The sequence below is a fragment of the Nomascus leucogenys genome, chromosome 4, assembly GCF_006542625.1.
Source record: "Nomascus leucogenys isolate Asia chromosome 4, Asia_NLE_v1, whole genome shotgun sequence".
Lineage (NCBI taxonomy): Eukaryota > Metazoa > Chordata > Mammalia > Primates > Hylobatidae > Nomascus > Nomascus leucogenys.
In genome coordinates this window covers 98,548,457-98,618,008 of record NC_044384.1, presented here as the reverse complement: position 1 = coordinate 98,618,008, position 69,552 = coordinate 98,548,457, and the positions used below count along the sequence as shown (strand labels likewise).

Below are 69,552 nucleotides of genomic sequence, written 5' to 3'. Positions count from 1 at the left end.
AGAGCAGTAGGGGCTGGAGGCAGTGCGTACGTGAGGGCCTTGGGAGAATTCGGTGCCAGGAAGACTATACAGGGCAGCCCCTGGGACCCGGGGTCTGCCCATGGGTTGCAATGAGCAGTCATGGGGCTTTGGCTTTGCCTGCTCCTCTGGGCATTGATTTGGGCACAGGGAAGAGAGTAACCTGCAAAGCTCACACATCAGTATGTTTCATTCCATTCAGCACTCTGTGCTGGGCGTCGGAAGGGGGCACACGGGCGAGTAAGCCACAGTCACTGCTCTCTCAGGCAGCAGTGCTTTCTCCTTCTGAGATGAACACAAGAGTGATACCAGGTGCGTTGAGGTGATAAAAACTGGCAAGGGGAACTCAGGAGTCAGGGGGCAGATTTTTTTGGCTGGGGAATCAGGGAAGCTTTCCTGGAGGGGATGTTTTTGAAGTGAATCTTGAAGGGCAAAAGGGCTTAGTCAAAAAGAGGGACATGCCAGGCTGAGAGCATAGTAACGATGAAGGCTCACAGGTGGGAACTTTCCGAGCCTGTTGGAGGACCCAGGAGTTGGCTGTGGCTGCTCCGGAGTGCAGAGGTTCTTCCACTCACCAGTCAGTGGCCAGTGGTGAGCTGGTGGTCCTGAGAGGAGCAGGCTCATGGGTGTGGATGTGTGTATGTGAATGAATACAAATTCAGGTGCATATGTTCACGTGCACGGGGGAAAGTGAGTGTGCATTTGCATGTGTGTACAGGCCCATTCGCCAGTCTGCTTTCAGATAGACAGTGTCCATGTGTGGGTGCATGTCTACCTGCATATGAATGGACATGCTTGTGAGTTTACCTGCAAGCGTGGATGTGAAAGCAGGAATGCAAGATCACGTGCAGCACATGTAGTGTGGGGGGTGGGTATGAAGGTGTGCATGGCTGCAAGTACACAAATATGTGTTCTGGTTTAGGGTCAGCCTTCAGGCTGTCTGATTCTGGGTCTGTGGGCCCCATAACGGTAATCGTGGTTAATATCGTAGAGTCTTTTCCCCTGAGTCAGGCCTCCACCTTCCATGCATCACTCCAATTAATCTCGTTGATCTTATGAGGTGGGATTACAGTAATATACTGTTGGCACTCAGAGGCCCTCTTTACCATTTTCTACAAGCTGCTCCTCAGCAACTGAAAAAGCTCCTAGTGAGGAAGTGCCCCTGGCATACTCAGGGCTGGCCTGGATCAGGGGTTTTCATGCGCTGGGTGGGAACGGACATTCCCTGAGGCCTGGATCTTGGGACCCAGAGCTACACACATAGAAAGGTCACACAGAGGTGAAACGAGGTAGCCCTTATTTATCCAAACACCCAAAGAATTTGGGCCAGAGCCAGCTGAGGCCCCCAGCATGAGCACCTGTTTTGTTTCCTGCCCCTTAAAACAACAGCTCAGCTTGGAGATTTGTCCCAGATTCTCCTGGGCCAGTTTCTCAAAAGCTACTCACAAGCACCTGCTCCTGAAGAGGGCTGGGGTCCCAGCCTGGAGACCTGCATATTGCTGGGAACCAGGATGTCCCTCCCTGAGCCCTGAGCACCTGTCAGATGCAGCAGTACCACCAGCTTTCCTTTTGTATTGAGGATGTGGGTTGCCATGTAAAAAACAAAACAAAACAAAACAAAAACAACGGCTGGCTGAGTGGCTCATGCCTGTAATCCCAACACTGGGAGGCCAAGGTGGGCAGATCGCTTGAGCTAACGACTTTGAGACCAGCCTGGACAACATGGGGAAACCTCATCTCTATAAAAAATACAAAAATTAGCCGGGCGTGGTGTTGTGCACCCGTAGTCCCAGCTACTTAGGGGGCTGGGGTGGGAGGATGGCTTGAGCCCGGGAAACAGAGGTTACAGTGAGCCGAGATGGCACCACTGCATTCCAGCCTGGGTGACAGAGCCAGACATTGTCTCAAAACAACAACAACCACCACTGGGTCACTCAGAACCATTTTCCCTACCATTTGGAGATGGACTAATCTAAGCTCAAATGCCTCTTGGGCAAGTCACTTCACCTCTCTGAGCTTCCACTTCCTCATCTGTAAAAATAAGGATAATAATAATACCACATGGGTTGTGGTGAGAAATGAATGAGATAATGCATGTGGAGGCATCCACACCATTGGGCACATGGAGTGAGTGTGCTTAACAAACAGGATCTGTTAGTGTCATTTTTATAGTATTTGCATCATCAGGGCTGACATCATTTCTCCGCGTGACCTTGGAAAAGCAGTTAATATTTCTGGACCTCCATCTCCATCCCCACAGAGATTCTTTTGACCTTCAATCCTTCCTTTCTCCCTTATTTCTTCCCTCCCTCCTCCATCCTTCCTTCCTTTTCTTTTCTTTTTTCTTTTCTCTTTCTTTCTCTTTCTTTCCTTCCTTCCTTCCTTCTTTCTTTTTCTTTCTTTCTTTCTTTCTTTGTTTCTTTCTTTCTTTCTTTTCTTTCTTCTTTCTTTTGTTCACTTTTTAAAAATAGACAATTTAGTGAGTTTTAGTATATTTACAGAGTTGTATGACTATTACTACTATCTAATTCCAGAACATTTTTCATCACCCCCAAAAGAAACCCCATACTTATTAGGAGTCACTCCCCAAACTCTCTTCTTTCCAACTTCTGGCAACCACTAATCTACTTTGTGTCTATTTGGATTTGCCTATTCTGGACATTTTATATAAAAGGCATCATACAGAATGGGGTTGTCTCTGTCTGGATTCTTTCACTTAGCGTGCTTTTCAAGGTTATCTATGGAGAAGCATATATCAGTACTTCATTCCTTTCTTAAGGCTGTATAATATTCCACTGTGTGGATATACTATATTTTGTTTTTCCATTCATCAGTTGATGGACATTTGGGTTGACTTTTATGAATAATGCTGCTGTGAACATTTGTATACAGGGTTTTGTGTGGACATGTGTTTTTAATTCTCTAGGAGTGGGATTGCTGGGTCTTGTGGTAACTCTATGTTAAACAGGCTGTTTTCCACAGTGGCTGTACCACTTTACATTCCCACTAGCAGTGTATAAGGGCTCCAATTTCTCCATGTCCTCACCAATACTTATTATTGTCCATCTTTTTGGTTATAGCCATCTTACTGGATATGGAGTGGTATCTCATTGTGGTTTTGATTTGCATTTCCCTAATGACTAGTGATGTTGAACATCTTTTCATGAGCTTATTGGATGTTTCTATATCTTTTTTGGAGACATGTCTGTTTAAATCCTTAGCCCACTTTTTTATTCTTTTGATTTTAGCTAACATTTACTGAGCATCTCGCGTGTGCCAACATACAGGGGGATAGGAAGGGGCACACAAAGCCAGAGACTCTGCCTGGGGCATGAAGGCCTACCCTCCCCTGCTCTGCCTCCCAGGGTTGTCACATGGGAGCATGTGCATAAAGGAAGGGACGCTTGTCCTTAAGGGGAGGAGGTACGACCTGGGACAAAGGCTTCAGGTTTCAGAGTCTCTGTCTGTGCAATCCGCCCTCCCAGAGGCCTGCCCTGCCATACCCAACACCAGTGTGATCAATACCTGGCAGCTAGAAGCTAAACACACATAGCAGCCACCCAGGCCACCAACAGAGCAGGCACCCCCTGGGTATGCACCCTTGGGAGTCCCAGTTTAAACCCACCACCCAGCCAAGGCCAGCCTCTTGGTCTCTGGTCACCTGCAGGCAACTCTGCAGGGTGAGTACTAGAGACAGTGAGGCTGCTGTGGCCTGAGCGACAGGAAGACAGAAGGACCCTGTTCTGCCCCCACTGCTCTGTGCCTTATGCGTGTCCCTTGACCTCTTTGAGCCTTGGTTTTCTTATTTATGAAGTGAATAGCACAACGCATAAGGTAGTTATGAGGCTGCAATGACATCTTGCATGCAATGGAAATGTTCACTGAATAGAACGCATTATTTTTCTTGTCACGTAAAAACTGAGAGGGACAAGATGATCTATAAAGGCTCTACTCTTTTATAGAAAAGAGCAGCAATAAGGAGCTAGGGGCACCCCCAGGTCAGATGGAAGAAGCAAAGAGGGAGGTCAGACTCCCTGAGACACAGTCACGTTTATGGGGAGCAGCTGCCCTGAACTCCAGAGTTACCCAAAAAGGACTTCAGAGGCAGTGGCCCTGGCTCGGGCTACCAGACCATCTTGGGAAGCCCTGCCGCCTCTGTGGCTTTCTGGCCTCCATCCTGACTTGGCCTCAGCCCTCCCAGCCAGGAGTCTTCTCACTGATCTGCCGAGCTCATGACTGAGAGGAAATATGTTTCCAGATAAGATGAAAATAGATCCTTCTCCAAATATGCTCATCATGGCTAAGAAAAATAAATAGAACCAAGAGGGAAAAGAAAGCAGGGAGCAGCCATCAGAGAAGGCCAGGCCTGGATAGCCTGGAAGGGCAATCTGCCCATGGGTGTGGGTTGAGTTTGTGCAACAGAAGGGGGTACGTGAGTGTGCATGTGTGCATGTGTGATCAAATGAGTTTGCATGACTACATGAGTGTGCAGGTGGGACGGCAAATGTAAGTATGTAGATGAGTGTGAGTAGGTATGTGTACATGTGTGTGAGGGTGTGTGTGCCTGTAGGAGGGTGTGTATGCTGGTTGAGCATGTGAGCATGTGTGTGAGAGACTGTGTTAGTGCATTTGTGAGGTGAAAGTGTGTGAGCATGTGCCAGCGTGAGTGATTGTGTAAGCATTGTGTGGGTGTGAGTGACACAAGTTAGTGCATATATGGCAGTGTGCAAATGAGTGTGTGAGTGTGTATGAGTACAAATGTGTGTGATCATATGCGTGTGTTCATGAGTGTGTAAGTGTGTGCATGTGTGAGAATGTGTGTGAGTGAGGATGTATAGGAGTACCTCTGTATGTGTGTTCACCTGTGTTGTGTGGTGTGCTTGTGTGACCATATATGGGCAACTGTGTGCGGAGGGTGTGCATGCAGGTATAACTCTCTCTGTGTGTGAGTGAGAGAGAGAGAGTATGAGTGTGTGTGCATGAACTGAGCGTGCGTGTGCATGTGTTCCTGTGAGTGGTTGTGGTACTGTGTGTATGTGTGCCCTGAGTCACGTGCTAGGGTAGGTGGCCCCAAGGGAAGGGAGAAGGGAGAATTCTCTAGGCTTACTCACTATGGCTCAGGCACAGCCAATCAGAAAATATTTCAAAATAGACTTGCTTGCATTTATCATGGCAACTTCCTGCTACCCAGTGGCCAGAAGGCTTCCTAGAGTTGCAGCTTGTCAGGGACCTCTCAGAGGCACAGAATGTTGGAACTCAAAGGGTCTTGAAGCTCATCTCCCCAAAGACCTCATGTTACAGGTGGGGAAACTGAGACCCAGGGTCACATAGCTGTTGAGGGCAGAGCTAGGCTTGGAACTCAGGCCTTCTGTCTAGTGTGCTTGTGCCTCCCATCAACATAAACCTTCTGCCTCCCTGGCCATCATTCATTCAGCAAATGTTTACCAGTCCCTATTAAGTGCTGGGCTCCAGGGTACAAACCATGCCTCAAGGAGCTTTCTTCTCAGTGCAGGGAGGTGGGCTGAGAATTCTAGATCCCGATAAGTACTCTGAAGACAGGAAGGCAGGGTGATGTGATGTCAAGGCCTGCTTCAGCTGGGGGTCAGGGAGGGCCTCTGCAGAGTGACACTGCGGCTGAAGCCAGGTGGATGGAGCCAGCACCTCACAACCAGGTAACTAGACCCATTTCCTAATCAGCCTTGTAGGAGCTGATGGAGCAGTCAGAAGTGCCCCAGGTCAGGAGGCTTCTGCCATTTCCCAATTGTGACGGGAAGTGATGGAGAAAAGCCTCTTCCTTGTGGGTGCTATAGGAATCCTCCTTCAGAGAAGGCCAAAGCTGGGAAGCAAGTGGGTCCTGAGGCTGCTGGGGACGTGGGGAAAGTGTCACCTTCAACTCATGCTCTGGAGCTCTGGTCCCACCCTCATGAAAATCATAGACACCACTGATGTTAAATAATTGTAACCGCTGATGTTAGTGAAGCCTGTAGCTTGTCTCAGACATGGGCTAGGGGCTTCAGAAGCATTATTGTTTTTAATCTCCTCAGTATACCTTAGGAAATGAGCAGACATCACCCCCATTTTATAGATGAGGAAAGTGAGGCCCTGCTGAAGTAACTTGCATGAGGTCATACCACCAGGAAGGAGCAGACCCTCAGGGCGTTTGTGACCCCAAAGACCAGAGCCTCTGAGCACATACCCAGCCCCTCCTGCCTACCTGACTTCATGTCTCACTGATATGGACACTCCTGGCTACGCTTGCCCTCACTGATCACCCTGCCTGCCCTTGGAGCTCCTACCAACTCAGCCTCATGACCTGCCACAAACCCTGAATATGCCTCCCTTTCCAAAGGCCGTGATCAACATCAGTGTCCTAACAGCACCTACTGCGCCCCAGGAGCATCGGGACCTTTACATGCACGATCTCATTCTTCAAGAGAACCCTCCAAGGTCAGGCTTATGTGTCTCATCTTACAGGCGAGAAGGTAAAGGAACTGGCCGAAGGTCATGCAACCATACGAGGGGATCAGGTAATCTGACGCCACAACCTCAGAGTGCCCCATGCCTTCCCCTGGGGGTGCTGGCCAAGAGCTCAGCCTGCTTCACCTTGCTTAAGACCCCACATCAGTCACTCCCTCCTGCCACCAGCCTTCACCTACGCAGAGCTCAAATTCATGCCTCAGCAATGCTACAAATGACAGAAAATCCCCGATCTTTGAGGTCAGTCTCGAACACTTGTAACCCCAAATATTGAGACAGTAAATGCCAAAGGTTGTCCATGTCTACACTTCAGGGCAGTGAGAGAATACATCTAAAAGAGCGCAGCCTCATCTTAGAACAGGGACCCTGGGCAAGTGACTTGACCCTGCAGAGCCTGTTTCCCCATCTATAAAATGGGGTTATACAACAATGCCCGCCTCATAGATTCAGAGTCCGGTAAAACCAACATAACATAATGGTGTCTGGCACACAGCAGACGCTCAGTAAGGGTCCATCAGTTTGTTGAAAATTGGCCTCAAGTCCCTGAGGGGTTGCCGCTATTTGGAGTCTGGACAATGGGATGGAGATTTCAATTTCCTGGGTTTCTGGGCATTGCTTGGAGGACCTCTGTCCTCAGCTCTCTTCCCAATCCCCTGGTAATTGGGCTCAGCAGGCACTGGGCTCTCCCTCTGGACACTGTAGAGGTGGAGGGGCAGCAGCACAGGCCCCAACCTCTCCAGCTTGCAGACAAACTGGGCAGGGGAAGCAGCGGGTTTTCTAGCCAGCTGTGCTCCCAGGCCTGCAGTCAGGGAGGGAAGTATGTGCTCAATGGGGAAGTTTCTGCCACAAACACCCGGTTGAGAAACATGGTGGGGAAAATCCAGCAGGCTGCTGATCTCCGGGTGGCTCATGCAAACGACTGCCTCCTTCCTTTGTCCCTCTAGCCTGGGGGTGATGGTAGCTTCCTGCTGGTGCTACCCTCTGGACTGCCTTTCCATTCCCTTGATTGCTTTTCCACTTTTTCATCACTTGTATAATGGATTCCCTACATTCAATTCCCTCTATTTGAAATACCTAGAATGGCTTCTTTTGCTATTGGACCTTGAAGTCCAGAGAAGTGAAGTCGGCCCCCTGTTCCTTTGGAGATCTGCCGCCCTCACCCTGGCTCTGTGCTAACCTTTTTGCCAGCTGCCATATCCTTTGTGGAGTTCTGTCTGAGAATACAGTAAGCCTAAGGAACCTCATCAACTGATTGTCACTAAAGTATTACAGACTGATACTTGGGTCATGTGGAAGAAACCAGAACATCACGGGGCCTGTCCAGGGGAGTCTAAGGCCACAGAGGAGATGCAGCCTCAGCTGGAAATACTGCCTAAGGTGTCTCTCTTCCTGCCTCCCTCCATTTTCCCCTACAGGCCAAACTAGGCCACACAGCATGGGAATACTGAAGAGGTTGGGCCTCTCTGCCATAGGCGAAGATCAGAGCAGGGGAAGGATGAAGAAGGATTTGAGGCAAACAGGCCCAGGATGGGCACATTCCCCTTCTGTGTACTGTGGCAGGGGATTGGACCAGATGGTTTTTGAAGACCTTGTTCTCTGAGAGTCTACAGATCTAGGACCCTTAGGGCAAGGACACAATTTCCCTGGATTCTGTCTCAACTCTGATCTCATGTGGCCTTCTGATCCCTCCTCTCTCTGGCCTCAGTATGCCTATTTGCTCCGTGGAGGAGTTGGCCAGCCTGGTCCAAGAGGGCCCTGGAAAAAGACCCAGGTGTGTAAGCTGATTGCTTATCCACGCTTCTCCAAGGAATCCGCTGCACTCACCATCCCTGACCACTGATGCCTTCTCCATTCTGCTGTCCCAGACTATAGTCCTGTGCCCGCTTCTCTCTATCTCTCTCTCTCTCTTTTTTTTTTTTTTTTTTCTTTTTACAGAGTCTTGCTCTGTCACTTAGGCTGGAGTGCAGTGGTGCGATCTCAGCTCACTGCAACCTCCACCTCCCGGGTTCAAGCGATTCTCCTGCCTCAGCCTCCCTAGTAGCTGGGATTACCGGCATGCGCCACCACACCTGGCTAATATTTGTATTTTTAGTAGAGACGGGGTTTTGCCGTGTTGGCCAAGCTGGTCGCAAACTCCTGACCTGAAATGATCCGCCCACCTCAGCCTCCCAAAGTGCTGGGATTATAGGTGTAAGCCACCGTGCCCTGCCATGTGCCCACTTCTCTCCATAGCTGTGAGCCCATCAGCCATGGGCCCAAATCTGCCAACCCTGTGAGGCCAGGAGTGACTCCAGATGTCCAGGCTCCACCTTCTGCCTGGGGATAAGGAGCCCTTTCCCCCTTAGAGGACTAGGAGGCACCTCCTGGCCTTGGGCAGGAATCCCCTTGAGCCCTGCCCCATCTGTCCAGGACTCCTCCTTTCTTCCTCTCCAGAAAAGGAGAATGGACCAGTTTCTAGAAAAGTTTCTAGAAAGACTCCGAAAGAGGTGTAGACCATAAGAGACAACTGGTCGCCCTCCACAGAAGCAGAGGTCAGACGCTCCCAAAGCTTCTGCAGACTCTCAGCTCTCAACTCAAGTAAGTTAAAATGCACCCACTTCCCACATTATAACACTTTTGAATTACTTTGTATGAGTTAAGGCGTGCTACAGTTGACCGGTTGTCCTAATATTATATTTTGCAGATATTTAATTAAACATGCAGGAATTTCAAGCTTCCTGTGACTGAGCTCAGCTCAGGCCTTGTTCTGTGTGATCTCAATCTATTCTTCAAAATTGTATTATTATTAACCCCATTTTACCAGGGAGAAAACAGGATGCAAGAGGTCCAGCACTTTGTTGAAGGCCACACAGCTAGGGGCATGGTGGCATGGGCACTGGCTGCTCTTCCTCTGCCCTGGCAGGCCTCTCCCTTAGCCTGATGTCTGTCAGTGCCTCCCTGCCACCCCTCCAGTTCCTGGCTCTGCCCTGGGCTGACTGGGCCAGGGACTTCAGGCCCGTGGGGCTCAAGTCTCTCTAGGACAGTGAACTGCCTGACCTGCTGCTGGACCAGAGCCCTCCTCCTGGCCCAGTTAGGAGCATGGTGCCAGCACCCCAGGACCCCTCCCTGGGGTGAGCTGCAGGGCACATAATTTACCTGCCAGGAGCCCAGAGGTAGGAAAGCAAACACCATAAATCATCAGGATGCCTGTGTAAATATTTTATAGCTGGGACAGTAAATAATGCAGCTCCCTGGACACGCCCCGCCCAGTTCATCTGTCCCACATCCAGCACCCAGGACAATCTGTCTGGGCCTCTCTCTTACCTTGTGTTTTTAAAACAAATGCTGTGGCCCAGTGCTGGACATTTTCACATGCACATCTTCACTGATTAGCCTTTGCTCGGGCGTGGAACAACTTTCTCCCTCCTCCTTCAGGAGTCACCTTCTCCTGGAAGCTTTCTTTGATTTCCTGAGTGGGGTCAAGGGTTCCTCTGGCTCTCAGTCCCTAGGCTTCCCCATCTGGGCCCTGCTCACTCTGTGTGATCATTTCTTGGCTCCTATTACGATTCCTGGTGACTAGTCTGCCCTCCCTCTGACTGTCAGCTCCAAGACAGCAATCATATCCCTAGAGCTGAGGGCAGAGGTTGGTGTACAGCAGGTGCTCAACAAATAATGTTGAAGGACAGAATACATTATCTTGCTTAATCCTTAAATAAGTCTGTGGTAGAGGCATTATTATGTGCATTATTTCTATTATCCTTATTTTACAGACAAGAAAACAGGCCCAAGTGGCAGTACTGGGACTGACCTCAGTCTGTCTGGCCCTAAGTCTAATGCTTCCTCAATAGCCCATCTGGGAACTTGACTCTTTCCCCTGAGGACCCCAAGTTCCTTGAGTCAGGGACCCTCCGTTTCTGCTCAGGGAAGCTCCTGATCCCTCCCTTGGGCTCTGTTACCCAGTGGGTGCCAATCCATGTGTTTGAATGGCTGGAAAGGGCAAGGGAGAAGTCACACTTTTGTCTTTGACCTGGGAAGGAATGCACAGTGAGCACCTTGGGAGAAGAAGGCTGGGCAAGGGGACCTGTGATCCCTGGGCCCCAGAGCAGTTCTGAGAAGATGTGTGTCTGGGGAGGGTCTCAAGTCTTGGATGGAGGCGGGTGTGGAAGGTGCTCTGATGCAGCAGCCCAGAGGCCTTCCATCCAAAGGCACTATGCCGCTGTGGGGCCACGTCCCTAACTAGGCTATCGCAGCCTTGCAAAACCTGAGACAGAAGACAGATGATACTGTCTGCCTTCTCCCCATCCTGTGTCAGGCATTGAGAACGAGGACAAAGAAATCAGGGCATGGGCAGTGCAAGGGGGGGACAGGACAAGGACAGCTTTGCACAAGAAGCCCTGGCCTGACCCTGGCCTCAATCCTTGGCAGGAGGTGGGCTGCAAAGGGAGGGCCAATGGATTTCAACTGATGTATCAATTCCAGCTGATTGCCAATGGCTCCCTGGAGCTGTGTTGACAAGGATTCTGAACTATATCCCACCAGGCTCAGCAAGAAGCTCTGTGATCACTTAGCAATATCTGCCTCAAGCACAGAAGTGGGCACAGTAGCTCACCTAGGAATTTGCCACCCCCTCCTTCTACCTTTCCTCAGCTCTCAGCAGAGTAGGGATTTAATAAAGGTTTGTAGATTCATTGTTGACTAACAAGGTCAGCGCAGAAGTCATTTGGAGTTACCATTTTCTGTGTAGATGAGAAATACGAACACATGGCCTATTTACTATTGTCTCTGCAAGAACCAGAAAGGGAACCAGTGAGAAGAGAAAATGACAGACAGCAAGTGAGAAGCCAGTTAGATGCAAGTGAGAAGTCAGTTAGAACTTCCTAGTAGTATGGACTGAGACCTTAGCCCAGGGACAAGGGAAGTTGCAGCTCAGCCCTCACGAGTCAGCAGAGACTGGGAGTTTTTTAAGGCAAATTCCAGACAGCAAACTTGGCTAGGCCCAGGCAGTGAGTCTAGTGTGGCAGGAGATGGGGCGCATTAGACTCACACATCCCCACTGGGCCCAGGACAGTGCGAGGGGCACAAAGGGGTCCTGGGTGGAGCCCCTGCCCTCACACCACTTCCCACGCTGTAGGTGGTGAAGAGCAGGCAGGGACACACAGGTTCCCTCTAGGCTGAGAAGATCTGGGCAGGCTGCAGGGGAGACGGCATGGCCAAGAGTGCCGGCTGTGAGGCAGCCAGACTGTGTGCCTACCCTTGCCTTCCCCAGTCTCTTGTTTCCCCCCAGACACCCACCCGTGAGGCCACACAGGCTGACTGCACAGCCTTCACAGTTGGCAAATGAGCTTTCAGAAGGGAAACTCTGTCCTTCACCTGCCAGCTGCTGACGCCTCCACGCCAGTCACTTGTCTCACTCCACCCAGGCCGGTTACCCACTGTCTCACTCTCGCCTCTGTGGCTTTAGGGACAAGCTGGACTAGTGGTTGTGAAGTCTGGCCCAGAATCCAGGGTACTGTGGGTAACCATAGGCATGTCACTTAGATTCCTTCGGCCTCCGTATCCCCTCCTGTAAAACGGGACTAATGATGGTACCCACATCATAGGGGCTTTGTGGGAGGCTTGTGAATTAAGGAACATCAAGTGTTAGTTCAGGGCCTGGTAGGTAGTGAGTGCTTGATATGTGGGGGCTGGAATTACTGTTCTTGTTATGATGTGAAGCTGAGACCAAGCTCTCTTCACACCCTCTGCAGAGTCTGGAATCCACCCAGACTCCCAGGGGACCACAACCAAGATCCGGAGGCCTGTAGGCTGATGGAGGGCCCTGGAGCTGGGACTTGGAACACTCTGCACTAGGCCTGGTGCAGAACAAGAGGGGCAGGGGTAGGGCTCCCTGCAGCCTGTGGCCCTGGGCATGCTGAGCTTAGGGCTATAGGCAGAGCTGGCCACCCCAGGCCACCTATAATTACCTTTTGGCAGAGCTCTGCAGTACTGGGTGGGGTAGCAATTTTCAGGTTTTATTTTGATGCCCAGACAGTGCCTTTGGGCAGCCTAGCACCAGTTGCTGCCAGACAGGGACAAAAATTGAGTTCTTCAGGGAGGAGGCCCTTCCAAGGAGGCTGACCTCTGAGTACAGGGTCTAGGGTTCAAGATCCCATGGTCTCCGCCAGGCACGGTAATAATCCCTGTATCCTGTAATCATGCCTGTAATCCCAGCACTCTGGGAGGCCAAGGTGGGCGGATCACCTGAGGTCAGGAGTTTTTGACCAGACTGGCCAACATGGTGAAACTCCATCTAAAAATATAAAAATTAGCCGGGTGTGGTGGCACATGCCTGTGGTTCCAGCTACCCAGGAGGCTGAGGCAGGAGAATTGCTTGAACCCAGAAGGCAGAGGTTGCAGTCAGCTGAGATCACACCACTGCACTCCAGCCTAGGCGACAGAGCGAGACTCTATCTCAAAAAAAAAAAAAAAAAAAGAAAGAACGAAAAGATCCCATGCCCATGGTCTCCACAGACACCCCCAACCTTTTTTTTTTTTTTTGAGATGGAGTCTCGGCAGGCTGAAGTGCAGTGGCATGATCTTGGGGCTCACTACAACCTCTGCCTCCCACGTTCAAGCATTTCTCATGCCTCAGCCTCCCGAGTAGCTGGGATTATAGGCATGTGCCACCATGCCCAGCTAATTTTTTGTACTTTTAGTGGAGGCAGGGTTTTACCACGTTTCCAGGCTGGTCTCGAACTCCTGGCCTTAAGTGATCCATCCACCTCAGCCTCCCTAAGTACTGGGATTACAGGCATGAGCCACTGTGCCCAGCCCACAGACTGCCTTTTGCCCAGTCCCTGGGGGCAGGGGCTGCGCCGGGTAGCTGGGAGAGTCAATGGGAAGCAATGCAGGCCCTCTGGGACACGGAGTAGAGCACGCAGGAGGATCCAGGCAGGGAAGGCACAGTGGACTCTTTTCCTTGGTCTCCTCTGCTCTGTCCCCCTTCCCTCCTCCCCTCAGGAGGGAAGGCCTTGGTCTTATGTGGAAAGAGATTGTCAAAACTTCCGCTGGGGTGGTGTGGAATGAGGGTGTCTCGGGGGCGGATCCTGAGCCTGAGCCATCTCTGGAGGCCACACACTCTTGCCTGCTTGCACCTGGCACCTCCTACCCTGCTGCCCCCACGCCATGCCTCTTAAGCATAAGAATGCATGCACATATGTGTCCTTGCACACTCCCCCAACAGCAACCAGGGTGATGATAAAGGAAGTGATGGTAGCTTCCCACCCAAAACTCCCTCATCCTGAAGCAGGGAGAGAAGGAAGTCAGGCTCCAGGCAGGAGAAACAACCCCGTGTGTGCCTGAGTACCTACAGACCCCACGGCCATTAGCATGGCAGGCCTGCCCCATGGTGCTTAATCATGCACTGCTGCTCCCTCTTCTCTTGGACACATTCTTGCCTGCTGCGTCTGACCCCCATGGCAGAGCCCATATTTCTCTGGATCCCATAGAGGCTTCCAGGGCAGGGCCTGACAGTGCTCCTGGGTGCAGGGAGCCCCAGAAGTCCAGGCCAATCCCACGCAGCTTAACTTTCAGCCCTTGCCGTATGGAGGGGGGGGGCTGAAGAAGCCAAGAAACATGCAGTCAATTAGGTTGCTGAGTGCTGTCTCTGGGCACGGCGATGTCAACACAGGAAACCTGGTCTTCACTGAGTACCTGCTGTGTACCTGGCCCTCACAGGGTGGGAGTCATATGTGTGCTGGCAGTGGGGAGTGATCAGGAGGAGAGGACATGGCACTCAAGGGGTGACCTTGCAGCTAGGGAAGGAACAAAAACATACAGGATCTAACGCTCAACTGCCAAAAAGGATAGCTCCTGGAAGCCCAGAGACCTGTAGACTCAGGTTTTAGAATTGACAGTGAAGGAAAGGAAGGGTTCAAGGTGGCCCAGAAGCACCCTATACTCACCCCTGAGTAGGCTGGCCAGTGTCCCAGCAGCTCATCATGTAAGGGCTGAGCCAGCCAAGTTTGCAGAGCAAAGGTCAGAAGGGCAAAGATTTATTGGAAAGTCTCCTTGCACTCATACGCATGAGTGCCCTTTCATGTGGGGACATTTTATGCTCCTGGAGCAGACTGCAGTTGGTCTTGGGTACTTCCTTGGGACAGGGAAGCTGGGCATGTGGGCTGGTGGAAGTCTTGGGCTCTGAATTCCCACCCCTACATCGGGCTTGGGCATGGCCAGCACTCTGGTTCCTACCCGACTGGCTCCCGAGACCCAGGAAGCATTCATGTGAATCATATAGGTCATGGCTTCATTTCTCCACTCGTTTAAAGGTGCCTGGTGCACTCACACCTGCCTCCAGCCTTTGCTCTTACTGTTTCCTCTGCCTTGAGTGACCTTCCTCCAGATCTTCTCCCCTCCAGTTTCTGCCTGGAAAGCCCTCTTTCCAAGCTTCATTTCCCATGATCTTCACCACAAACCCAGGCTTTTGTATGGCACCCAAGGCCACTGTGAGTGTGAATCTTCAACTGGCCCCTGGGGCACCTGCCAGCAGTAACCAGTGCCCTGTGAATCCCACCCTGCAGCCCCTCAGCTTTCCCCAGAGTCAGCCTTGGATGCAGCGGGCTCATTACCTTCAAGCCTTTGCTCAGGCTGTTCCTTCTGCCTGGAGTGCTTTCTCTGCCTTCTCTGCCTTCCCACCACTGCCCACTAAGGAATTCCTTCTTGCTCTTCCTGGCCCAGCACCAAGGACACCTTTTTAGTGAAGCCTTCCCTGCTTTGTTGGCCCTCGCACAGAAATTTTTTTTTTTAGGCGGAGTCTCGCTCTTTCACCCAGGCTGGAATGCAGTGACATGATATTGGCTCACTGCAACCTCTGCCTCCCGGGCTCTAGCGATTCTCGTGCCTCAGCCTCCCGAGTAGCTGAGATTACAGGCATGTGGCACCACGCCCAGCTAATTTTTTGTATTTAGTAGAGGTGGGGTTCCATCATGTTGGCCGGGCTGATCTCGGACTCCTGACCTCAAATGATCTGCACTCTTTGGCCTCCCAAAGTGCTGGGAATACAGGCGTGAGCCACCGCTTGAAGCCATGCCTTAGATTTTATACAGAGGGCTTGAGGCAGGCAAGCTTTCCTGTCCTACCCTAAAATACACCGTGAGGATAACAAATTAAATCATAATAACAAAGCTGGCAATAATCCACTGAGCACTCGCTCTGATCCGGGCACGGTGCTAGGCCCTCCTCTTGTCTACTCTCTGTGAGCCTCTGTTAGCAGTGAGTGGAAGCCAGAGAGGGAAGGTGATGTGCCCAGGGTCACATACCTGAGTGGCTGACCTCCCTGCCAGAAGACCAGCCCCCAGTAGCCCCAGGACACTCCTGACCTTGGCCACCACTTTCAACACCTCCAGTAAGAATAGGCCCTTTAACTCATGCATTCTGACTCCCTCAGCGGACTCAGGCCCAGGGGCTTGGGCTGCCCCTCAGGCATGAGGAGAGGAAGAGGGGACCCTGGAGGGCAGTCACACAGGCATGCAACAGCAGGGAGGCTCCAGCCCAGAACCTCTGTGGCAGAGGAAAACAGATACTTGTGGGACTCTCTCCCTTCCTCTGGTGGGCCATGGGCCGAAGTCCAGGCCACCATCTGGTCCCCCACAAGCAGATCTTGCAGAATGTCTGCCCCTGCTCCAGTTTCCTGAGACGTTGTCCTGGCCACGTCCCTGTCAGAACTGACTACCAGGCAGCAGAGCTGACTCCAGGGCAGCATCCATCTTCGACTAGGGAAGGGGCTGAGACCCTCCGCAGGACATGTGAACACACCAGGTCTTGGACTCCTGCCTCAGTGCCCTGCAACAACCTGTGTAGCCTTGGGCCGGGCTTCACCTGAGCCTCAGTTTCCTCATCTCTGGGATGGATGAGAATCCCTGCTTTACCCCAGGTGTAGGCAATTAGACAGCAATGAGGTGGCTGCCCACTCCTGTCCATCCTCCCATCAGACCCTGTGCTCAACCGGCAAGGAAGCCAGGCATCTTCTTCCTCCTCTCCCTTGCTACATCAGTCAGTCCACGTGACCACTGACCGTTGGGTCTTTCATCATCCGCCCATCGTGTTTCAGAGAAGCTGAGCCACCTGCCTGAGGTCACACAGTTAGAGTGGGCTGAGACAGGAGGAGAAGCCTGCAGCCTGGGCACACCTGCCTCTGAAGCCACCAGGTTTTCGTCCTGACCTTCGTCCAGCCTCGCACAGACGTGGGGCCTGACCCTGCCACCTGGCCTTGGGCTCGCCTCCCTGAGCCTTGACTTCCTCACCTATAAACTGGGGTTGCTCTTACTCTGCAGGTTGTCCTGATAGGCAGTTTTTAATCACTCAGCCTCTTCCTGGTAGCAGGGATAAATTAGTATCTACTGTCCCATCACCTTTTCTGGGTAGCTGCAGCCACAGAGACCGAGAGGGGCAAGGCCCTGCCAGGATCCTGCAGCCAGTCAGAGTCATGGTTGAGCAGGCCTCTACCTGCGGGTCCAGCGTCTCCTCAGGCTCACTGGCATTGTGTGTGTCCACCGAGGGCCCGTGGAAGCCTCAGTGTTGCCACAATTCACTACCTGGACACAGATTCACTCACTAATGTTTGCCCAGGCCTACCCTAGCCTGGTAGGCACTTCAGCGCTTAGCCTTCTTCCAGAAGCTTCACCCTACACCCACCTGGGCCCCCCATCAGATAAGACCCGGGAAGCTGGCCTGCCTCTCAGCTTCTAGGGTTCCCTCAAAGCTGGGGATAGACAGGAGACCTGGATCAGTGATGGTGTGGGGTCGAGGCAATTCAGGGGAGGCAGATTTGGGGGACAGTCAGTGGTACCAGCTCCCACGTGAAGGACAGGGCGGTAGGAGGCATCCCGATGCCCCCGGTCATCCCCTGCCCTCACTTCCTCCTGGTCACCCTATTCTCTCTTCCTCAGTGAACTGGGAGATGAAATGGAGCATCAGACTGTGGCTTGGCAGCCGCACATGGATGGGTGGGGAGGCAGAGGGAGGAAAGAGGTCTGGGATTGTGTTGTGGGATGAAAGGCACATATTGCCATCATGTCTGAGCACTACCTAACCTGGCTTAAGAGGTTAGCCAGGGAGGCTTCTTGGAGGAGGAGGTAACTAAGCTAGAATCTACCAGAAGACTGAGAGGAATTAGCTAGGCATGGTGGGCTAAGCAGAGGGAAGGGCATGGGCAAAGGCCCAGGGGTGAGAAGTTGAAGGATGTTGTCTGGTAGGAACTGGAAGACATTCCTATTCCTGGAGCTCTGGGCTGGCAGGCGGACAGGAGGCAGAGGCTAAGTCACACTGGGCCAGGTGGCCACAGTAGAAGTTTGACCTTTATTCCGGGAGACCCATGGTCAGCCTCAGGGCTGGGGAGTGAGTAGTCCTTGACACTTTAGGAGGATTGTGTGGCTGCTGTGAAGGAAAAGAATTGCTGGAGGTAGGGAGGTGGTATTCTGAACAGAGGAGACCATCACAGATGGCCAGACAAGAGACACTGGTAGCCCAGGCCAAGGGATGGCCTGGGGACAAACAAATGAATTCAGAAGTCAGGATGGGGAGCGTGAGGCACCAAGGGGAGAGAGATCTGTGCAAGGTTCTGCAGTGAACTGGGGCCTGGCTGGGGTGCAGAACATCATGTGTGCAGAAGGTTGATAGTGGGTCCAGGGCAGAAGGCTGCCCAGCGCAGGCCCACTGGGATCCCGCCCAGGGGCTGGGAATCCTTTCCCCTCTCACCGTGTCTCGGAGAAAGGCTTCAGCCCGAGGGAAGAAAGTTCATTTTTTCTTCCTTTGCACCATGGCTATGCTGTGCACACCCACAGAGCACACCCACGGAGGCTGTGGTTCCGCTGCTGCCTGCCTTCTCCAGAGTCTGGGGAGTGGGGGAAGCTTCCTTGGGGCCTTCTCCTCCGGATTCCAGTGGCTTGGTGTGGGTGGGGTGGGAGGAGGGTGCTTGAGGAACAGGAGGGAAGACTTGGCATTTCCATTACCCCCCTTCCCTCCAAGCATCCCCTACCACTGACACACATACACGTCAGCTGGCACCTAGGAGCACACACCTGAACCCAAAGTCAGATTCCACAGAGCATTCCCGCCACAGCCCCTACAGCCCAGCACTCAAACCCACTGGCACTTCCCCTAAATCTCCCCATGCAGCCCTCCAGCTCTCCCTCCAGAGAGGTACCCTAGGGTTGGAGCAGCCCACACACCAGGGAGCCACCCTTCCCCTACAGCAGACAGACCAGCAGGTCTTCTCCAGCAACATGAGGGTGCTAGGACAGATGTCAGCATGAACTTCCCAGATATCCAGGTTGTAAAACATGAGGGCAAGTTGAAATTCTAGTTCATCATTTTCACAAGGCCCCCTGGCAGGGTCCCAGACCTCTTCCACACCTGGAGACCCCTGTGATCCTAGGCCTGGTACCTGAAGCTGAGGCCTCAGTTCCAGTGCCCACCCTGGCACAACAATTAATAAACGTCAGAAGCTGGCAGGAATCCCCACTCCCCTGGCCTAGAGTGGAGGTGTAAGAGGCCCCGCATGGGACCCACCTGAGGACTTAGATTCAGTACCCCAGCCCTTGACCCAAATTCCACCGCTCACTCAGAAATTCCAGCCTTCTCCCTGCCCCCTACTGCCCTGGGATGCCTGCCCAGTACCCACGGGCCCTGCGGGGCTGCCCTGGGAACTGGCTGTGTTTCTGGCCCCAAGGCCTCACCACTACTGCTGCCCAGGACTGCCCAGTGGCCTGGCCGCCTGCCTAGCCACCATGGCCAAGATGGCCACAGCCTGTGCCCGCAGAAGCCTGCAGGCAGAGGCAGGGCCCAGGCATGTGAAGGTGGTGGGGTGGGCAGAGCCTGAGGGAGAGACTCATCTCCCTGGGGAGGCTCCTCCCCTGCCAATTTCTGCCTCTGCCCACTGCAGGCTGCTGGGCATCGGGGGAGGAGCTCCCCTGGCATGTCTCTGCCAGGGGAGCTCATGGTCTGGGGGAGATGGACATGAACAGCCCAGCTGCCTATTTCTAGTACTGGGCACAGAAATGGGCACTCTGCTTCCAACATTTTAATTTATCTTCAGAGCAGCCCCAAGGGCTGGAGATTTTACAGATGAAGAAACTGAGGCTGAGAGAGGGCTGGCACTTGCTCCAGGTCACACAGCCAGTCAGCACGGGGGCTGCATGCTAGTTCTTCCCACTCTGAAGCCTCTGCCCTAGACAGTGTGGAGTTGGGGGGCTTACAGGAAGCAGAGGATGCCTCTGGTTAGGGGCAGGGATCTGGGAGCCTCCCTGGAGGAGGACAGTTTGCAGGAGGACCATTTGCATGGGACCTCATCAAATGGCTAGAGCTTAATGGAAAGGCATTCCAAGGCAAAGCACAACCTGAGCAGAGGCTTGGTGGGGAGGCTTCGATGGACAGTGGGGGGGGGAGTGTAGGCGGGTGGCAGAAGTGCCCTCATGCCCAGGGCCTCTCATATCACTGGAGGACCTGGGGTGGAGGGTGCTGGCTGCTCAGGCTCTGCCGGTCCAACTGGCCCAACCACTTCTCTCTGGCACTGCCCACTGTCCCTGCTCACAGTTCTGCCAAGAGTTGTTGGCAAACCCTGGGTGAAGTCTGGGTCAGGGGCCTAGGATTCCCCCAATCCCTGTCCCAGGGCAAGGATTAGGGAGTCCTGAGCCCCAGGCTGCTCTGCTCAGTCTCGGAAGGCTTCACAGCAACCCCCTTCACAAAGCCTGCCCGATGTGTCCTCAATAGACAATTTGTAGCATGCAATGACAGTATGGAGGGCAGGTCTGTCTGGGGAGATGAAATGACCTGTGCGATTACGGGAGATTCCTACTTTCCTCGGTAAACTTGTCTCTGTCTTCCTTGCTTTAATAGAAATGTATTACTTTTTATTTATTTATTTATTTATTTTTATCAGAACAACCAATGTGTGTGGCTACTTTTCTAGGTTTCGGTGACTCTACCTCTTCACCTCTCATCCCATATCCAGCCCCCAGTCCTCAAGGTCTTCTCAGAGGTTCCCACTAGGAGGCCGGCTGCAGTGCACTCGACGACCCTCACACCTAGGACCTCAGTTGCTCTATCGAGGGAATGGGCGAGTTCAGGTCTTCCTGACTTTCCTGGAGAACAAAGACGGTGAGGAGGCGAAGGCGCCTCCCGGCGTCTGGAGCCAGGTGGCTGCCGGACCCGGGAATAGAGCCGGGTGTTTTATAGCGGGGCTTGCGTCACGCGGCTGGGAGGGCGTCTCCGCCCCCGGATCCGAAAGGCTTCCCTGGGGCGGGGCGGGCACGGGGAGGGTGGGGCCTGGGGGACTTCTCCGTGTGCACCGGAGTCGCGCCGACCGGCGTGCGCGTGGCTGTGCGGTGGGTTTGGAGGTGTGTGCACGGCGCGGGGGACCCTGCTGTACCTGCAGTCAGTCCTTCCCAGCCTGCCCACCTCGCGCGGCCGCCTTTCAGCTCAGGGCCACCCCCCACACTGTTTCCCATGGGCCAAGCTGGGTTTGGTGAGCTGTCCTCTGAGGATGTGGGGGATGGGGGGTGAGAGGTGGGGGCGGGGAGCTGAGGCATCCTTAGGCCAGGGAGCGAAAGGAAAGGCAGGTGAGGCTCATAGCCCTCCCTGCCCTGCTAAGCCCCATGAGCCTCCCAGTACGGACCCGGTAGATTAGAGCTAAATGGGTGCCGGGGATGGGGGCGGTGGAGGAGAGCTGGGAGGTCCCCTGGACTCCGTGCGAGGGGATAGCTCTTGCTGATGACTGTCCCAACACCAGTGCCCCTTCTCCCCACCTACACACATATTTGGGGGCAGGAGCAGAGGAGCCAGGAAGGGGGACTCAGGCTGGCAGGGGCTGTGCCATGGTCAGTGCAGAGAAGGGACAGTCCAGGGTACACACCCCTGGGAGAGCCACAGGAAAGCCCTGTGTTCTGCACTCCCAGGACGCACCTTCCCCTTGTCTACCCCCAAGTATGTCTCAGGTTTCACCCAAACACAAATGTGTTGAGGAAGGAACATGGAGGCGATTAGCCCAGCCTCACCAACTTTCTGCCTGGCAGGTAACACCAACATGGGATGAACTTGAACTCTTCCATCCTCTCAGCCTCAGGAGGTCAATCTTACCAAGCACCACTCCGCAGATGAGGAAGCTGTGGCACATTTAAGTTGCAGTGCAGGGCAGAGCCAGGATGTGAACCAGCCCCTGGCCTGGCACTTCCCTGCTGTGCAGCACTACCCACAAAGCCACTGTCCCCCTCAGCCTGTCCTTGCTTGTCCTTAACCTAGTGCCTGAGGCTGACACTCCTGTTGATGACAGTCTTGGTGGCCGGAGGCATGGGCATGTCCCAAGTGTCCTTCCTACTACACTGTCGCCAGTGGGAACCTCCCAGGCTCTGCTGGCCCCAGCAATTGCCCAGGTACACTGTCGCTGTTGACTGTGTCTCCTGCTCCAGAAACACAAGCCCACTCTTTCTTGGCCAGGCCAGTGCTCTGGGTGTGATGGGGATTGCCATGGCAACCAAAGCTTCAGGGACAAGGATGGTGACACAGAGAGACAGAAACAGAGAGAAGGTGCAAAAGGCAGAAACGCCAGGACAAGGACCAACTCTTGGCAGGGATCAAGTGAGGGACCCCATTTGCCTTCAGCTGTGTGGGCCTCAGGGACAGAGGGAGGCCTTTTCCAGGTTGCTTGGCCGAGTCTTGGACTTCAGGAGTGGAGGAGTCTGGAGGCCTCCCAGGGTTGATGGCCTTTGGTGGAGGCAGAGGTGGCAGGGGTCAAGCTGCTTCTCCTCTGGATAAATCCTCCAGGAGGCCCACAGAGGGAACAGCCCTGGGTGGATGCTGTGGGTGGGAGTCTGGAAGCTGCCTGGCACCACCCCTAGCCCATCTCCTTGGCTGCAAACCTGGAGGAGGAGGAAAGTATCACCTCTAGGCAGCTGCTATGAGTCTAGCCGTGCTCAGGGATTTACGCCCCATGTCAGGAGAGGCCATTGAAGCCTCTTTCAAGGCTGACAGCCTGTGACTTGGCACATGACCTTGCCAAGTCACAGGCTGTAACCCTGGGCAATATGTCTAGCCTGGCCGAGGCTCTGTATATATCATCTCATTTAACTCTTATCATCTCATTCAACTCCTGACATGAGTCTGTCATCAACGCTTTTCATAGGTGAGAACTCTGAAGCTGGGAGAGGCATGGTCACCTACTCAGGGACATACAGTTAGCATGTGACGCAGCCAAGGTTTGCTCTCAGGCTTCAGCAGGCCCTTCTCGTTGATGCAAGGCAGATTATGGGGACACAGATACCAGCTCATCTGGACCCTGCCCTGGCCCACCGGTGTGGCACCCAGAAGCAGCTCCAAGATGCAGGGTGGTTCTAGTCAAGCTTGGCCTGGATTCTCTGGACCTCATGCAAACCTGTTCTCCCTGGAACCCTTGGACCTAAGGCCTGGAGGGAAGCCCACCTTCATCCCTTCTCTGCCCTCGCCACAGCATAGCTAGCACAGCCTTAGCCCCTCTGCCCCTCTCTGAGTACATCGCACTTCCCCCTTCTCCAGAGGAGAAAGATTGGCTGAAGCCAGTGTATGCTTGCAGCCCCTGAGCTCACAAGTCTGCATATCCTGAGGATCAGGAAAGTGCTTCCTGTTGTCTAATGTAAATCTTGTTCCTGTAACACCAGTATATGTCAAAGCAGTGATTCTCAACAAGGGGTAATTTTGCCCTGCAGCGGACATTTGGCAATGTTTGGAGACATTTTTGTCTGTCACAAGTTAAAGCAGGGAGGTACTACTGGCATCCAGTAGGCAGAGGCCAGGGATGCTGCTAAACATCCTTACAGTGCACAGGGCAGCCCCCACAGCAAAGAATCATCTGTCCCAAAGGTCAGTGGTGTTGAAATTGAGATCCCTGAGGTAAACTATGGGCTTTGGAGCCAGACAGACCTCGGTCTGAATCTGCCTCTGCCACTGACTAACTGTGTACTCTGGGGCAAGTCGCTTCTCCTTTCTCTGAGTCTCAGTTTGCTCATTACCAAAACTGGCACTAACAGCAGCCCTCACCTCTTGAGAACTGTTCAGACTGCCCACATCCAGCACCCAGCACACAGCCTGGTGCTGGGTAGCCCCTATCAGCGATAGCCATGATTATTCATTTCCTTCTTCCATGGTGAACCACACGGAGTGGGAACAAAGGTCTGGTGGCTGGACCTGGAGCTCCTCAAGGGTCAGTCCTCCCTCTGGCTGCAGTCCCTGGCACAGGGTGGGCCTATTGTTTATGTTGAGGGAGAGGCTGGGTTGGCTTACTGTGGACCTGAAGGATAAGCCAGAAGGAAACCCGATCCCAAGTGGGCAAAGGTCACTTGAGGCTCACCTTGTGCACCCTTTCCTCCAGTCCAACCCCAGGGAAGCCATGGGGCATGATGGGTGGGGTGGGATGGGATCAGGACACAGAACATGCTAATGAATATGGTCCTTCGCTCAGGGAAGTGCTGGGCATTACAACTGGGCATCAGGGAGGAGGGACATTTGAATGGACACAACCAGGGCAGGTAGAGGTTTGGGGGTGGGGTGGGAAATGGCATTCAGGCCCAGAGAACAGCATGCTCAAGGCCTGGGTGTGAAGAGAAAATGTCTTTCCCAAAGGACAGTCCTTGAACCCACCTGGTCCGGCCTTTTCTCCCCATCCATCTTCCGCAATCTCAACCCAGAGTCTTCCCACCTGAACAACGTAGCAGCCCTTCTGTCCCCCATCCAGCCTCTCCTCTGCCCTGCTGTCCCTCTGCCCCATCTATCCCGCAGGAGCCCCCTTGAGCCTGTCGTCCTGCCTGGTTGTAATAGCTTTCACCACCTTCTCATTGCTCCGTGAGAAGACCAAAGTCCAATGGCCTGTCTCTGTCACAAGCCCCTTTCTCAGCTCAGGCCACCTCAGGGATTGTCCCCCACTTCCATCCCTTGTGTCTCAGCTGGGAAGAGCTGTCTAGACTTTCCCTATCCCTTCTAGGTGGTTCCCCAGGACCTGGAACCTTCTTTTTTGTCTCCTGGGAAGTGATATTTCTTTGGATGAGTATAAGGCTAATGTCTTGGTTTTCTGAGCTCTGGGGATGGGAATGGACTCCCTAGAACCCCAACTGGTCCCTAGACTTTGAGCCTAGGGGACACTCGGTGAATAGATGAATGAGTGAATGAATGAATGAATGAGTTATGGCTGACAACCAAGTTCCACGTCTGGAAAGGAGGCTCAGGCGCCTGCCAGGAGCAATAGAGACGTCTCGAAGGTGGGGGCAGGAAAGCAGAAGACTGCCAATCGGGATAGGGGCAACTGCCAGTCGGGGTAGGGGCAGCTCCCAGAACCGCCTGAGGAGCAGTGCAGCGCCCGACCAGCGAGAACCTCCGACCCTGGAGACTAACCAGCTCAGTCTTTGGGGCAGAGCCGGGACAGCGGGCTTGGCGGCGGGCACCGAGCCCGGCCGCGTCCGAGCTCCAGCCAACAGGAAGAGCAGGAGTGGGGCCAGGAGAGGCGGGCCAGCTGGCCAGTGGGGAGTCCCGGGCGTGGGTGTGGGGAGCGGGGGAACCCCCGCCGGCCCCTCCCAGGCCCCAGCGGGCGGGGGGCGCCTCCCCACCGGGCCTCAGGGTCCTCCTCTGTAAAATGGGCCCCTTCTGAGGGCTGGCTGCGCGCTAATGGCGGGAGGATGCGAAGCAGGCCAGGGAGGGCAGAGGGGCCGGGAGACTCGGTGTCCCGCGCAGACAGAGGCGGAGGGACGCTGTCCCCGGTTGCAGCTGGCGGGGCGGGGCCTGACGGGGGCGGGGCCTGACGGGGGCGGGGCTGGCGGCACCTGGGTGAGGTCGCTCGGCCCCGCCCCCTCGCACTTCCGTGTGCCGAGGCGCCGGAGCCCTAGGCGGCTGCAGCCCAGATTCCCGGAGCGACCCCCGGCGCCCGCTCGCCGCGCCGAGGCCCGGGCCACACCTCACTGGCCGCTGGGCCCATCCCAGTCAGCCCCGCGCCGAACCCCGTCCGCGCGCCGGGGAGCAGCGCCTCCGCCGCTGCCGCCGCGACCCTTGGCGCCTGCCCCTGCACCGGGAGGTAAGTGAGGGCCGGGTCCGGGCGCGGGATCGGGGCTACCCCGAGGGCGCGGCGCCTTTCCTTCCCCCTTCCCGCCCCAGTTCCCGTTTCCGAAACTGAGAAACTGAGCCGCGGTCAGCGAAAGTCCCGCCGCGCCGAGACCTGCCGGTGACTCCGTCCCCCTGTCCATCTGTCTGTCCCTCCGCTAGACAGTGGGGGCTGAGGTCCTTCTGTCTGCCCGCTCCCGGCCCCTCCACCCGCCCGTGTGTCTCCCGCTCTTCCGAGGGGCCCGTCCGTCCCTCCCGACTCTCTCCCGGGCCCTGTGTCCGTCCGTCTGTCGCCACCCACTCTGTGTTCTCCCCCTGCGCGCCTCTCCGAGACCCGATCCTTCCGTCTCTCGCCACCCGATCCGTCCGTCCCTTGCCCTCCGCGTGCTCCATCGCCCCACCCCACCCTACCCCCGCCCGCCGCCCCCTCGATCCCGTCCTCCCGGAGCCGCGCCCCCGGCCCACGCTTGCCGCCCCCTGCCGGTCCAGCCGCCTCTCCGCTCTACCGCGGGGCCCAGGCCAGGCCGCCCGCCGGGCCTCGGCTCCCGCCCCTGGGTCCCTGGAGGCCCGACCCGCGCGGCGCCTCCTCCTCGCTGTCTCTTCTTTCAGTCTCAAGAGTCTTTCTCGGTCCCTTCATCCGTCTCTGGGCTGGGCGTGGCTCCAGTCTCCACCATCGCCCTTCCCACCCCACCCCTCCGCCCCTCTGAGACCCCTCCCAGGGTGGCCCCTGCCCGGTGCAGTCTGTACTCGCCCCCAACCCAGATGCCACTCCCGTTGTGGGGGCTCCGCCAGGTGAGGGGAGGAGGTGGGGGGGGGTCCTCCTGGCTGGTGATGGAGAGGCAGAAGGAAAGCACCATCGGAACTGCTCCCACTTCCCCAATTCCCTCTCTCTTGGGGCAGGGGAGAGCCCCACCGAGCCCCGCCTTAAACCTGGTCAGAAGGATCTGCTGTGAGTGGGCGGGGGGGTCCCCTTCTCTGACGCCTACCCTGTATGCTTGGACGCTGTCTTCTTGTGCTAAGTCACTGGTATCTGGGTGTGTGGGTATGTTGTGTGTCTGTGTCAGCTTCTGTGCTGTCACTGTGGGACTTGCCTGTGCATGTGTGTCCTTTTTCGCATGTGTGACTTGCTTGTGTGTACGTGTGTATGTCTGTTTGTGTCCTGAGGCTCTGTGTGTGTCTTTTGCAACTGTGTGTACCATTCTTGGTGTGTTTGTTGTCACCAGACTCTTGTGTGTTGTGTGTCCTTGCCTGCTAGTGTGTGTGTCCCTGTGTGTCTGGAGGCTTCAGTGTTGCACACTGGGTATATCATGGTGACCAACTGGCCATGAGTACGTTAGATCTGTTAATTGTGGAAGCCCCTGGTGTTGGGTGCCTACCCACCAGGCTCATGTGTGAGTGTATCTGTATAAGTGTGTGTATGTGTGTACTCACGTGTGTATGTGTGTACTCACGTGTGGCTCTCCCTCTGCCACTGAGCTTCTGTGACCAGGCTCACCTGGTCACTAAGGGAGGGGACTGATCCCTGGGGTTTCCTCATTCCTGCTGTGGAGTGAGGTGGGGCGTGGTGAGCAGGCCAGCAGAGGGAGGCTGTATGGTGCATGTGTGATGTGTGTGGTTGTGTGTGTGCGTGCGTGTGTGAGACAGGGAGGTGTGAGGTGTCTGGGCAGCTGTACCTGGCTGATGGGTGGTGTGAGGGCTATGTGATGGGACAGTGCTGGGGTAAGCCTGGCAGTGTGTGGCCACGGTAGGAGTGTGTGACTGGTGGGACACAGTCTATGAAACTGCCGGTGTATGCTTGGGGAATGACTGTGACTGTGGGGAACCGAGAGTGCCTGGGCGTGGGTGTTAGCGGCAGGAGGGGGTGTGACAAGGTGTGTGGTGACAGTGCTGGGAAGGAAGGTGAGAGCCCAGTGTGGGGGTGTGTGTGAGTGTGTGGGAGACCATGAGGATGTGGGTGTGCACATGGAGAGGGCTAGAGGGCAAGTCTTGGGGTTTGTAGTGTTGTGACCAAGACCTCGGGCTCTGTACCCAAGAATGATTTGGGCTCCAATGCTTGCTTGTGCCTGTTAAGAGCAAGAGACCCAAGCTAGGCCTCTCAAGGCTGAGTGTCCTTATCTGCAGAATGGAGAAAGTTGTGAGGACAAAAGTTCCTATGTTAAAGGTCCTTTAACACAGTCTTGGCCCATAGTGAGAACACAGCACATGCGAAGTCTTTTGTTGTCCCCACCCCCAGCTGGGGGTTCCCATTCTCCTTGGAGCTGGGGCTAAAGAAAGCCCAGACAGTATCCAACCCAATTTCCTGCCTGTCTGTTGCCTCTTCCCATCTCCTTGACCAAGCAGCTTGAGGGAGGGGGGATGCCCCGACAGACCCCCCAGTACCTAGCCCTGTTCAGCCTGCATGACAGCCTCTCCCTCACCAGCCCTTAGTGTCAGTAGTAGCGATGGGGGAGACAGGGGTGGGAGGTGATTCAGAGCTGTAACTGCAGGGCGCTGACACCATTTAGCTGGCACAGTTTAGATTAAAATTAGAAATAATTTAAAGTACAGACAAAAAGATAAAGCCAAGGATGCCTCTGCCCCCAGGGAATGGTGATGGGGATCTCTAGTTGGGGGAGGGGTTCACATCTGGGGAGCAGAATCTTTCTTAGAGGCTTGAGCTGGCCTTCAGAGAAAAATGCTTAGGCCTTTCAGCCACGAGACAGAGTACCTTGCTACCTTTGCCATTTCTTCCTCCCAGGATATCTCCAGGCCTCAGTTTTTTCAGCTGTGTAATGGGCACAATAGTAATGTGAGAATCACCTGAACTATAAGGCACAAAACAAGAGATTAAAAAATGTCACTCTTCAGGCTGGGCACGATGGCTCACACCTGTAATCCCAGCATTTTGGGAAGCCAAGGCAGGTGGATCACTTGGTCAGGAATTTGAGACCAGCCTGGCCAACATGGTGAAACCCCGTCTCTACCAAAAATACAAAAATTAGCTGGGCGTGGTGGCGCGCCCCTGTAATCTCAGCTGCTCAGGAGGCTGAGGCATGAGAATCACTTGAGACCAGGAGGCAGAGGTTGCAGTGAGCCAAGATCATGCCACTGCACTCCAGCCTGGGCAATAGAGCAAGACCCTGCCACATAAAAAAAAAAAAAGTCACTATTCATTTGGCATTCTCAACGTGAGTCCAGCACAGGAGCTGGCACGCCACATCATTGGAACCTCAGAACAACCTGGGGAGAGGGGGCTAGTAGTTTCCCCATTAAAAAAACTGAGGCTCAGGGGAATTGCCCCAGGACATAAAGTGGTGGTACTTTGTTGCACCCTAGGACTCCTAAACCTGCAGGGCAACCTCCCGCAGACAGGAGGGTCAGGAACAGGTTTTTGCTGTGTTATTGGCTTCCTCACCAGGCTGGAAATGTGCTGAGGGCAGGGACACAGTGTTCCAGCCCCTAACATGGAGTGGACAAATAGCGGTGCCCAGGAAAAGTTGGGCCCAGCACCATGTTTCAAGGAAGGGAAAGCCACATCCAGAGAGACCCGAGGTTTTAGGGCCAGGAGAGACTGAACTGGGCCTGTCAGCCGTGCTGGGACTGGCGGATGGGGAGAGCCTCTTTGGCGGTGCCTCCTGGCTCAGCTGTTTCCTCCTGTTCCTACAGGTCTGCAGGGAACTGGCCAGGCCAGGGGGCAGGCCCTTTTCTCCTGGTGGTTGGTGCGTTGCAGCAGCAGCGGGATCCAGGAGTAAAGACAAGTGGGAGCTGGGAGCCCCAGGTAGGACTGAGTTCTTTTAGGCAGATGGATGGTGCGCCGATGTAGCCTTCCTCTCTGGCCTCCTTGTCCTTTGCTGTGGGACTGGATGGGGTTGGGCATGCGTGCAGAGTCCTTGATCTGGTTGTGGGCCTTGTGTGCCCAGGGGCTGCAGCTGTTTGCCCTATTAGGGGCTCTCTGCTCATGAGGAACTTCCTGCCTGGAACCTGGCTCTGGCCCCAGAATGTTCTCGCCTTGGAGCTCAGAGGCCTGGGGCCTACCATTAATTTGGGGCAAAAAGTAGTAACACTTTTTTGGTCACTTAGAGAGAGGGTGGCTCATGGGCCAAGGATTGAGGGTGGATGTATCAGCTTTTCCATGGCCCTGTATCTGCCTCAGACTGTCCTCATCATCACACAAAGACACTGAGATTCCCCGTGGGCCCCACAGTGGGTTGGACACTGCATGGGGATGGAATGGGGTCTCCAGCTCCAGGTACAGCTGAGCTGTCTTCCACACCCCAGGCCCCTCCATTTTCCCCAGCTTCTCTGGAGCCCGAGCAGGGCTCAGTCCCTCTCTTCAGCTTCCAGATTCAAGGGGAGCTAGGCAGAGTCTGGAACAATGCCGGGAAGGCTGCAGTCTCTCTGAAGCCCCTCAGAAAGCTAGAAATTCCTTGTTTTGGGGCGAGCCTTGCCTCCTTCAGCCCTATTACCATGAAAACATCGCTGTGGGTGACTCCACACTCATTCCAGGCTGGTGACTGGGTGACCGGGCCCCAGTGAGCAGGGTTCTGGTGGTGAGTATGGGTGCTAATGAAGCTGGAGCCTGGGAGTAACAGTGGGGGGATAGCAAAGACCGTCTTTCCTCCAGGAGTGCTTCCTGAGCAGACCCCCACAGCCAACCCCACTGGCTGTTACGCACCTATAGGTCTGTGAGTAGAGCCATAAAGGCTGGCCTTCCCGGGCCTGACTCTGGGTTAGGGGGCAGAAAGGAGGTCAGGGCCTTCACTCCGGGGTAGGAGTTGAAGCAGAACAGGAGCAGTCTTCACTGGGCCTTCTGTGTATTGGACCTATCCCTAAACCTGGTGTGCTGCAGTGGGCACGCACACCCACAGACTCATGAGTTCCTGTACGTGCACCACACATGTGGGCATGCAGGTACACAGGTGCTCACATGCAGCCACCCATGGCACACTCACACACACACAAATGCTCTCCCAGTTACCGTTGGCATCCATGCACTCAAATGCCTGCCCACACATACCACACTGTGCCCATTCTGGGGTCAGGAAGGGGGGCCCTCGTCAGAGTTACAGCCCAGCCAGGTCGCCTGCATCTGGCACCTGAGGGGGAAGTTCCAGGTGTGGCTGTGATCTCAGTAAGGGAGGCTGGGCCACCCTGGTAGGTGGGCTCTGCCCATACATTCAGCAGCCACCCTGCCCACCTGGCCCCAGGCTCCAGGCCGACCAGGGATTGGCATGGGAGATGGGAGGCATGAATGCCGGGGAGAGGCTGTGTCAGCTGTGCCAGCACCGTGTGCCTGCTGCTACAACAGAGGAAGTAGGCTGTCTGGCCATGGGGCCAAGGTGCTCACAGTGAGTGGGGGTCCTATCAACTCCTGTGTCCCCCACAGCGTCCATGCCTAGAGGGAGTGGAGTTGCTGGGCTCTAGGGACTGAGAGGTTGGCAGGGGCTGTCTGTTCACTTCCCAAAGCCTGGGCCTAGGGGAGAGGCCCATCTGTCCAAGGCGTTTCCGGAGGCTCACTTCCTCTGAGCTGCCCAGGAAGTGGTTTTGGAGTGGGACTGACCAGCCCTCCGTCCGCGGCTCTACGCCTTGCTCCACCCCTGCCTTGCCTGCCCAGGGGAGCAGCATCTGGCCACCGGGTTAGGCTGACTGACCAGGCTTTTCACTGCCAGGGCTGCACAGGCCTTTTTGGGGGGCTCTAGGAGAAGGGCAAGGGGGCAGGTCACAAAGTCCCCTGCAGTCCCCACAACCGTGGCTCCTTTCTTGTTCTGAGCCTGTAAGCCGAGGCTCAAGAGCATCAACTCTGGTAGGCGTGGCCCCCTTGAGAGAGGTGATGGCTGGGCTGCATCTCAGTGACTAGGCAGCTCCCAGCAGCTCTATGAATGAACGTGGGCAAGTGGCTTTGCCGCTCAGTGCCTCAGTTTCCCCCTGACAGATGAGATAATGATAGCATCCATCTTGATGAGGTTGTGCGGAAATGACAGATAACATATGCAAAGTAGCTAGCATCGTGCTTAGCGCATTGTCAGAGTTGAATGAGTAGAAACTGTAGTTATGTAAAGCATTTAGAGCCCAGTTCATGGGAACTATTCAAAAAATAGCAAGTGGGACTGATGAGGGGGTATTATTATCTGATGGGCTGGGCACTGGCCCAGTGTTACATGGCCAGGTGGCTATGGAGCCTGGCCGAGGAGCCAGGTCTCTGACTCCCTCATCCCCCTCAATTCTGCCTCCAGTGGCAGCTCCACCCACTCAGCAGTCCAGCCCCTGCCTGCTCTTCTCCCCCTCACTCCCTTTCATAGGGAGAAAATAGATCTCATGACAAATGGATGCAGGGAGGGGAAAGGCAGTCTGCAGCTGCCTGCTGCCCCCTCAGGGCTCCCCTTGGCCCTCTCCGGCTCTGGCCTCCTGCAGGACACTAGGCTGGGAGAATTGGCTGGGAACGAGGGGGTGGACGTAAGTCCTCCTGCCAACCTGCTTACCCTTCAGACCCCTGGAGTCAGCCTTTGGTCTGGGGCAGGGAGTGGGCATCTGGGACTGATGGAGGCTAGAAGAGTAGGGGGAGCTAGAAAACCCCCTACACCCATGGCAGCTGGGGGCAGGGCCCAGCCTGTCACAGGGACACGAAGAAGGTCAGCACAGTTATGTTTGGGCTAAGCACTGGCCTTCACTGTGTGGGGCCCAGAGGCTGGGGGTGAGGAGTGTTGAGGAGTGGTAAGGACAGTGATGCAAACAGCAGGGGCCTGAGGGCTGGAGAGCAAAAGATGGATGGGCCTGGGCGGGAAGTGTGGTTGAGGGTATCCTGAAGGCTTAGGAGCAGGACTTCTGCGGGCATCAGACAGACCCTGGTTGAATTCTTGCTCAGTATTTACTGGCTGTGCACCCTTGAGCCAGGGACTGGACTGTTCCCCACTTGCCTCATCTGTGAAATGGGCAGATCAGGGGGTGTGGTCTCCTGTGAGACATGAACGATGGGAAAGAGCCACTGTGTGGGGTGGGGTGGAGCAGGAAGACGGAACAGCAAGCCCAGAGGCTCCTAAGCGGGAAGGAACTGGCTGCTTCAGGAACTGAAAGGGGTCAGCGTGGCTGGGGCACAGGAGTGAGGGAAAGGCAGCCGCCCGAGAGGTCGGGGAGGGAACGGCGATGGGGAGGGGGGTGGCGGGGGGCAGACTGCATGGAGCAGGCTGAGGGGAGGAGTCTGGGCTTGTCAGAGGGGCAATGGGAGGCACTGGGGGCTTGGGCAGGGGGTGACAAAATCTGTCCGAAAAGCCCCGTCTAGTGGCTGGAGCAGGGGGACCGTTGGGGCCAGGGTAGAGGATGGAGAGCAGTCAGAAGGCAGGTGCAGAGCCTGGGGATGGTGGTGGTGGGAGGAGAGGATTTGAGACTTGAGGACAGGCTGCAATGGCAGACGGGATGGCCTTATTGTGTGGGGAGCAGGGGGAGCTGTCTGGCCTGAGCCACTGCTTGAGCTCGTGCACTCTTAGTGGATGAGGAGCGCTGGGAGGGGAACGGCGGGGGACTGGTGTGGGCAGGCTTGAGCTCTTCTGGAGTCATTCATGTGGTGAAGCCAGGGAGGCAGGTGGGGCCACAAGCCTGAAGTTCAGGAGGGTCTGGGCCCAGAGACAGGGAGCCTAAAGCCAGGATTGGGGAGGAGAGGGCTCAACAGGCCTTCTAAGGGGTGGGGGAGCGTTTGAGAGGCCCAGGAACAGGACTGGGATGGCTGTCCTTCAAAGGTCTCTGCCAAGGCACCCAGGAGGGCAGGCTTGTGGTGGCTGAGCCGCTGTTTTCACAACAGCTCCGGAAGCTTTGGATCATGTCTATGGCCGTGTTGGGTAAACAGGCGGAGCAGAGCAGGCAGTGGCCAAGGCCTGAGGCTGGATCAGATGTCTGCGTGGTGTAGGTTGTGGGCTGGGGTTGTTGGGGCGGGAGGAGGATCTCAGGGTCCTCCAGTGTCAGGGCTGGAGAAAGCTTAGAGGTCTCCATTGTTGAGACAGGGAGGCTGGAGCCCCTGGAGGGGCAGTAGCTGGCCAGCCTCTGCCAGTGGACTCATGCTGCCTGTCTCAGCCCAGTTCTGCCCAGAGCCTCAGGCCAGAACAGGGCACCCTGCAGCTGGGGGGCTTAACAGAGCCTCTTTTCCCACTGATCCAAGGAAGTCTGGAAGACACCAGAGCACTTGGGCCAAGATCGCGGAGCACCCAGGCAGCAGATCTGAGCTAGGCCTGTCTAGGTCCAAGCTTGCCAGTTCCTCTGTCCGCTGCCTGCTGTGGGATGGTGCACCATGCGGGATGGTCCTGCCTCTCTCCCAGCTTTCTCAAGATCCCCAAAGTGGGGAAGCATCATGTGGGTCCTGCCCAGATCCTGGGGATGACTGGCAAAAGGCTTAGGTGGCCATCTTGCCTTCTCCCAAACACAAAACGATTGTTTCCAATGGTAAACCATCTGGAAAATCATGGGAACTCTGTGGGAGAAAGAAGGGCTAAGGAGTAAGGCTCTTGTACTGGGGGCTGATGGAGGAGCTGTTCCCACCTCCAAACACATACCCTCACCCCGTTGGAGGCCAGATGGGCAGTTCTAGGACTACAGCTGGAGGTTCTCTCCCCACTTCCCCCTGGGTCTGCCCCATTGGCTTTGTGGCTTTGGTTGAATTGCTCAACCTCTCTTTTGGTTTCTGCACAGTGAGCCTGGAGCTCATGGAACTTGCGCCTGGGGTGCCCGGCTTGCTGCCCTACCAGGACAGGTCCAAGCCCTCCCCTCCCCCTGTGTGCCAGGCCTGTGACTGCCACCTGTGACCTTCAACCTCCACCACAGCCTCAGGGTCCTGCAGGCAGGTGGGCGGGCAGGCGGAGGCCTGCCCAGTGATGTGCCTGACCAGCCCACTCCTTCCCTTACACACTTTAGACTTTGCTTTGGATCAAGAGGGACTTTCTTTGCCTCCCTGGGTGGAAAGGCCCAGCCTAGCCTGACACCAGCTGCCCTTCTGCCCCTCCTCCATTCCCCAGCCATTGTGCCTGGGGGCTGCTGTGGAAAAAGCTGCATTTGGACTTCATGGTGCCAAACTCTAGTCAGGGATGTGGGGTCCTTCCAGGCCTGTATGTTTGTTTCTTGTCTGCCTGGAGCATCTCTGTGCCAGTGTGTACATTACAGCTTGTGGCACCCCACGTGCATGTGGAGCCTCTGTGGTCGGGTGTGGTCTGTGTGGGCCTGGGTGTCTGTTGAGATGTGAGAGCCGGTGAGTGGGGGTGTGTTTCTGTGTGTGTGTGTGCCCCTGAGTCATCATAGCAGTGTGTGTACGTACCTGTGGCTCCAACTGTGTGCGTGTGTGTCTGATGTCGAGTGGGGCTCCCTATGTGCTGTTTGGTTTGGCTAGTGTGCCTGTGTGCACACATGTGTGGTTATTCGTGGAGAGGCCCAGCTGCATCCCCCACCCTGGCTCTTCACAGAGGCCCCTTGTCCTCACAGGATCTGGCTCTCTGGCTCCTGCCATGAAGGGGCCTTTGTTCCTCTCTCAGGGGTACCTGGGGCACCCTCCTCTGACTGAGCCCAGGACTCCTCATATCCTAGGGCTGGTTGGTGACTGGAGGCCTGTGCCTGGTGGCCTCCTTCCAAGGAGGCCCTACCCCACACAAACTGGCAGGGGTGGATGTGAGCCGATGACAGCCAGGCTCCCAAGTCCTGCCCCTCTGACCCTTCCAGACCCTCTGGCAGGGCAGGCCATTATGCTCCTGCTGACCCCTCGGATCGAAGGCCCCCAGCCAACAGGTCCCTGCAGCCTCCATTCTCCTCCAGCCCCCCTCACTCCCTACTACTCACTGCCTGCGTGGCGCATCCTACAGAGGTCTTACCATCCTTTGTAACCACATATTTATGTGACTGGCTCCCACCAGGCTGTAAGTTCCATGGGCCTGGTGTGGCAGAGGTTACCAGTGGGAAAGCAGCTAGCTTCCTGAGAGGTGGGAAGGGTCCCCCAGGGCCAGCCTTCTGAGCTGCCTGGAAGGATCTGTGGGAATTCAGAAGGCCATTCCAGCTGAGGGAACAGCATCTGCAAAAACATGGGGGCTGGGAAATGAGACACATGTTCACAGAGTAGCCAGAGCAGGGATTGAGGTAGAGAGCAGGACAGGGCCAGGGTGTGGGTAGCCTGGAAGACCTGGAGAGGTCTGGGCTTTCTCCGGGGGCAGTGAGAGCCTAGGAGGTTCCCAGCTGTGGGAAGAATGGGTAGGGGAGGGACCAGATATGGTGACAACCGGGAGGGAGCTGAGTAAGGGGAGGAGAGGCCACAGGCACTGGTTGGTCTGTGTGGGGTGAGGGAGGGGCCCAGGAGGAGCCCCGGCTGGGGGATGAGGTACCTGTCCTGGGAGGAGCAGGTATGGGGAGTATCCCCTTCTCTGGGACTTGGCTGTGAGCTGAGTCCATAGATCTGGTTCTTAGCACAGGGCTGAGCATGTGGAGGCTGGGGGATGGGCCCTGGTGGAGGAACCCTAAAGGGTCTTGCTAGCCCTTCCCCTCCCACCTCCTGTTCCTCTTGCTGAGCCCACTTCCTGGGTTGTGAAACCCACATGGCCTCCTTGCCTTGTTTCCGCTGGGAAGGCCATCTAGGCAGCCAGCCTCGAAGCCCAGCTACCACCCACCTGCCTACCCAACCTGGCAGGTCCACCATGCCCGGCCCCCTTGCACTGCCATGATTGCCGGGACCAGTCCTGCACCCTCCTGCTGATCACACTTCCTCTCACTGTCCTTCCTGCCCCTGCCTGGGCCTTGGTCTCCTCCGCCCTCCTTTATTCATCCACAAGGCTGTGGCAGGCTGCACTATGGACTCCCACAGGCAGAGTCTGCATCCTTAGGAGGGCCCCCACTTTGTGCCACCTGCCATGCAGTTGTGACTTCCGTGGCAGGTGTCAGGTGTGTGTGGGAGAGGGCTGCAGTAGGTGGCATGGGGGACATCCTCTGCTCCCCGGGGGTCTGTTCAAGGGAACCAGACCCCCCATACCCACCAGGGGCTGCAACTGGTCTTTCATTGTCCTGACTCAGCCTGCCACCTCGTTTCTCCCATTGACATTTCTGAGGCAGCCTCCCTCTGCTCTCACACACCTTCCCCCAGCAGCCTGATCAAGCCTCTTTCCTCCAGCCCAGCTTACTCCTCTGACCAACAGGCATCATCCTGTGGCCTGTGAGGCAGAATCGAACACCAGGGAAGGGATGGGGTGGAGGGGACCAGGCCGGATCTGGGAGCCAGGGGACCTCACTGCAGGACCTTGGCCTTAGTTTCCTCCTCTGTACAATGAGGAGATGGGCATGTCAGTCTCTGAAGACCTATCTCTTGTGGAGAGATTGGCTTGTTGGGGTTTTTCACCTTTGACAAAACCATTATCCAACAAGTGACATGTGATGTAGAAAAATTAGCAAATGCATTCCTGTTCCTGCTGGCACTCCTCAGGCCATGTCCCTCACCCCAGCCTCCTGTGCTGGTATACACCAGCACACGTGTGGATGTGCAGCACACATACTTATCTGCTGGAGACAACCAGGAGTTCTGTGCCCGGGAGCTCCAAACCCAAGGTCGCTCTGATCACCTTGAGGCCAGCCTTGCCCACTGCCGGGTACTGGCTGGGAACAGGTTTCCATTTGTCCCAGAGGAGGTGACCTGCCTTCTCTGGCCTGACCTAGCTACTGCCTTTCCTTACCTCTGGGCCGCTGATCTGGGGCTCACATTCCCTGGGGCTGGGATCCAGTGTGGCCAAGCCTTCCCTAGGTTTTGTTTTTGTTTTGTTTTATTTGTTTTTATTTTTTTTTTGAGACAGAGTGTCACTTTACTGCCCAGGCTGGAGTGCAGTGGCATGATCTCAGCTCACTGCAACCTCTACCTCCCGGGTTCAAACGATTCTTCTGCCTCAGCCTCCCAAGTAGGTGGGATTACAGGTGCCCGCCACCACACCTAGCTAATTTTTGTATTTTAGTAGAAACGGGGTTTCACTTGTTGGCCAGGCTGGTCTTGAACTCCTGACCTCAGGTGATCTGCCCACCTCGGCCTCCCAAAGTGTTGAGATTACAGGCATGAGCCACCGTGCCTGGCCCTTCCCTGGGTTTTGGAAATGGAGGCTGGTCCAAGTGGCGAGGTCAGGGGGGAAGACCACTGGTCAAGCATGGGGTACCTGTCTCTTGGAGCCCTTACCTCCCTGTTTTCTCTGTCTTCATGTGTGTTTGTGTGTGGTGATCCTGGCACATTTATCCATCTCCACCTCTACCCTCTTCTGTCCACCTCTACCCTTTTCTCTCTCTTTGTCTCTTCTTCCCAACATGGCATACTGGAAAGGACCTGGGCTGCAACATCAGGCAGGCCTGGATTTATTCTTCCACCACTTACTGGCTGTGTGACCTTTTGGAAAGTCACTTTGCTTCTCTGAGCTTCGGTTTCTTCATCAGTAAAATCCCTTCTGGACCCGCATAGGGATAAAGTGAGCTAATGTAATTACAGAGGTAATCTGCGACATTGTCGGCCTCAGAAAAGGACTGTCCTTCTTCTAAGTGGAGGAGCCAAGATTCATACCTAGACACTGACCCTTAGTCTGGTGCTTTCTGCTTCATAAAGCTGCCTCTGCTGTAGGCTGCAGAAGCAGAATAGAGACTAGGAGCCCTTAGGCAGCTGGGAAAGGCCTGGCTGGCCTCACCTGGCTCCAAGGAACTTGTCCCGTGGAGGCTATGTGGGGTCGAGCCCCTGGCACCCCCTGGCCCTGCAGAATGGCCATGAGTCTGGGGCTGAGCCAGCGGCCTTCCTCTGGGGCCCCCGTGGCCCGGGTCCTATTTGCATGGGGGCTATAAATAGTCAGCACACCTTGCTTTTGTGCTGCTGCTTCACCCCCTCCTCCCTGCCATACACTCTGAGAGGTAGGGGGCAGACTCTGACTCTGCTGTGCAGGGCAGGGACTTGTGGCCCAGAGAGGCCCAGGACCTCTCTCAGGGTCACGCAGTGATGGAAGAAGATGTGGGGCTCTGGGTAGTACAAATAGGGACAGAGGCAGTGGCAGAACCTGGCCAGATCCCATGCCCTGGTTTTAGTCCTAGGAGGCTGGGTCTGACCCTATGGTTACTGCTGGTTAATCTTGGGGCAGCCCACGAAGACCATGGCTCCCCAGTTTTCATGGCACTGCAGCCTGGCAGTGCAGGTTTAGGGCTGGGTCCTGCTGTGTTTGTGGTTTTCCCGCCAGTGGCTTCGAACTGTGAGCAGCAGCTGCTCTGAGTGTGGCCTGAGAGAGCTGGAGGGCCACCCTCGGGTGGGCAGGTCCTGGGCTCTGCCTCACCTTCCTGGGGCTTCTCTGACTCACTGTCTCCTCCACCTTCCATGCAGTCCTGGGGTGGTCCCCACGCATACCTCCTGCTGGGCAGGCCAGGGGTAGGGGAAGCCATGGAGCCTGCGGGCTGTCAGGGCTGGGCCCCAAGGGTCGGTTGCTGGGAGGAGGACCTGGCTGGCCAGTGTTGGAGCATCTGGTGCTCCTGACTGAGTTGTATGTTCATGGAGACCTGGTTTCCCTTTCTGAGCAGTGGGGTCTGTAACCAGGACTGTCTTCCCAGGCTGCTGGGCAGGGGGAATGGATGTGGTGGGGGATGCGAGTGTGCTTTGTAAACTGTGAAGGGAGGTGCACAGTGAGGGATGGATACTGCAGTGAGAGGGGGTGATAGTGGTAAGAGGACCCCCCTCCCCGTGGCCTGTTGTGTTGATTGTGGCCCTCATCCTACATGAGTTCTCATTATCACCACAACCCTGAGCCAAGAGACTATTCCTCATCAGGAAATGGGGCTGAGGTTCAGAAAGGCCAAGGACCTGCACAGAGTCCACAGCCAAGGCACTGTTGGTGTCAGGGTGCAGCACCCAGGCGGCCTGGCCATCATTTTGCCACATATGCTGCCCTGAGCCTCTCTCCCCTAGGAGCCCAGACCACCTGCAACACACTTGCTCCTCCTTTATCCCTGCGCCCCTGTCCCCTCAACCCTCATCATCCTCCGAGGCACTCAGAAGTTGCTTACTGCCCCAGCTGGGTCTCCAGGTTTTCCTAACAGCAGAGCTGCATCTGCTGGGATCAGGCCCTGGAAGTGTGGACCCAGACCTGCCAATCATTCCAGACCCAGGGAGCACTCACCTGGGTGCTGGATCTCTTGGACCCTCAGGGCCAAGCCAGGCAGCAAGAGGGGCAAGATGTCCATCTTGCTTACGGGTTTGGGATGCTCACCCAGACTCCTGCACATGTGCAAGGCCAGGCCCACGCAGCTTGCTATTCACTCCAGTATTAACTGAGTGCCCACCATGTGCCACCCACTCCCATGGCTGCATATAATCACATTCCTATAGACTCGTGCAACCTCACACACACCGATTCATGCATGCTGCAGCCTGGGGAGCAGCCAGCATCAGCCACCAGCTGGCCCTCTCTCCCTGGCCCACCAAGAGGTCAAGGGCAGCTGGCCTGGCACACAGGACACCTGCTGGTGTCAAGCTGAAGGCTTCTGGACTTGGGCTCAGGTGTGAGCTTGCACACCCACTCTCACATCACTGAGTAGGAGCCAGGGCCGGGCAGGGGATGTGGTGGGGTCTGCCCTGCCTGGGTCCTGCTCTCCACTCTGGCAGCTACTGGCCTCAGGGCTGCCTGGACTCACTGGGCTGGGCTGCAGGGTGAGGTCAGCATTTGCTGTGAGCTCGTCTGAGCTGGGAGCTCCCAGCAGAGCTGGCCGCTGCTCTGGCCACCTTGTGCAGGAGCTGGAGGAAGTCATCTGGGGCTGGGCAGCTGTTGTGTGTGCATGCACACGTGTGTGTCTGAGTGTGCCCCTGTGTGCTGGCTTATGTTCAGGATGGAGTGAATACACGTGCATGTGCACAAAATCGAGTGAGTGCTCCCTCAACCAAGGCTATGGAGCAGCCTTGTGGGGCCTGGGCAGGAGCTAGTGTGGACATAGGTGCTTGCACACCTGAGTGTTCTTCACAAGTGGCAACCTGCGGAGCCCCTTGGGGTCACTTACTGTAGTGAACATTAACTTAGAGAATGGTGAGAAACCCAGGAGTGTGGGAAGCTGCTGTGTATGAATCTGCAAGGCACATTCAGCATTACATTCAACATTAAAATACAATTTGGGTTTTTTTGTTTGTTTTTTTCTGAGGCAGAGTCTCGCTCTGTTGTCCAGGCTGGAGTGCAATGACGCAGTCTCAGCTCACTGCAACCTCTGCCTCCCAGGTTCCAGCCATTCTCCTGCCCTCAGCCTCCCAAGTAGCTGGGATTATAGGCATGCGCCACCACGCCTGGCTAGTTTTTGTATCTTTAGTAGAGATGCAGTTTCACTATGTTGGCCAGGCTGGTCTTGAACTCCTGACCTCAGGTGACCTGCCCGCCTTGGCCTCCCAAAGTGCTGAGATTACAGGCATGAGCCACGGTGCCTGGGCAGTTTGAGTTTTTTTTTTTTTAAGAGACAGGGTCTCACTCTGCCGCCCATGCTGGAGTGCACTGGCACAATCATGGCACACCACTGCCTTGAACTCTTAGCCTCAAGTGATCCTCTTACCTTGGCCTCCTGAAGTATCGAGATTATGGGAGTGAGCCACCATGCCAACCTGTTTTATATTTGGGGAAATAATTAGTTTGAAGGTGCAGGCAACCTTCCAGGCAAGCAAGAGGCACTTGACCCCAAGGGGTCAAGTTAGAAGGGTCAGGCACACTCATGTAGGCAGAGCCTCTCACTGCCCTGATCCCTGAACAAAGTGGATGCCAAGTTAGTGGAATGTCAGCTTTTGGTTCTGATTCTGCCTTAGGGTTTTGGTTTCCCCATCTGAAAAGTGGGGGTGTTTATCTTGGCACTGCTTGTCTGCCTGGGTAGTTATGAAGAAAAAATCCCAAACTTAGAAAATTATGAAGGGCTGCATGGGGCAGAATGGGAGAAAGAGGCAATACTGTCCTGTCCCCTTACCAGGTGACAATGGCACATACCAGGTGTCTGGCATGGAGCAGGTGCCCAGCAATAGGGTACTTAGGGAGTCACTAAGTGACTCCCCAAATGAATATCTTGGGGTGACAGATGCAAATGCCACCAGGGCCCAGGTAGGTTTTGAGGAGGAGTGAAGAGAGTGTCCCTGGCCTGGGGTAGACTGATGGAGGGCAGCCATCCCAGTGCTGGCTGGCTGTTGCCCAGTGGGCCCAACATCACATTTTCCAGTTTTACCAGAGACGCCGCAAATCCAGACTTACATAAACCTCTCAATTTTTTTCTTTTTCTTTTTTTTTTGAGACAGAGTTTGGCTCTTGTCACCCAGGCTGGAGTGTAGTGGTGCGATCTCGGCCCACTGCAACCTCCGCTTCCCGGGTTCAAGTGATTCTCCTGCCTCAGCCTCCCGAGTAGCTGGAATTATAGGCATGTACCACCACACCCAGCTAATTTTTAGTAGAGATGGCTTTTCACCATGTTGGTCAGGCTGGTCTCAAACTCCTGACCTCAGGCCATCTGCCTACCTTGGCCTCCCAAAGTGCTGGGATTACAGGCGTGAGCCACCGTGCTTGGCAAACCTCTCAGTTTTTAACACTGGCAACTGAGACTAGTGTGTGTATGCATCATGTGGGCCAAGCCCAATCATGGGAGAGCCCTGGGGGAGTGGGTCCCTGAGTGTTGCCCGTGACTGTTCCCGCTAGTCCTACCCGGCCGCCTGGCATCACCCCTCTGTGTGCACAGCCCCACTGCAGGCCCCACCATGGCGCCGTTCCTGCGCATCGCCTTCAACTCCTATGAGCTGGGCTCCCTGCAGGCTGAGGAGGAGGCGAACCAGCCCTTCTGTGCTGTGAAGATGAAGGAGGCGCTCAGCACAGGTAGGCCTGGAGGCTGGTCTCTGGAGAGGGGCTGGGAATCTGGGCCCAGCTGGAGGGACCGGAGGGGGTCTGGCCTTGTTCCCTGCAACCTCTGAAGGATTCTGCTCTTCCTCATCCTTGACTCCCTGCCCCACTCAGCTATGAAGGCAGAGGCCGCTGAGTCTCTATAGGGCTGCAAACACTGGCCAAATTGAGCCCTCCTTGGAAGGCTTGGAGTTTCTGGTTCCTCCTTCACTGGTTGTTTTACCCAGCAATTTTTACATGTCCATCTGTGCCAGGGCCTGTTCTGGGCACTGAGGATACTGTCATGCTCCAGGACTAACCTGGCCCTGCCCTCATGGGGTTCATAGTCAGGTGGGGAAACCAGGCACATCAAAAAGCAGTGAGTCCTGCAATAGGGAAGCCCAGAGAAGGCACCTTCTGAACCTGAGGTCAGGGAGGACTTCCTGGAGGAAGCACATACCTCACATCATTCCCTCTTGCTTTTGCCCTGGCCTGGTGAACCCCTAGTTGTTCCTCAGGTCTCAGCTGAACTGTTCCTTCCTCTAGGAAATCTTCCCTGACCCTTAGGCTTGACCCTGTGGCCACTTGACCATAGGCAAGTCTAGCACTACCAGCCTTGCCCACTTCAGTCTCATCACAGCTGTGACTTAACAGTTACTTGAGGAAGGAGTTGGTGTATTCACCACCCGGACCTGGGGATCCAGGAGGACAGGCCCTGGATGTAGCTTTTCTTTCAGCTGTGTTCCATGCCTCGAATATTATGGCTGGCATGCAGGAGCTGTCAGCCCATGTTCCCTGAGTGAATGCATAAGGGCAGGCGACATTTAAATGGAGCTGGAGCAAGAGGGTCAGAGGAAGAGGGAACAGCAGGAACAAAGGCGTGGAGGGAGGACCTAGCAGGGTTCCCGAGGTAGTTCTGTGCTCTAGAGGACACTGGGGGACCACAGCACGCCCTCAAGGCAGGACAGTCGGGCAGATTCTGCCAGGGGAAGGCCATGGAGGTCTAGGAGGGAGGGACAGAGGGGCCATGGCCCAAGCTTCCCTGCCTGGCCTCGTTGCAGAGCGTGGGAAAACACTGGTGCAGAAGAAGCCAACCATGTATCCTGAGTGGAAGTCGACGTTCGATGCCCACATCTACGAGGGGCGCGTCATCCAGATCGTGCTAATGCGGGCAGCAGAGGAGCCGGTGTCTGAGGTGACCGTGGGTGTGTCAGTGCTGGCCGAGCGCTGCAAGAAGAACAACGGCAAGGCTGAGTTCTGGGTGAGGGGCGCACAAGCCATGCTGTGTGAGAGTGTGTGTGTGTGCGCGCGCGTGCATGCATACGCGGGCTTGGTCATTGAGCACAGCTGAAGGGCACTGGGCCCTGTGCTGGCCACCAGTCCAGCCCCGCGGCCAACGTGGCCTGGGTGTGAATCCTGGCTCTGCAATTCACCAGATTCCCAGCCTCTCTGAGCTTCTGCTTCCGCATCTGTTAAGGGAAGACGCTACTAAATGTGCCTACCTCAGGGTCAGTTGTTCAAATGAAAGGAGCAGCTGGATGTACAGGGCTTATTGCAGAACCTGACACATAGCAGGTGCTAAAGATGGCCAACTTCCTTGTTGTGACTACTTTTTCCTTTTTAATTTTGGAAAGGTAGGATATGCACATAGTAAAACATTTTTAACTGCATGAAAGGGTGTGTCCCTGCCCCAACACCAAGCCACCAGGCCTCCTTGCCAGAGGCACCCATTATTCCAGTTCTTTTTGGAATCTTCGCTTATATTCTAGGCCTTGGCAGCCATTGAGGGGGCAACATAGTGATCTTTAACAGCAAGGAGGTGTGGGAGAAGGGGAGGCTGACGGTCTCATCTACTTACCTGCTAAAATGGAGACTCTGCACAAGCATGTGGCCACCTGGCCATGTGCAGCTGTGTGTTCTGGGTGGCCACAGGATGCCAGTGCTGACAGAAGTTCCCTGGGGTTACATGTGGGATGTAACCAAGATGTCTCCACTAGGAAAGGCCCTGTGACCATTGGAGGCTGTGATCAACCTCCTGAGAGGGGTGAGGGGGCTGGGATGGGAGAGAGGTTGACACAGGGCTGTATTGACCCTTGGCCAGTCAGGCAGGGACACAGAGGGGCCTCTGGCTGTGCTGTCTCCACTCCCCCAAGGGAGGATATCAGTCACCAGGTCTAGGTCTTGGGGGAGGTGAGGGGATAGAGGCTCAGGCCCTCGGCACAGAGGGAGGAGCAGCGTGTGTGCACGAGGATGAGTGTGTCTGTCTCTCTCCGCATGTGCACACGGGTAGGGGCCTCCGTTCTAAGATCCTTGCTAAGGGGGCTGCAGTGGGTAGGGGTGGGGAATTTCCCTTCCCGCTCTGTTCCCCAGCTATGTGTCTGGGCTGGGTGTGGGCTGGACCCTTTCACTTCCCTAAATGTAATAATACCCCTGGGTACAGGGTGGGGGTGGGGCTCAGGGGTGGGGCTCAGGCAGGGCCCTGCCCACACTGGGCAGACAAGTATCTGGCTAGGCCTTGGGGGGCTGCCTTGGCCTTGGGGGACCAGCCATGGGGGTGGGTTCTGAGTTTGGCCTGGCCCAGGCCGCCCTCACTGACCTTGTTCTCCCCCGGCCTCTGGCCCCCAACAGCTGGACCTGCAGCCTCAGGCCAAGGTGTTGATGTCTGTTCAGTATTTCCTGGAGGACGTGGGTAAGAACTTGCTGGGGGTGGAGGGCTGCCTTGCCGGGTTCAGAGGCAGAGCCAGCACTGAGGCGTAGGGAAGCTGCTCCCTTCGACGGAGCTGTCCAGGACCACCCTGGGAGGGACTGCAGGGGTGCCACCCCTCCCAGATACCAGGGCTGATTTCCCTACTCCATGGTCTCCAGATTGCAAACAGTCTATGCGCAGTGAGGACGAGGCCAAGTTCCCAACGATGAACCGCCGCGGAGCCATCAAACAGGCCAAAATCCACTACATCAAGAACCATGAGTTTATCGCCACCTTCTTTGGGCAACCCACCTTCTGTTCTGTGTGCAAAGACTTTGTCTGGTGAGAACTGGCCATGCCCGCTGGTGGTGGTGCAGGGTAGTGGGGGCCAATCCTGGTCCCCCCTCACTCACTTTGCCTGGGTTTTGCCTTTCAGGGGCCTCAACAAGCAAGGCTACAAATGCAGGCGTAAGTGTCTCCACAGGCCAGTTTGTACGTATGTACCCGTGTGTGCTCACGTGCGCCAGTGCCTGTGTGCGCTCAGAGAGTGTATGCATGTGAGTTTTCCCAGTGTAGATATAGCAGTTGAGTTCAGTGAGTGCTGGGGCTGGCTTGCTGCTGCTCTGGAAAACCAGTTCTGCGCATCTCTTCCCAGCTCCGCATTCAGTGACAGGGAGTTGGTGGATGGCAATTGGGCACAGTAGAATATTCACGCAGAAACCAGCCCAGGCCATGCACCAGGCCTCTTTTCCCCGGAGAGGCAGTGATAGGCCTTTTACTAGCACACGGTGGCTGCATGTGCTTCTGTGTAGATGTGGGTGTCTCTGAGTACACAGGTGTGAGCACACTCTGTCCCTGAGGGTGCATACACGAGGCCCCGCAGGCTGGAGCCAGACTGCCTGGGTTTGAATCCCAGCTCTACCACTTCCTAGCTATAGGGCCTTAGGCAAAGTTACTTAACCTCTCTGTGCCTCAGTTTCCTCATCTATAATTTTTTTTTGAGACTGAGTCTTATTCCGTTGCCCAAGCTAGAGTGCAGTTGTGCGATCTCAGCTCATTGTAACCTCCCTCTCCAAGGTTCAAGTGATTCTCTTGCCTTAGCCTCCTGAGTAGCTGGGATTACAGGCGTGCACCACCATGCCTGGCTAATTTTTGTATTTTTAGTAGAAATGGGGGCTTTGTCATGTTGGCCAGGCTGGTCTCAAACTCCTGACCTCAAGTGACTCACCCACCTCAGCCTCCCAAAGTGCTAGGATTATAGGCGTGAGCCATCGTGCCTGGCCCTCATCTATAAATTAGATATAACTATAATGTATAATAGGGTCATTGTGAAGATCAAATGGAATAAGATATGTAAAGCTGTATTTTAAGTGCCTTGCATTGGTAGCCGTTCTGTGTAAGAAGTCTGTTATCATTATTACACATGCTTTGTGTGTATGTACAGGTGTCTGTTTTGAGGCGTGTCCATGTGCATGTGTAAGAGAGGGCATTTAGGAGCTGTTTGCTATCCCAGGGCTTGGAAGAACTGCCCCCGCTTCTCATATTGCGATGCCCTGTGCCCCCTAACTTCTGCCCACCTCCCTGCCCGCTAGGACTCCTTCTTTCTAAGCCCCTGCAGATTGGCCTGTCCTCTCCGCCCCGTCCTCTCCAGGCTCCTCCTTCGAGGGCTGGCGGGAGGAAGACTCAAGCGCTGGGCCTCTGCGGGGTGAGGGTGTGGGCGGTCAGGAGGCTTTGTGTAGAGGGCTGGACTGGTCGGCAGGCACCAGCTCATAGACTCTGCCCCTCCCGGTGCTTTCCCTTCCCCCTCCTGGGCCTGTGCCTCTTCAAGAATGTAACGCTGCCATCCACAAGAAATGCATCGACAAGATCATCGGCAGATGCACTGGCACCGCGGCCAACAGCCGGGACACTATAGTGAGCCTGGGTCCGGGGCAGGGCTGGGGATCTGGGGGCTTGGCCAGATGGGAGGGATTTGCACCCTCTCCCCACCCTCCCTGGGAAGCTTACCCTCCCTCCCCATTTTTCTTAGTCTTTCCTTGCCTCTCCCAGTGGAGCTCTCTTGGGGTGTTGTTGTGCCCGGGGTTGGGGGAGAGCTAGGGGTTGAAGAAGGGGCTGGAGCTGACACGTGACCCTCAGCCTGTGATACCCCCACCTCCAGTTCCAGAAAGAACGCTTCAACATCGACATGCCACACCGCTTCAAGGTTCACAATTACATGAGCCCCACCTTCTGTGACCACTGCGGCAGCCTGCTCTGGGGACTGGTGAAGCAGGGATTAAAGTGTGAAGGTGCGTGCCACCCCACCCCTGGGCTGCAGGAGGGGCACTCCCAGCTAGTGCTGCTGTGAATTCCAGCCACCTCACGCCACCCTCGCCTCCTCACATGGAGACGGGCACCTCATTCAGGGACCTGATGAGGGTGAGGCCTTGGTGGACCCTCCCCACTGGCCTGACTGGCTCTGCCACTTACTTGCTGTGTGACCACAGGTGGGCAGCTCCACCCCTCTGAGCCATTTGGAGGAGAAAAGCAGGACCTAGAGAGTCCCTGTGAGGGGCCAGTGGGCAGAGAGTGCTGAAGCCAGGCCTGGTGCACACCGACAGGTGCCCAGACAGGCCTCCCCTGCCCTCTGCTTCACTTAGAGATGGAACAGAAGACCCTGGAGGGAAAGCAGCTTAAGTTGACCCAGATGTTCTTTAAAGGGTTTCGAATTAGGTCCCATGTCTTCTGGTTTTTCCTTTTTCTTTAAATCATGAAAGATTGGCTGGGCATGGTGGCTCACGCCTGTAATCCCAGCACTTTGGGAGGCCGAGGCGGGCAGATCATGAGGTCAGGAGATCGAGACCATCCTGGCTAACATGGTGAAACCCCGTCTCTAGTAAAAAAATACAAAAAAATTAGCTGGGTGTGGTGGCGGGCACCTGTAGTCCCAGCTGCTCAGGAGGCTGAGGCAGGAGAATGGCGTGAACCCGGGAGGCAGAGCTTGCAGTGAGCCAAAATCGTGCCACTGCACTCCAGCCTGGCTGACAGAGTGAGACTCTGTCTCAAAAACAACAACAACAACAAAAAAAAATCATGAAGGATTGAAGTGCTTGGCCAGGTGTGGTGGCTCACACCTGTAATCCCAGTACTTTGGGAGGCCGAGGCGGGTGGATCACCTGAGGTCGGGAGTTCGAGACCAGCCTGGCTAACATGGAGAAACCCCATCTCTACTAAAAATACAAAAGTAGCCGGATATGGTGGCGCATGCCTGTAATCCCAGCTATTCAGGGGCTGAGGCAGAAGAATCACTTGAACCCAGGAGGCAGAGGTTGCGGTGAGCCGAGATTGCACCATTGCACTCCAGCCTGGGCAACAAGAGGGAAACTCCATCTCAAAAAAAAAAAAAAAAGAGAGAGAGATTGAAGTATTTATGATGGCTTCGGATCAATGTTTTCCTAGAAACTGGAACCCAGCAGACCCCACTAAAGCCCTCCTTTCTCTTGCTCTCCTGCCCCTGTCCTACACTGCCCCCTGCCCTTGGCTGAGCTCCGAGACTGACAGCCCCGCTTCTCCCTCACCCCAGACTGCGGCATGAATGTGCACCATAAATGCCGGGAGAAGGTGGCCAACCTCTGCGGCATCAACCAGAAGCTCTTGGCTGAGGCCTTGAACCAAGTCACCCAGGTGGGCAGGTGCCATGGGGACCCTGGACACAGGGCAGTGGGGTCAGGGACAGTCAAGGCTTACAGCCACTGCTGGGAGCCACAGACAGCCAGGATATATTTAGACCCAGGACTCTACTTCGGGAAGATCCAACTCAAGAATTTAGGCAGCAGAGGGAGGGGGGCTTTTTTTCATGAGAAATTCATTATTCAGGCAGTTCTTTACTTGAGGGTGAACCTGGGGACCACAGGATTGGGTGTTGGAACACTTTGAACTAAGACTTTGGGTGTGGACGTTTGTATGTGGGTGGGGCTTGAGGGATGCCACAAAACCTAAAGGTAAAATTTTAGAATCAATCAGAAATGAAGCTAAATAGTCAAATAAAATCTATCGAGTGAGCGGTTGGGAAGGTAGGGTTCCGGTTACAAAACTTCTGTTTGTAATCAGAGCCTTTCAGACCACCGAGGCTTCTCTGGGCTCCTGGAAGAGTGTGTGTGTGTACACGCAGCCCGAGTAGGGGGCCTGGGCTGTGCCCCTGTTGTCTACTCTTGGTGTTAAGGGTGGAGTTATACTTGAGGGTCTTCCTTCTGGGCTGGGAGTTCTGATAATGGTCTGATCATCTGGCCCCCCACCCCTGCTCCCTCCCCAGAGAGCCTCCCGGAGATCAGACTCGGCCTCCTCAGAGCCTGTTGGGATATATCAGGGTTTCGAGAAGAAGACCGGAGTTGCCGGGGAGGACTCGCAAGGTGAAGCTAGGTCCATTGCCCCTCTTACAGTTTTTATTCCCCCTGAGGCCAAAGAAAGGGGACAGTCCTCCCTTCCATTGTCAAGTGAGACATGGAAGGAACCACCGGCCCTGGGGAGCGAGCCCCTTCCTCTCTGAGGCCCCTCCCCCCAGCCTACCCCAGGCTCCAGGGGAGGGGAGTTGTGTAGACTGAGACCCCGATCTGAGGAGGTGCCATCTCTCGGGCAGACAACAGTGGGACCTACGGCAAGATCTGGGAGGGCAGCAGCAAATGCAACATCAACAACTTCATCTTCCACAAGGTCCTGGGCAAAGGCAGCTTCGGGAAGGTGAGGGCTGTGAGCCGGGTACCTGCTTCCCACCCCACCCTGGCTTCTTCCTGCTTAGGTGGCTGAGGCGGGAGTCCGTGAATCAGGCTGTGGCCCCTGCCCCGTCCTCACCTGCTCAGCACCCGTGTCTCCCCATCAGGTGCTGCTTGGAGAGCTGAAGGGCAGAGGAGAGTACTTTGCCATCAAGGCCCTCAAGAAGGATGTGGTCCTGATCGACGACGATGTGGAATGCACCATGGTTGAGAAGCGGGTGCTGACACTCGCCGCAGAGAATCCCTTTCTCACCCACCTCATCTGTACCTTCCAGACCAAGGTGCCTGGGCCTCCCGCCATCACCGCCCCATGCCACAGCCATGTCCCACAGCCCCTCAGCCCCCCTCAGTCAGGGCTGTGTCTCCCCCTCAGGCCACTTAAGGCAGGGCCATGCTTTCCCTCCTCATGCCTCCCAGGGCAGAGTTGTCCCCCTCAGCCAGGGCCTGTCCCTGCTGTTTCCTGTTGGGTCTTGGCCCCAGTGGCCCTCAGTGAGGGAGCCTCGTGCCTATTCCTCACCCCTGCTCACCACCCTCCCCACCCCAGGACCACCTGTTCTTTGTGATGGAGTTCCTCAACGGGGGGGACCTGATGTACCACATCCAGGACAAAGGCCGCTTTGAACTCTACCGTGCCACGTACGTAAGGGCCATGGTGGGGAAGGGCCCAGTGTGCAGGAAGGGCCACTGGCTCAGAGCCCACTGCCAGTCTGCCCTCCATGCCTTCTTCCCTCTCCCTAGAAAAGCCAGCCTGGGCTAGAGCAGCAGCTGGGGAGATGTGGGGGTAGCCTGGGTCCACATCACACAGGAAGCCATGAGTGGCAAGTGAGCTGCGGCTGGGGGCACAGCGCAAATACTCTGGCTCCTGGCCCCTCTGTGGGCCACAGCCAGGGCAGCCTTGCAAATGGTGGTCCTGCATGACACAGGACACAGGACCCTGGTGCGTGGCCCCCAGACCTGCTTTTCCCCATTCACATGCCCCTTACCCCAAACTAACCGTGTGTGTGTGTGTGTATGCATGCAAACACATACGTACGTGCATATAAATGCATACACTCTTAGAGAACTGGCTCACTGAGAGCTTTCCCTTCAGAACTTTCTGCCTGGGCTGCCAGCCCCCACTTGCCTGATGCAAGATGTACTTGATCATGCTCAGGTTGTCCGTGGAGTTATTTGCAGCATTTCTTGCCCCTGGAAGTGGGGTTGAAGGCCCGAGGAGAAGCAGAGGCTGCTTGGCAGAGATCCCGGAACACTTTGTCCTTCTCTCTTGCCCAGGTTTTATGCCGCTGAGATAATGTGTGGACTGCAGTTTCTACACAGCAAGGGCATCATTTACAGGTGCGGGGGTTAGGGCAGCGGGGGCTCTCGGGAGGGGAGGCTCCAGCCCCATCATATCTTCTGAAATGCTCCAAGCAGGATCCCCCCAACTCCAGTTCCTTCTCTGCTGGAAATCAATTTTTAGCTGGGTATTTGCCTATGCCTTCCACCCTGGTCTTAGCATTCCTGTGGCCACCATTTGAGGCTGGCTCAGCTCCAGGGACTAGGAACTCACTGCCCATATTTGACACCATCGTCCCACCCATCCTTGGAGCCATCAGTCTCGCTCTGAAGCCCCATCGAGTCATCTAAGCTTCTGCCAGAAGGGACTGGTTCCATAAAGTCTCATCTAATAAGTTATGATTCCATCTTATGGTGGGAACTGTACACCCACCAAAAAGGCTGAGGTCAGGCTCTGTGTACTGATGTGGGATAATGCCAAGATATGTTGTTAAGTGGAAAAACAACCTGTGGGAGAGTGTATATCGAATATTAGCATTCAGGCTTTAAAATGTGGGAGGGAGGCTGAGCGCGATGGCTCACGCCTGTAATCCCAGCACTTTGGGAGGCCAAGGTGGGCAGATCACCTGAGGTCAGGAGTTTAAGACCAGCCTGACCAACATGGTGAAACCCTGTCTCTACTAAAAAGTACAAAAGTTAGTTGGGCATGGTGGTGGATGCCTGTAATCTCAGCTACTCAGGAGGCTGAGGCAGGAGAATTGCTTGAATCCGGGAGGCGGAGGTTGCAGTGAGCTGAGATCATGCCACCGCACTCCAGCCTGTGTGACAGAATGAGACTGTGTCTCAAAAAAAAAAAAAAAAAAAGGTGGGAGCGAGCTGCATGCTGCCATATGCTTGTCCATGCCTAGAATTGCTCTAAGGAGAGCCTCATGATTGAGCTCAGTGGAAGGCAGACTTCGTACTGTTTGCCATTTCTAGTGCCCATATGCATTAAGTATCTACTCAAATGACTAATTACTAAATATAGACATGGTCTCTGCCTTTGGGAAGTAGACAAACCTGAACCTGGGGGTCACTTCTGCTGCTGACTGCTAGGGGACCCTGGGCAAGTGACATCACCTGTTTGAGCCCCATTTGGGCTTCAGGAAGTAGGGTAGTGTACGCCCAGCGTTTAGCACACAGTAGGGGACTTGCAAGAAGCACCTGTTTTTAGGATCTCTTTCTCCTTCGCTTCCTTTTCTGTTTCTCATTCCCTTGTACCCTTGGGGACAGTCCTGGACTAATATGGCTGAAAATTAGGACATGGGGGGCAGGGTTGGGAAGGAGAAGAAATGTCCCCTGCTGACTCTTACCTGTCCCCTGTCCTCAGGGACCTCAAACTGGACAATGTGCTGCTGGACCGGGATGGCCACATCAAGATTGCCGACTTTGGGATGTGCAAAGAGAACATATTCGGGGAGAACCGGGCCAGCACCTTCTGCGGCACCCCTGACTATATCGCCCCTGAGGTGAGCCGATACCCTTCCAGCCCCCCGCTCAGTCAGGCACCTTGCCTCCCCACGGTGGGCCAGGGAAGGCTTCCCAAGGGCAGTGATGTCCAAGCCAAAGCCCATAGGCTGAGGCGGCCTGGCTAGGGTTCGTGCCCAGGGGCCCCTCTCAGCCTCAGCACCTCAGCTCCTGCTGACCTGCTGCTCCTCCCCAAGATCCTACAGGGCCTGAAGTACACATTCTCTGTGGACTGGTGGTCTTTCGGGGTCCTTCTGTACGAGATGCTGATTGGCCAGTCCCCCTTCCATGGTGATGATGAGGATGAACTCTTCGAGTCCATCCGTGTGGACACGCCACATTATCCCCGCTGGATCACCAAGGAGTCCAAGGACATCCTGGAGAAGGTAGAGGCCCTGGGCTGGGCTAGGCTGGGCTGGGCTGGGCTGGGGCGGGGGCTGGGCTGGGGCAGGGGCTGGCAGACACTGGGCTTCGGGTGAGGAGCTTCCTGTCTCTGGAATGGCAGCCTCAGTGGTGCCGCAGTCCTAACATACGGGGTATTGCTCTCTCACCATGTTCCCAGGAACTCCTGTCTGAGTCCTGTGCATAGAATCAGCCTGACATGGTGACTAAGGGCCCAGGGTCAGGAGACAGACAGACCCGAGGCCAAACGCTGGCTCTGCCTGGGACTAGTTGGTCACTTAACCTCTGAGTTTGTCTCCTTATCTGTAAAATGGGGCTATGAGCAGACTTGCCTCACAGAGTTGTTGGGAAGAAAATAGAAACATATGATGCTCAGCTGTGGGCCAGGCAGATAGTAAATACTCAATAAAAAGTCCCACCAGCAGAGTCGCGGATGTCCAGCCCAGACCCTGTGATCTCTGGGGGAACTGGGAGCACTGCAGGCCAGAGTGGCCTCCCTCAGCCCCACCGTTCCCCAGGCTGACTGGGGCTGGGGCAAGCCTGGCTTTGCATCCCTGGGCCTGCTGGGGATTTGCTGAAGCTCCAATTTCCCATGGCCCTCGGGTGCTAACCAGGGTCCCTGCTGGGTTGCAGCTCTTTGAAAGGGAACCAACCAAGAGGCTGGGAGTGACTGGAAACATCAAAATCCACCCCTTCTTCAAGACCATAAACTGGACTCTGCTGGAAAAGCGGAGGTTGGAGCCACCCTTCAGGCCCAAAGTGGTATGTGATCCTGCCCTGCGCTGCCTTCGGGCTGGGCTCCTCCTCCCCTGCCCTCCCTCTCTCCTGCATCATTCACACGCTTTCTACCTCTCCCTTCTTCCAGCAAGTCTACTTCCCCGATCTCCACAGCATGTTCAGTCACAGCCGCTGCCCTTGTATTCTCATCCTCTCCCTCCTGACTCAGTCATTCAGCACACACTGGGGACTGTGGATCCCACTGTATGCAGAGGACGCTGTTTTGGGAAATAGAGTTAAGACCTCACTTTATCGCTCCATTCAATCCATTTTCCAATACATATGGGGAATCCTGAGTCCCTGTTGAATGCAGAGCACAGTGCTGGGCTGCACAGCAGAGTAGGAGACGCAGTCCCAGAACTGGAGGAGCTCTCAGCTAGTTGGAGAGATAAGAAACTTGCACACCGATGACAATTTGTGATATGAGATGACAGTATAAGAGATGCCCCAGGACACATGATCAGTTGCTATTGAGTGGGTCTGTCAGCAGGAGCCCAGGTGGCAGAGAAGAGGGTGGGTCTGAGAGGCCCCCTTGGAAGAAGTGAGACAAGGGACAGCTGGGAGGCATTCCAGGTCGAAGAGGGGATGGTTCACTCACAGGCCCAGAAGCTACAGGGCCACCAAGGAACCAGCCTGAGAGCAGAGGCAGGTGGGGCCACTAAGATAGTTGGGGCTGTGTGGCCCCTCTGTGACCACAGTTCTTCCTTCCCACTCCGTTTATCTCCTTTGATTCCCCTCCTCCACCAGGGCACACAGTTCCCACTGGGCAGCCTGTGTAATGCGCCCCACATTTGTACTTTGAGGCTACAGAGCACTTCCCCTACACCAGGGACCTCAAACCCAGACGTGTCCTGGCTAAGCATGTAACTGACAGGCTAGGCCAGCTGCAAGAAAATCACACAGCCTGCTTTCGGTCTCACTTTTGATAGATTTCCTTCTCTGCACTAAGAAACACAAAGCAGGTGTGATGTACCCCTTGTCAGTGGGGCAGGGGCTATCCAGGGGGCTCTCAGCACCAAGAGTGGGCAGGAAGTGGGCCCAGGGCTTCTTTAATCTGCCAGTTTTCACAAGAAGCTGGAAATCTGGATTTTTATGCTGTATTGCTCAATTTTAAAATATAGGTTCAGGCCGGGCACAGTGGCCCACACCAGCACTTTGGGAGGCTGAGGCAGGCAGATTACCTGAGGTCAGGAGTTCGAGACTAGCCTGGCCAACATGGTGAAACCCCATCTCTACTACAAAAAATAAAAATTAGCCGGGTACGGTGGTGCATGCCTGTAATCCCAGCTACTCAGGAGGCTGAGGCAGGAGAATCGCTTGAACCCAGGAGGCAGAGGTTGCAGTGAGCCGAGAGCGTGCCACTGCACTCCAGCCTGGGCAAGAGAGTGAGACTCCATCTCTAAATAAATAAATAAATAAATAAAATATAGGTTCAAATTCCATTAAAACCCAGTACAAGCCAAAATGATTGTACTTGCCAGTTCAGTTTGGCTGAAGGGCCACCAGCTTGTGGTCTCTTTGTATTACCGTCCCATCATATCCTCAGGAGCAGAGAATCAGCAAATTTCTCCTGTAAACAGCCTGATAGTATATATTTTGGGCTTTTCAGGCTTGATGGTCTCAAAGCAGGCGTAGACAGTACGTCAACAAATGGGCATGGTTGTGTATTACAACAGCTTTATTTATGGAAAGTGAAATTTTGAATTTCACCTAATTTTCATGTCATGAAATATTTTTCTTTTGATTTTTTTTTCCAACCATTTAAAAATGTGAAAGCCATTCTTAGCTTGTGGTCCCCACAAAAACAAGTGGTGAGTGAGCCTCCCTGGGCTGTGATTTGGTGGCCCCTGAGCAGGAGGCTACCACCTCTCCTAACCCAGGCCCAGAGCTCCCTGGTCACTTTCCTCATCCTCTTAGGGAAATGGCAGCCCCCTTCCCATGGGGCTCCTTTCAGGCTGCTAGGGGAGGCTCCATCTTCTGTTCCGGGTGAGGACAGCTCTGGCCTGGCCCAGCCCTGCAGGGACTCCTGCCTGGGGTGTCCGGAGGGCCATTCCCTAGGTCCTGTTCGCTCACCCCTGCCCTCTGCTTGTAGAAGTCCCCCAGAGACTACAGCAACTTCGACCAGGAGTTCCTGAACGAGAAGGCGCGCCTCTCCTACAGCGACAAGAACCTCATTGACTCCATGGACCAGTCTGCATTCGCCGGCTTCTCCTTTGTGAACCCCAAATTCGAGCACCTCCTGGAAGATTGAGGTTCCTGGACAGAGCAGGCTAGCCCCGCCCTCCACCCACACCTGCCCGCTTCCCACGATAAGCACCAGTGGGACTGTGGTGACTTCTGCTGCTGGCCCCGCCCCTGCCCTCAGAGCGTCCTTGGCTCCTGTCTGGTTGGGCTGTCATGGTACTTCCTCTGTGAACTGTGTGTGAATCTGCTTTTCCTCTGCCCTCGGAGGGAAATTGTAAATCCTGTGTTTCATTACTTGAATGTAGTTATCTATTGAAAATATATATTATATATATAGACATATATATAATAGGCTGTATATATTGCTTAGTAGAGAAAAACTATGGGGAACTGGTGATATGTTGATCTTTTTCAAAAAAATATATATATGACAAAAAAAAAAAGGAGCACAAGCTGTTTGAACCACCAGGTTCTTTTATTTGTGTGTCTAAATAAACACCAAATGGTACCAACCTGGTTGTCAGGACAGGTTTGTCCCAGGAAGCTGGTGGCGGCCACTCCCACTTTTGGTAGCACTGGCCCGGAAGCTAACTGCTGGGCCTTCATGCAAATGTGTTTGTATTTATGGGTTTCCTCTGGCCCCAGGACCCTGGGCCTAAGGCAGACAGCTTTTCTGGGTGGCGACAGGGAGCCCCAGATGTCTCTGTGGGGTGATGGGACCAGCTGTAGCTGTTTCTGGAAGGGCAGAGAAGTAGAAGGCATGAGCAGAGGCTTTGAGGCTGGCCCCAGATGAGGGAGGAGGACAAGGGAGAGGAAGAAAATACAGCTCAGGCTTCAGGCATATCTGGATTTAAATCACAGAGTAGCCAAAGGATGTGGGCACGTCACTTGATCATTTTAAGCCTCAGTATTGGGTGGGCGTGGTGGCTTACACCTATAATCCTAGCCCTTTGGGAGGCTGAGGTGGGAGGACTGCCTGAGCCCAGGAGTTTGAGACCAACCTGGACGACATAGCGAGACCCTGTCTCTTTAAAAAAAAAAAAAAAAAAGAAGAAGAAGGAGAAAAAGTCTCAGTTTCCTCTAAAATGGGGACAAGGCAAGGAGACCATAGCTGTAACTCCTCATCTCATTACCATTTATCCCTGCCTTTGCCGCAGAGGAGTCTGTGTCTAAGTTCTAGAATCTATATCATAGCAGCTTTTGCCTACCTGGGGAAGGAGAGACAGGCAGGGTGGGAGAGAAAGGTGGAAAAATGCTGAGTGACTGGGCCAAGGTTGACAGACGTGCTCCAGTGTGCCTGTCGTGCAGGTGAGGAATGGCTCCGGGAGACCAGGAGGCGCTGGCACCCCCCAAGTGTGCGCAGCTGGAGACAGTGCGTCTGCTCTGCCCTCCTCCCCACCGTCTCCATGTCTCCCCCTCTCCTGGCTTTTCGTTGCTTCCACCTCCCTCGCTACCTCTCCCTTTTTCTGTTCCCGCCCTGCTTTCTGGGGCACCGGTCTCAGGCAGAGCCTGCTCTTCAGCTCCTCTGGTCCAGCCCTGGCCCTCTGTCCCTAGAGGGGGGCGAGGCACTCCTAGCATCGGATTGGCTGGCCTGGGCAGGCAAGCAGCTGACTTCCAGCAAGTTCATTTTTCTGGGCTGAGGTACAAGTTTCCACAACCGGAGAGGGTGGGATGGTATGGGGCTGGTGCTGGCCCAGGGAGGGGGCTGCAGGGATGGGGGCCAAACTCTCCCCAAAGAGACCAAATGTCCCCTTCTCCTCCCCACCTGTCTTCTCAAGGAAACTTCCTCTTGAATTCCTGCTCTGCCTTGGGCCAGCCTGGGTGTCCAGGACAGCAGGGAAAACCTCAGAAGTGCTCATCCTGTTGGCTCACAGGTGGAGGAACTGGCAGCATGGCATAGGCTCTGTTCTGGGACACTGGGGCTGCAGGAGCCCAGAGGAGGTGCCTGGGGGCCCCCTGTTCCCTGCCTCTGCCACAACACACACATTCCCCAAGAACCCCCATGGAGCCATTCAGAGGGAGGTTAGAACAAAAACGTGGTTGGTGTCTGAACTCAGAGCCTCCCAGCGTCCTCCTGAAGCACCAAAGCGGAGCCTTGCACCTCGAGCCCAGTCTCCTCCCGTGTGGAACCGGGGAATAGCTTGTTTATCAGCCAGAGGCAGTGGAGGGTGGTGGGAAGAACATGGTGCCTGGAATCAGAAGCCTGGGGTTTGAATTCTGCTCTGCTACCTACATAACATGCACTCGATGAATTCCTTCATGGGCCTCAGTTTCCTCATCTGTAAAACCAGACCATTAATCCCGCTGCCTCATGGAACTGACTCTGGCGGGCCCCTGTAGGACTGTTGCTGATACTCAGTGGTGCGAGGCAGAGCCCAGGAAAGGACAGGGGCTGGGCCCGTGAGGTCCACCTCAAGCAGCCCAGGACAGGAAGCAGCTGCTGGGGACACTGCCAAACCGCCTGGGAGGCTACACCATTCCAGGCCCATTCCCAGCCATTGGGTGGGTGCCAGTCCTGACCCAGCAGCCTCAGGAAATGCCTCTTAAGGCTGGGCCCTGAACTACACTTTTGCTGGGACCTGGGTACCCTGAAGCAGGCAGACTGCCCTGCCTCCTACCTGCCAAGTAGGTATTCGAGCAGCAGCCAGCCTGCCCCCCGCCCTGCAAGGGCCAAACAGAGCTGAGTGCCCCATCAGTGCTGGGCCGAGCAGCATAGGTGCAGGAGGGCCTGGAGGCAGGAGCACGGGCTCGGCTACTAGACAGCCCTGGGTTTGAACTGTGCATGTCCCTGGTTGTGTGACCTCAGTAACTGACTTAACCTCCCAGTGCCCTAACTTCTACTGTAAAATGGGGATTACCACGATGGCTGCTGGCTGCCGTGGACTGTGATGATGTCTCCAAGTGCAGGGCATGAGCTCAGCATGCACTAGGTGCATAGGAAACAGCAGCCACTGTGGCCCCGTGCCCCGGTGGGATGAAACATGCTCAGAAGAGCAGGCCTGTCCACTGCACACTGCACTTCGAGTGCAAGCCTTCTAACTGGACTGCAGGTGGGCAGTTAAATGCACCCACCTCATGACCCAGTGGTGCCTTTCAGGCAGAGCTACCTGGGAACTTCACCCAAGGGCCCCAGGAGGCTTGCCAGGAAGCCCACCACTGCATGGATTAATGGAAAAACTGGAAGCAAGCAGAAGGCCCAGCAGCCGGGGAACTGGTTTCTCCTGGTGTGGAAAGTGGTTCAGGGCCAAGTGATCGGCAAAAAGAGCCATTGAGAGAATCAAAGATGCAGCCAGATTCTACCCTGTGGTTCCACGGGCCAGCTCTGAGGGCACCCAAGGTCTCAGGCACAGGGAAGGGCTGCAGAGATGAAGGATGGATGGATGAATGAATGGGTGAATGAATGAATGAATGAATGAATGGACTGCCCAGACCCCAAGTCCTTTTAAGGCAGTGGCTCCCAAATTCAGCGTGTGCTGGTCCTATGTCAAGTTCTAACCAGCGGGTCTCAGCCCTGGCTATCACTGGAAGCCGATGCCAGGCTGCCCTGGTTTGCTTACGTGGTGATCTGTGGAGGGCCGCGCATCAGTACTTTGAAAGCTACCCCTGCGGTCCCACCTGCGCCAAGATCCAGAGCCAGTTGGGGAATCTGCATTTTGCCCAGTCATCCTGGTGAAGCCAGAAAGTGCTACTCTGAACAGGCCACACCCTGGAAGGCGAAGTCACCTGCCTGTATGGCCCAGCCGTGGCCCGCAGAGGCCCGAGCACCCCTCCGCAACCTGCGCCCCGCCTGCGCAAGGACCACGGGCGGAGGATTGGTGGCCAGGGAAGAACGGTGCGGAAAGCACGCGGCCCCAGCTGGGCTACAGCGCCCTCTGGCGGCCAGCTCGCGGGCGCTGAGGCCGCAGACCCCAGGAGGGGAGGACCCCCGCGGAAGGGAGAGCTGGCTTTCCCACTTCATGTCACTACTCCCTGGGGAAATATTTCAACAAAGAGGTACTGGGTGACCATTTTGGAGAGGCTCAGAGACGTGGAGGTTACAGCTAGACAGCTCCCTGGTATTTTTAGAATCTCCGGACGGCCCTAAATTCAACCATTCCAACGTCACAGCCACATTCCCCCATTTATTATTAATTAATTAATTTAGAGACAGGGTCTTGACCTGTCACCCAGGCTGGGGTGCAGTGGTGCCATCACAGCTCACTGCAGCCTCGACCGCCTGGGCTTGTCAAGCAATCCTCCTACCCTCAGCCTCCGGAGTAGCTAGGACCACAGGCATGTGCCACCCTGCCTGGCTAATTTTGTATTTTTGGTAGAGTTGGGGTTTCACCATGTTACCCAGACTGGTCTCAAATTCCTGAGCTCAAGCAATCCTCCCGCCTCAACCTCCCAAACTGTTGGGATTACGGGCGTGAGCCACTGTGCCCATGAACTCACCGTGCACCTGCCTCTTCCTCGGCCTCCCTCAAAGCTGGATGGGATCTTCAGCTCTCTCCTGCACCCTGACTGTGCCCAGCACGTGACCCCGGACGACTGTGATGTCGGAGGCTGGGGAGCTGGTTGTGGTTTCCTGAGTGCTGACCATCCTCCCAGGCACTTTATCTCCTTAGGCTGGGGCAGGGGGAGATACATGCAGCTGAAAATACAAGACCCGGCAGCAAAGAAAAGGAGTGGGGACAAAGAAAGGCCCCCAAAGGTGAGAGCCAGGCCTGAGTCAGCACAGCCCAGATCAGGCCAAGACATGTAAGGTTTGGGGCACTCCTTGGGTCTGGTCGTCAGATTGAATCAGCCCTTCACATAGCCTCAGTGATTTAAGTCTTCAGAACTTGAACGCCAGTTCCTAAATCAGGCTTCTTAAGTGGGCCTTAGAAGATTGATATGGTTTGGCTGTGTCCTTACCTAAATCTCATCCTGAACTGTAGTTCCCATAATCCCCAGGTATCGTGGGAGGGACCCAGTGGGAGGTAATTGAATCATGGGGGCGGTTACCTCCATGCTGTCCTCATGATAGTGAGTTCTCACGAGATTGGATGGTTTTATAAGGGGCATCCCCACCACCCCCACTTCGCTCTGCACTTCTTGCTGCCGCCACGTGGAGAACGTGTTTGCTTCACCTTCTGCCACAATTAAGTTTCCTGAGGCCTCCCCAGCCATGCAGAACTGCGAGTCAATTAAAATGCTTTCCTTTATAAATTATCCAGTCTCAGGTATGTCTTTATTTTATTTTTTATTTATTTTTTTTTTGAGATGGAGTCTCACTCTGTCACCAAGGCTGGAGTGCGATGGCGCGATCTTGGCTCACTGCAACCTCCACCTCCCAGGTTCAAGCGATTCTCCTGCCTCAGCTTCCCGAGTAGCTGGGATTACCGGCATCTGCCACCACGCCCGGCTAATTTTTGTATTTTTAGTAGAGATGGGGTTTCACCATATTGGCCAGGCTGGTCTTGAACTCCTGGCCTCAGGTGATCCTCACGCCATGGCCTCCCAAAGTGCTGGGATTACAGGCGTGAGCCACCGTGCCCAGCCTTATTTATTTATTTAGAGACAGAGTCTTGCTCTGTCGCCTAGGCTGGAGTGCAGTGGTGCAATCTTGGCTCACTGCAACCTCCTCCGCCCAGGTTCAAGCAATTCTCCTGCCTCAGCCTCCCAAGTAGCTGGGATTACAGGCACCTGCCAGCACGTCTGGCTAATTTTTGTATTTTTAGTAGAGATGGGGTTTCACTATGTTGGCCAGGCTGGGCACGAATTCCTGACCTCAGGTGATCTGCCTGCCTTGGCCTCCCAAAGTGCTGGGATTACAGGCATGAGCCACTGAACCTGGCCGATATGTCTTTATTAGCAGTGTGAGAACAGACTAATACAAAGACTCCTAATTTCTTCTCTGTCTCTGTCCTGAAATACATAACTCTGAAGGCCCTGACATTTGCTGCTCAGCCCACATTAAGTACTGGACAAAGCTCAGAGCTTTGGGGAAGGTACTTTTCCTTTTTCTTCTTAGGAGAGGGGAGTTTAGCTTTCTATCAGTTTCACCTGGGGTGGTGGACGCAGGAGCTGTGAGTAGGGTGGGCAGTGCTGCGCTCTGTTCCCAAATTTGTATATTCCTTCATGGAACAGGTGGCTGCTGTGCGCCAGGACCTTGACGATCATCACTCAACAGGCATGACTGTGCCTGGCACTCATGGTGTGTGGCCTGAGAGCCCATGTCAGAACACCCTGGGACAAGCACTGTGCTTGATGCTTTTCCTGCATGGTTGCCTGCAGTTCATCCTCACAACAGCCCCGTGAGGAAACGGCTGGGACTCTCCCCTTTTACCGGTGAGTAAACCAAGGCTCTGAGAGGTTGAGTGATGTGGCCTACAGCTCTGGAATGGGGGCTCCTTCTGTCTGCGAGTTGGTTCCCTTGTCATGTTTCCTATAGAGACAACAGGACATTCTTCTTTTCCTGGGCTTGCTCAGGAACTGTCAGAGAACACGAGGGCTCCCTACCCTGCTCCTGTCCTCAGAGGGTCCAATAAGAGAGAAGTGAGCCAGTGGCAGGCAGGGACAGCAGAGGGCAGCAACGATGGGCACAGGCAGGCTGACTTGGAGCTGGAAGGACCCTTGGAGATTATGGATCTCTAGTGAGGATCTCCATGGATTCACAGTGGGGAAGCTGAGGCCAGAGAGGAGAAGGGGTTGGGCTAGTGTTGCACAGGAAGGTAGTGGCAGGGATGCAGGGAGACCCTCAAAGAGAACAGCCAGCTGTGTCCCCAACATGCTACCTCCTAGAGGGCAGAATCCTGACTCAGTGTCTTTTCTACCCACTGCAAGCCCACAGTGAGGCCAGCATGTGGTGTGTGTCCAGTCAATGTTGAGGAGTGAGCACAGGTGAGTGAATGAATACTGAGTGTCCACTGAGTGCTCGCTCCACCCCAGCACAACCTGCCTCTCATTCTCTTTTCCCCTCCCCTGCTCTGGTATGAGGAGGGACAAGGATAAGAAGTAGGTAAGGTTAGGAGTGGCCTCTAGTGCTGCCTGTGGCACTAACGGTGGCAGATGACCAAAGCCCAGGGCCTTAGAGTTCACGTTCTCCAGCAGGTGGGTGGTGGAGGCCAGCTGCCCCAGCCGAGGGTGGGGACCCGGCTCAAGAGCAGGGCAGCGGCCGGGCACAGTGGCTCATGCCTGTAATCCCAGCACTTTGGGAGGCCGAGGTGGGCGGATCACTGAGGTTGGGAGTTTTAAACCAGCCTGGCCAATATGGCAAAACCCCATCTCTACTAAAAATACAAAAAAAAATTAGCCAGGCATGGTGGCAGGCGCCTGTAATCCCAGCTACTTGGGAGGCTGAGGCAGGAGAATCCTTTGAACCCAGGAGGTGGAGATTGCAGTGAGCCGAGATCGTGCCACTGCACTCCAGCCTGGGCAACAGAGTGAGACTCTGTCTCAAAAAGGGCAGCGGCAGCAGGACCCAGCCCATTAGGCAGCCCATTGCCATCAGTAGCATTGGCAAGGCCTCTCCAAGCCACTTTGTGTTGTAAATCATGAGTTGAGAAACAGTTAAGCCAGTTTAGACAAACTTTGCATGAATAATAAGTTAAAAATAATATGCTTCACAAAATATTTGCATTGAATCAAAAATGGATTTTGTTAGCTTAATTGTTCTTGAATACCCTGTCCGGAAAAAAAGGCATGTTTTGAAAAAAAAGTCTTTAAACCCTAGCTCTGGTTTGTGAATTGCTTGATATCAAATGCCCCTGTTTATAATGGACCCATAGGCATACTCTGCCTGGCATGTGGCAGGAGGTGGCAGTGCTGATGGCCAAACCACAGGACGAGGGCTCAGAGTCAAATCTGGGTCTACACCTGCCTGCCCCATCCCAGTTGTGTGGCCCTGAGCAGGCTGTTTAGCCTCTCTTAGCCTCAGTTTCCTCATCTGCAGCATGTGCATAATAGTATATGGTTGTTAAGAGGTCAATGCATGGAAAACTCACACTGCAGCCAAGCACCCAGAAATGTAAGAATGTGATTCTTAACTCCATGAACATTTCACATGTCGTCATACGTTATCTCTTCATAACAGTGCTGTAAGCGTAAGGAATTCTGTAGGAAGGGGACACGCTTTTCCTAGCATGAGAGTGGGGTACAGAGCCCTGAGTCATGAGTCAGCAGTGCGCTCCAGTCCCTGAAACAGGGGCCTTCACTCCTCCTCTCACTATGGGCTTTGGGCCAGCAGCCAGCTCCACAGCAGAAAATGTGTCTAAGATTGGTAGGAATAGCAAGTGGGCCTCATGTGAGTTTAAATTGCAAGAAAGAAAATTTGAATGTCAAATACCCCAGTTCTTAGCACAAATTAAAATCAAACCCTAGGAAAGGCGGTAATTACCACTGTCACAAAATTCCATGGAAAGTTGCAGCAGCAGTAGAAAGAGCAGCTGACACCTGCGACATGGCCCCCTTCTCTGCCCCTGTTTGGTCTTACAGCCCATGCTGAGCTCCCTTGCCTCCACCCTCATGATCTTCCCCAGCCTATTCCAGAGGCTCAGCTGCAGAGCAACCTGGAGACCCCCAAATGTACCCCCTACTGGTAGCATCTGGGGCATGAATGTGCAGGTTGAGCTGATGTTTCTTGAGCAGCTACTAAGGGCAGATCTGGTACTGGAGGCTTTAGTGCATTAGTGGTCTTGACCTTGAAATGAAGGCTGGACTCATTAATTCACTCTGTGATGGCATGTTGGGGGCTCTGCAGGATGGTGGGAAGCTGACACAAGAAACAGAACTCATGCCCTCAGCAGGGAGGCAGGTGCATAAAGACGATCACAGTACGTGGTGGTGTGGGGATGAGGAGTGCCCACCCAGGCTGTGGGCACACAGAGGAGGTGCTGGCTCTTCCTGGGTGGGCCATGGCAACCAGGGAAGGTCTCCTGGAAGTGGGTAAAGTAGGAGGTGGGACTTAACTCTGGAGGTGGGACTCGGACACTGGACCAAATTGAGGACTAGCTAAAAGGGAGGGGGCAAGCAGTTTTCTGTAATATGCAACTGCTGGTGTGCCATGTCAGTTTACTGTTGCCACGACAACACCCAGATGTTACCACCCTTTTCCATGGCAGTGACCCAATGAGCTGGAAGTTACCACTCTTTTCCTAAAGCTTTCTGCATAATCCACCTCTTAATTTGCATGTAATTAAAAGTGGGTATAAATTTGACTGCAGAACGGCCTCTGAGTGGCTACTCAGGGCACAGTGCCTGTGGGGTACCCCTGCCCTGCAAGGAGCAGTGCCTCCGCTGCTGCTGCATGCTGCTGCTTCCATAGAAATAGCTGTCCGCCGGGTGCAGTGGCTCACACCTGTAATCCCAGCACTTTGGGAGGCAGAGGCAGGCGGATCACCTGAGGTCAGGAGTTCAAGGCCAGCCTGCCAACATGGTGAAACTCTGTCTCTACTAAAAATACAAAAATACAAAAATTAGCCAGGCATGGTGGTGGGCACCTGTAATCCCAGCTACTCGGGAGGCTGAGGCAGGAGAACCACTTGAACCCAGGAGGCAGAGGTCGCAGTGAGCCAAGATTGTGCCACTACACTCCAGCCTGGGCAACAAAGGGAGACTGTCTCAAAAAAAGAAATTGCTGTCTAACACCACTGCTTGGCCTTGGATTCTTTCTTGGGTAAAGCCAAGAACCCTCCCAGGCTAAGCCCCAGTTTTGAGGCTCATCTGCCCTGCATCAGGAGGAACATGTAATCCTGAGACCCAAAGAATGAGTAGCTCTCACAGTCAGTCTGGCAAAACTTTTCATGTCTGATAATACCCAGTGCTGGTGGTAGGTGTAGGTGTTGGGCAGAGCGGGGGTAGGAGGGAGGCGCTATTTCGCAGCAGTGGGAATGCAAGTTGGCCCCATTCTCCTGGAAAGTCATTTGGCACTCTATGAGCACTGAAGACCAGCAGTGTCCCCGCTGGGGACAGCCTTGGTGGCCTCAAGAGACACACAGATGAGGATGCTCGTTGTCTGTTTTAGTCTCTGTGCTTGTCTCTGTGTTCCAAATGAGCCATAATTTTTTAAAGTGTCTTTTAAAGAACATGTAGGTGTTCTGACTCTTGATCTGATGGCTGGTTACCCAGGTGTCCTTTTATAATAATTTGTTATACTGTTCTTTTGTTCTATGTGCTTTTCTTTATGGATATGACATTTCACAGTTTTTAAAAGTTAGAAAGAATGAGTAGGCGAGATGCTGGGGTCAGGCAGTCCCAGGCAGAGGAACCAGCCTGAGGAAAGCCCGGGGAGCTGGGCAAAGGCAGGGGTGTGCATGACCCTGGGAATCCTGGCCCAACAACCAGGCACCCTGGCCCAAGGACGTGCGGTCCCCTGAGGAACAGCATCTCTGCTCCCACCTCTGGCCAGCCATTGGTGCAGCACCGGCACTGCCGAGGCCAAGCCTAATTTAGTCCTATTTCAGCCTGTGTGAGGCTGGATCAAAAGTGAGCTCTCAGTGAGGGGGAGCCAGTAGAGGTGAGATGATGGGTTTAATAAAGTAGTTTAACCACTGCCACTTGGTGCGCTAAGAGGCGGTTGCTGTGGCCAGCAGGTGGAGGTTATAATGAGCCTGGAATTTCTTGTTGGAGGCAGCAGGCAGTGGCTGTGCTGATGGGAGAATTCATGGCAGCGGCAGCTTGACAACCTGTCTGGGGAGAGAGGGCGGAGCAGCGGCCACCGGTGGAGGCATGGGGGCAGCTGTGCCCACAGGGGTACTACTGATGGCTCCCCAACCAGCTCCACAGGCTTTTCCGGGGGCTTTTAGAAGGTTGGAGGAGATGGAGTACAGGCAGGGGTGGCAGGAAAGTTGAGTTTTTTCAGTGGAAGCAAAAGACAAACTTCAAGAGAAGAGGAAAAGTTGTTTGTTAAACTCTAGTGGTTTTCTGCATTGGCGATGGGAAGTCAAACCAAAGCACTGGGCTGGTGGCCTCAGCAGGGTGCTGCACCTGCAGGGTATGGAAGGGCAGCTGGCATGAGGGAAAATGAGTGATTTATCTAACAAGCTGTCTTATTAGGAAAACATGGTGGCTCACCTCTCTAATCCTAGCATTTTGTGAGTTGTGACATGATTTCCAGGTGGGACGATCACTTGAGCCCAGGAGTTCGAGATCAGCCTGGGCAAAATAGTGAGACTCTATCTCTTAGAAAATTAGCCAGGCATGGTGGTGCACCTTGGTCCCAGCTGCTTGGGAAGCTGAGGCGGGAGGATCACTCGAGCCTGGGAGGTCAAGTTTGCAATGAGCTGTGATTGTGCCACTGCACTCTAGCCTGGGTGACAGAGTGAGACCGTGTCAAAAAAAAAAAAAAAAAAAAAAAAAAAAACTGGGTGCGGTGGCTCACACCTGTAATGCCAGCACTTTGGGAGGCCAAGGCAGGCAGATCACGAGGTCAGGAGTTTGAGACCAGCTTGGCCAACATGGTGAAACCTCATCTCTACTAAAAATACAAAAATTAGCTGGGCGTGGTGGCTCACGCCTGTAGTCCTAGCTACTCAGGAGGCTGAGGCAAGAAAATTGCTTGAACCCGGGAGGTGGAGATTGCAGTGAGCTGAGCTCGTGCCACTGCACTCCAGCCTGGACTCTGTCTCAGAAGAGGAAAAAAAAATCAGAAAACATTCAGACCTTTAAAAAAGTATAGTGATTCTGTTCCAGATGAAGAAACAAGTAGAGATAAAATTGCAGTCCCTAGGCTGGGTGAGGTGGCTCACTCCTGTAATCCCAGCAGTTTGGGAGGCCAAGGCGGGTGGATCACCTGAGGTCAGGAATTCAAGACCATTCTGGTCAACGTGGTGAAACTCTGTCTCTACTAAAAATACAAAAATTAGTTGGGCATGGTGGCACGTGCCTGTAATCCCAGCTAATCGGGAGGCTGAGGCAGGAGAATCGCTTGAACCCAGGAGGTGGAGGTTGCAGTGAGCCAAGATTGCACCACTGCACTCCAGCCTGGGCCACAGAGCAACACTCTGTCTCAAAAAAATAAAAAAGAAAAGAAAAAATAGCTGGGCACGGTAATGGGCGGGCACCTGTAGTCCCAGCTACCTGGGAGGCTGAGGCGGGAGAATCGCTTGAGCCTGGTAGGCAGAGGTTGCAGTGAGCCGAGATTATGCCACTGCACTCCAGCCTGTGCAACAGAGCAAGACTGCATCTCAAAACAACAAGTTAATGGAATCATGTAATACGTGGTCTTTTGTGGACTGGTCAAGTGCATTTCTTTTAATGATTGAATGGCATTCCATCATATAAATTTACCACAATTTATCCAAATAAATGATGTGGAATTTTGCTTTCAGTCGAGATGGAGTAAAGGGGACTGTATTTTCCTTCCTGCCTGAAAAACTAAAACTCCAGACAAAATGGATGAAACAGCAGTTCTGAAGATGCTGGGCATCAGGAACAAAGGACAGTGATCTGAGAGATGGGAAACGAGGGAGCTCAGCCCTGACTGCCCCAGCTCTACTGACTGCAGAGGGTCTCCAGGCTGTGGGACAGGGAGGGGGATCCAGGTGGAGGCCAGTGGACTCCCAAGTTGAGTAGATGAAGCTGGCAGTCCAGGCAAGCCAAGGTGGCTAGAATTCACAGTGCATCCTACTGGGGACAAGAGAGAGAGAGCAAGAGCGAGAGCGAGAGCGAGAGCGAGAGCGAGAGCGAGAGAGAGAGAGAGAGAGAGAGAGAGAGAGAGAGAGAGAAGCCTGGAACCTGCAGAGGCACCTCCTCAAGTCTTCACTGAGTACTGATCATTGCTTGCATCTGAGGAAACCACCCAAGGCTGGGGAGAAAGCCCTCTGAATGAATTAAAGTGAACAATCCTCAGAACTCACACAGGGTTAGGAACAATGCCAGACTGGAAACCGCATAATTAAGGTATCACTGTGCAGAGCACCTAGAGAGGTTTTGCCTCAGTACCAGATAAAAATTAATCCGCAGCCTAGGCAACATAGCAAGATCCTGTCTCTACACAAATTACAAAATTAGCTGGGTGTGGTAGTGCATACCTGTAGTCCCAGCTACTCAGGAGGCTGAGGCAGGAGGATCACTTGATTCCAGGAGTCCAAGGCTGCAGTGAGCTCTGATTGCTTCTGTACTCTAGCCTGGGCAACAGAGCAAGATCCTATCTCAAACATGGAAAAAAATTAAAATTAACCCTAGACTAAATACTGTTCTGGTCTTGCCTAACAAAGCTTAGAAGCAAGACCCAAAAGTATTAAACTATTTCCAAGAAATCATTGTAGAACTAAGCCTAAGAATATTTATGAGAACACAAAAAATATCCAGCACCCAATAAGGCAAAATTCACAATGTCTGGCACCCAGTCAAAAATTGCCAGGCATTGGCCAGGCACAGTGGCTCATGCCTATAATTCCAGCACTTCGGAAGGACAAGGCGGGCAGATCACTTGGAGTCAGGCATTCAAGACCAACCTGGCCAACATGGTGAAACCCCACCTCCATTAAAAATACAAAAATTAGCCAGGCCTGGTGACACATGCCTGTAGTCCTGGCTACTCAGGAGGCTGAGGCAGGAGAATTTGCTTGAACCAAGGAGGCGGAGGTTGCAATGGGCTGAGATCACACCACTGCACTCCAGCCTGGGTGAC

At 54.6% G+C, this 69,552-nt stretch overlaps 1 protein-coding gene across 2 annotated transcripts; it reads left to right on the top strand.

Annotated features, from left to right (window-relative positions):
• The first annotated feature begins 25,312 nt into the window (after positions 1-25,312).
• Positions 25,313-56,470, top strand: PRKCD (protein kinase C delta). Of its 2 annotated transcripts, XM_030811613.1 has the most exons (19): positions 25,313-25,540; positions 29,212-29,323; positions 42,244-42,377; positions 43,442-43,641; positions 45,009-45,069; positions 45,246-45,408; positions 45,503-45,534; positions 46,895-46,980; positions 47,225-47,354; positions 48,629-48,729; positions 49,358-49,454; positions 49,682-49,782; positions 49,922-50,095; positions 50,359-50,450; positions 51,087-51,149; positions 52,459-52,597; positions 52,793-52,981; positions 53,631-53,759; positions 55,867-56,470. In XM_030811613.1, the coding sequence occupies exons 3-19, from the start codon at positions 42,263-42,265 to the stop codon at positions 56,023-56,025; spliced, it is 2,031 nt and encodes a 676-aa protein (XP_030667473.1). In that variant the 5' UTR covers positions 25,313-25,540; positions 29,212-29,323; positions 42,244-42,262; the 3' UTR covers positions 56,026-56,470. The 2 variants fall into 2 exon arrangements, with proteins under 2 accessions (XP_030667473.1, XP_030667474.1); XM_030811614.1 differs by lacking the exon at positions 29,212-29,323 and having other exon boundaries at positions 25,323-25,540.
• The last annotated feature ends 13,082 nt before the right edge of the window (positions 56,471-69,552 follow it).

What these genes read in the sequence shown, in the direction of transcription:
- PRKCD (XM_030811613.1), top strand. Translation starts at nt 42,263, where the DNA reads ATGGCGCCGTTCCTGCGCATCGCCTTCAACTCCTATGAGCTGGGCTCC. An exon ending in ACGGCAAGGCTGAGTTCTGG is followed by an intron (nt 43,642 to 45,008) that starts GTGAGGGGCGCA and finishes GGCCCCCAACAG; the next exon opens with CTGGACCTGCAGCCTCAGGC. An exon ending in GCAAGGCTACAAATGCAGGC is followed by an intron (nt 45,535 to 46,894) that starts GTAAGTGTCTCC and finishes TGCCTCTTCAAG; the next exon opens with AATGTAACGCTGCCATCCAC.